Source organism: Mytilus galloprovincialis, chromosome 12 (assembly GCF_965363235.1).
Source record: "Mytilus galloprovincialis chromosome 12, xbMytGall1.hap1.1, whole genome shotgun sequence".
NCBI lineage: Eukaryota > Metazoa > Mollusca > Bivalvia > Mytilida > Mytilidae > Mytilus > Mytilus galloprovincialis.
This window is the reverse complement of record NC_134849.1, coordinates 45320024-45380971: the sequence shown is the minus strand read 5'-3', so window position 1 is coordinate 45380971 and position 60948 is coordinate 45320024. Positions and strand designations below refer to the sequence as shown.

The window sequence follows — 60948 nt, the reverse complement described above, 5'->3', positions numbered from 1 at the left end:
ATTTCGTTAGAAGTTTAACTTGTCCCTTTTATTAAAAGAATTTCAAATTTAAGAATTGTTCTTTGACAAATTTATTTATCCATTGAATTGTATTAAATTCTATCATATATAAGAACCTTAAATAGCTAACTATACAGTTTTTGTTTTACTCATTGTTGAGGGCTAATTTTCAATTGTCTCTATGGCAATCATACAACATCTCCTTATATAAGTTATATATATTTTTAGTATATTTCCTTACTTTCACAGTTTCTTCCAATGAAGTTACCAATACATTCACAGTATGCTTGTTTAGTTGTTGGATCAACTTTGCAGGTTCCATTTTTACAATTTATCAAACTGCATGCGTCATCTGAAAATATATAGACTAAATTTAAATTAAATTAAAAAATAGTTTTTTTCAACAGTAGTATCTATTTATATCATTTTAAATCTTTTTATGCAATTAAACATGAAAGATGTTTTTTTTAATTTAAATTCATAATCAAAGATAAACTAGAGGCTCTAAAGAGCCTGTGTCGCTCACCTTGGTCTATGTGAATATTAAACAAAGGAAGAAGATGGATTCATGACAAAATTGTGTTTTGGTGATCATTATGTGTTTGTACATCTTACTTTACTGAACATTCTTGCTGCTTACAATTATCTCTATCTATAATGAACTTGGCCCAGTAGTTTCAGTAAAAAATGTTTGTAAAAATTTACAAATTTTATGAAAATTGTTAAAAATTGACTATAAAGGACAATAACTCCTTAGGGGGTCAATTGACCATTTCAGTCATGTTGACTTATTTGTAAATCTTACTTTGCTGTACATTATTGCTGTTTAAAGTTTATCTCTATCTATAATAATATTCAAGATAATAACCCAAAACAGTAAAATTTCCTTAAAATTACCAATTTAGGGGCAGCAACCCAACAACGGGTTGTCCGATTCATCCGAAATTTTAGAGCAGATAGATTTTGACCTGATAAACAATTCAACCCAATGTCAGATTTGCTCTAAATGCTTTGGTTTTTGAGTTATAAGCCAAAAACTGCATTTTACCCCTATGTTTTATTTTTAGCTATGGCAGCCATCTTGGTTGGATGGCCAGGTCACCGGACACATTTTTTTATACTAGATACCCCAAAGATGATTGTGGCCAAGTTTGAATTAATTTGGCCCAGTAGTTTCAGAGGAGAAGATTTTTCTAAAAGATTACTAAGATTTACGAAAAATGGTTAAAAATTGACTATAAAGGGCAATAACTCCTAAAGGGGTCAACTGACCATTTCGGTCAAGTTCACTTATTTGTAAATCTTACTTTGCTGAACATTATTGCTGTTTACAGTTTATCTCTATCTATAATAATATTCAAGATAATAACCAAAAACAGTAAAATTTCCTTAAAATTACCAATTTAGGGGCAGCAACCCAACAACGGGTTGTCCGATTCATCTGAAAATTTGAGGGCAGATAGATTTTGACCTGATAAACAATTTTACCCATTGTCAGATTTGCTCTAAATGCTTTGGTTTTTGAGTTATAAGCCAAAAACTGCATTTTACCCCTATGTTCTATTTTTAGCCATGGCGGCCATCTTGGTTGGTTGGCCAGGTCACGCCACACATTTTTTAAACAAGTTACCCCTATGATGATTGTGGCCAAGTTTAGTTTAATTTGGCCCAGTAGTTTCAGAGAAGAAGATTTTTGTAAAAGATTACTAAGATTTACGAAAAAATGGTTAAAAATTGACTATAAAGGTCAATAACTCCTTCAGGGGTCAACTGACCATTTTAGTCATGTTGACTTATTTGTAAATCTTATTTTGCTGAACATTATTGCTGTTTACAGTTTATCTCTATCTATAATAATATTCAAGATAATAGCCAAAAACAGCAAAAATTCCCAAAAATTACCAGTTCAGGGGCAGCAACCCAATATCGGGTTGTCACATTCATTTGAAAATTTGAGGGCAGATAGATCTTGACCTGATAAACAATATTACCCCATGTCAGATTTGCTCTAAATGCTTTGGTTTTTGAGTTATAAGCCAAAAACTGCATTTTACCCCTATGTTCTATTTTTAGCCATGGCGGCCATCTTGATTGGTTGGCCGGGTCACGCCACACATTTTTTAAACTAGATACCCCAATGATGATTGTAACCAAGTTTGGTTTAATTTGGCTCAGTAGTTTCAGAGGAGAAGATTTTTGTAAAAGTTAACGACGACAGACGACGGACGACGACGGACGACAGACGACGGACGACGACGACGACGGACGACGGACGCCAAGTGATGGGAAAAGCTCACTTGGCCCTTCGGGCCAGGTGAGCTAAAAAGACTCATGCTACTAAAAAAAGATAATATGCAATTTAGTGAAATTCTATGATTGATTTGGCTCCAGCATTTAAATTCTACCTTTGCCAAATATAAGCATCATTGCTGATAAAACTCAACATTAAAGCCAAATTAAGATTTGAGTTTAATCAAAATATTTCGTTACAAGTTTGACTTGTCCCTTTTTTAAACGAATTTCAAATTTTAGAATTGTTCCATGTTCTTTGAAAAATTTATTGATCCATTGAATTGTTTTAAATTCTATCATATAAGAACCTTATAAAGCTAACCATACAGTTCCTGTTTTTTAACTCTGACTGGCTATACAGCCCACGCAGAGTAACATATGTACGTTCCCCTCATTTCAGATATTCTATTGTAAGAAACTGTTCTCTGATTGGTCAGAAGTTATATACTAAACACTTTTTGTTAGTTTTTATTTTCAACTGAACTTGAAATTTGATGGAGAGTTGTCTCATTGTCAATCATACCACATCTCCTTATTTTTATATTGTAATTTGTAGAATCATACTTACTTTGACACCGATCCCCTAAGAATCCTGGAGGACAGTCACAATATCCAGTCCTATTAGCTGTATAACATGTACCAGGACCACAATTTATAGCTCCACTTCTACATGCACTGACTAAATAAAAATTGAAATCATTATATACAGTCAATGATCCATTTTTGGGGAGTTAAAACTTTTTCAATTTTTAAATGGACCTCCTTGGCCAAGTGGTCTATTTCAAGTAGTCTTACTACTGTATAACGCTTGTAAAAACTGAGGTTTGGAATTTGTATTTGACATGTAGCAGGTACATTCAACTCAAATACAAAGACTTTAAATTTGGAATTTGAAGATTTTCCACCAGCCATATACATTTTAAAGGAGTTAGACCAATGACTGGTTAGCTAAAGAGTCAAAATATTGTATCTGAGTAGTTACATTGTGATATTTCTACCTATGAAATGTTACAACTTGCACTTTAAAATTCAACTCTGTACATAGGCCTAGTATAAAACAGGTTATCATGAAGTTAATTTTATATTTGTATCATTCCTCCAACATCCATACTTTCTAATCCTAGTACTTACATTCACATCGATCACCTGAGAATCCATCAGGACAGCTGCAATTGATATTTCCATCTGCCAGTAATGTACAACTACCACCATGGAAACACCTAGAAGCAGGGTTGTCACACGGAGAGACTGAAATAAGTAATAAATATCACTTTTAACTGAGCATTTCAGTGTAATGTTATATGGTATATTAAGGCTAGGGATGTAAATGAGAACTTGAATAAATTAATTCAGCTGTTAGCTTTCTCATATAAAATTGTTTTACATTTGTCATTTCAGGGCCTTATAAAGCTGACTATGCATAATGGGCTTTGTTCATTGTTGAAGGTCTTATGGTGACCTATATTTGTTAATTTCTGTGTTGTTTGTTCTCTTGTGAACAGTTGTCATATTGCAATCATATCATCACATCTTCTTTTTTTCATTAAATACTGTAAATTCAGAAATTATTGCGTGCATTTATTATTGCGAATTTGCCATTTTAAGCTTAAATCATGTAAATGTCCTTTAATTTTTACCATTTTGAGAAAAATCATATTTAATTCATATAAAATATTTCAAAATGAGGGTTTAAATTAATGTGTTTACAACTCTGTTGCATTTTTCGCAATAATAAAAACCTTGCATTAATTTCTGAACTTACAGTACTCAACTTTAGCTCAGTATAAACAAGTATCAAATATAAAAAATGTTACTTGACTTATTGATTCCCTGTCAGGAGATTCAGGACAATGTCCTTCTTTTTGCATCTAATCATTTTCTTGTGAATGCCCCTAATAGACTACATAGTAATCACTGCAAGATGAACGTTTGATAATAAAAAAAGAAAGATTTCATATATTTGTGCTTTATTGTGTAAAATCTTAGTTTAGTTAAGAACTCACTTTCACAAGACTTTCCACTAAATTGTCCATTACACATACACATAGCCTGTCCAGTTGTTCTGTTAAACTGACACTGTCCATTACCACTGCAATCTACACCTGAGCAAGGATCATCTAAAACATAAATAATTTTTAAAAGATCAAACTTAACTGGACAAGCTTGTAACCTCTTAACATCATTTACTGTGGATATATTATTATTGTTGTTCAGATACCAAATTTCATGGTTTTTCCAGGATACAGATGAACTATGAATTTAGGTGTTCAACGAATTAGACTATTTCAATTAGTTTGTATGCTGACTTTTGCAAAATCATGAAATCACATGTTCATGTCTTCATACTATATAGTGTCCTTATATTAGAGGGTCTCCATGGTACATTATATGTCTTCATGTTACATAGTGTCATTATGTTAGAGTGACTCGATGGTACATATCTTCATGGTAAATAGTGTCATTATGTTAGAATGACTCCATTGTACATCATGTCATCATGTAAAATAGTGTCATTATTTTAGAGTGTCTCCATGGTACATCATGTTGTCATGCAAAATAGTGTCCTTATTTTAAAGTGTCTCCATGGTACATCCTGTCTTCATGCTACATAGTGTCCCTATGTTAGAGTGTCTCCATGGTACATCATGTCTTCATGCTACAAAGTGTCCTTATGTTAGAGTGTCACCATGGTACATCATATCTTCATGCTATATAGTGTCCTTATGTTAGAGTGTCTCAATGGTACATCATGTTGTCATGCTATAGTGTCCTTATTGGAGAGTACGAAGACTAGGGTACATGTATTTTATTGTGATGTGTTATAGACATGTAAGTCTAGTACATAGACATGTAAGATATTTTTGATGTATGTTTTAAATTGGTACTAATAAAGCATATACTGTTTAATATTCTGTATTTTTTATGAAAGTTATTATGTAGGAAACAGTAACTGTGTGAAATAAATTGTATTATACTACGTAGTCTGGAACATATGATAATTGAAGCAAATAAGTTTTAATTAACATTTAATAAAGTAAAGTTAGAACATTTATAAGATTATGATTCTTGTAGAAATATTGAATTACTGCCATTTGCATATATTTGATAAACCAGTTGAAGTTCATGTTATAATTTACCAGTTCACAGTAATAATCCACTGAATAATCCAACTGTATGTCTTGTATTTTTGTGAAGATCCAATTGTAGCAACTGTAGTAGATCGTAGTAAATCGTAGTAAATTCCACACACCTGTGCTAGAATTTATGAATGAAATGTATTGACATGCGGAGTAGAACCCATGTGTCACTTGGGACGATTGTTCAATAAAAACACTATTTTTACGTGTTGGCAACTGTTTTCACATACTTCTTGTAATTCCTTTTAGTATTTGTAGTCAACATCTTCAATGTTTTGCAGATGTTAATGCTCACTATCCTTGCTATTTGTCATTTTGGTCCGCCGGTGACACACATAACTTTTCGCAATGTTGTTTATGTATTGTGACTTCCGGGGGCGCTGTATATATTGTTGTATTTTTAGTTACCATAGAGATTTGTTTAGTACCATGCAAACTTTGTTTCTTATATAAAGGTTACTAAAATTGTATATTGTGATTTTTGTAATTTATTTAAGAATTCAAAAATTTAGTTGGACGGCAAGCGTGCGATCCAACAATCCAACGATTTTCCATCTTTGCCAACAATACAACATTGGCGTAATTTCGACGCTAGTCGTCAGTTCTGCTCAAAATTTTGTTTATTACAGTTAGTATTTTATTTGCTGGTAAATTATTTTAGTCAAAATGGTTAATTTTTCTTAGAAACTTCATTTTTTTAAAAGGTTAAATTGTAAAGGAAAATAGTAAAGTTAGCGTTTTCAAAGTTTAAAAGGAATATTTCATTTTAGCAGACTCTTTAGAGCTTTATTTCTAGTTTATCTTTTAAAAGTTAGGATTATTGAAATTGTTCATTGAAGTTCATGTTTACTGTTAACGTTGTCTTTTTGTAATAAATAGGATTAAATAGGAAAACATTTGACAAGTAAGGGATAATTTCCTAAAGGTCTGGAAATTATAATAAACAATACAGTTTATGTATGGTATAAACTGTATTTCATTGTTAGTTATTCAGGAAAGGTTCTAAATATAACTACTAATAATAAACATTTTTTATGTAACTGGTGAGGTATCAGTTACAACTATATACAAAAATGTCAGAAAGAGGTATTCTGGTTAAATTCACTTGAAGTTAGGATTTTCTCTTAGGAAATTTATTTTCTTAGTAAGATAGCAGAACTCAGCCTTTTTATGTATTTTTCTGACACACCAACATAATATCTCTTGAGTGTAGAGATAAATTAATAAATATCTCTTGAGTGTAGAGATAAATAAGAAAATATCTCTTGAGTGTAGAGATAAATTACTACATGTATTATACTGAAAAGATTCTTGTCATATCTTGAATAAATAAAAACATATGATTCTTGAAATGAATAAAATATAGAAACTTATTTATGTGACTTTTAGCAAATGCCTATATTATACTGACCAGCTCATATCTTGTCATACTGACTTTGTAATTTACAAACTACTCATAAAATTTGAGTAAAAACTCTTGGGTTGAAGCATTTAAAGCCCCTGCCCGCTACATTATGTTAGAGTGTCTCCATGGTACAGCCTGTCTTCATGCTATATAGTGTCCTTATGTTAGAGTGTCTCCATGGTACAGCATGTCTTTATGTTACATAGTGTCCTTATGGTAGAGTGTCTCCATGGTACATCATGTCTTCATGCTACATAGTGTCCTTATGTTAGAGTGTCTCCATGGTACATCCTGTCTTCATGCTATATAGTGTTCTTATGTTAGAGTGTCTCCATGGTACAGCATGTCTTTATGTTACATAGTGTCCTTATGGTAGAGTGTCTCCATGGTACATCATGTCTTCATGCTAGATAGTGTCCTTATGTTAGAGTGTCTCCATGGTACAGCCTGTCTTCATGCTATATAGTGTCCTTCTGTTAGTGTCTCCATGGTACTTCAAGTCTTCATGCTACATAGTGTCCTTATGTTAGTGTCTCCATGGTACAGCATGTCACCATGCTAGATAGTGTCCTTTAGTTAGTGTCTTCAAACTATGTGTCGTCATGCTACATAGTGTCCTTATGATAGAGTGACTCCATGGTACATCATTTCTTCATGCTACATAGTGTCCTTATGTTAGAGTGTCTCCATGGTACACCATGTCTTCATGCTACATAGTCTCCTTATGTTAGAGTGACTCCATGGTACATTATGTCTTCATGCTACATAGTGTCCTTATGTTAGAGTGACTCCATAATACAGTATGTCTTCATGCTACATAGTGTCCTTAAGTTAGAGTGTCTCCATGGTACAGCATGTCATGATGCTAGATAATGTACTTTTGTTAGTGTATCAAAGAACTACATGTCTTCATGCTACATAGTGTCCTTATATTACACTGAGAGTGTCTCCATGGTGCATCATGTCTTCATGGTACATAGTGTCCTTATGTTAGAGTGTCTCCATGGTACATCATGTCTTCATGCTACATAGTGTCCTTATGCTAGAGTGTCTTCATGGTACATCATGTCTTAATACTACACAGTGTCCTCAAGTTAGAGTGTCTCCATGGTACAGTATGTCTTCATGCTACATAGTGTCCTTATGTTAGAGTGTCTCCATGGTACAGTATGTCTTCATGCTACATAGTGTCCTTATGTTAGAGTGTCTCCATGGTACATCATGTCTTAATGCTACATAGTGTCCTTATGTTAGAGTGTCTCCATGGTACATCATGTCTTCATGCTACATAGTGTCCTTATGCTAGAGTTTCTTCATGGTACATCCTGTCTTCATGCTACATAGTGTCCTTATGCTAGAGTTTCTTCATGGTACATCCTGTCTTCATGCTACATAGTGTCCTTATGCTAGAGTCTCCATGGTACAGCATGTCTTAATGCTACAGTGTCCTTATGTTATAGTGTCTCCATGGTACATCATGTCTTAATGCTACATAGGGTCCTCATGTTACAGTGTCTCCATGGAGAGTTGTCTCATTAGCACTCATACCACATCTCCTTATTTTATATTGTAATTTGTAGTATCATACTCACTTTGACATCTATCACCTAAGAATCCTGGAGGACAGTCACAATATCCAGTCCTATTAGCTGTATAACATGTACCAGGACCACAATTTATAGCTCCACTTCTACATGCACTGACTAAATAAAAAATGAAATTATTATTACAGAAAATGATCCATTTTTGGGGAGTTAAAACTTTTTCAGTTTTTAAAATGGCCTCCTTGGCCAAGTGGGCTATTTCAAGTAGTCTAACTACTGTATTATGCTTGCAAAAACTGAGGTTGTGAGTTTGTATCTGGCATGTGGCAGGTGCTATCAACTGAAATCCAAAGACTTTAAATTTGGAAAAGTTTTGTATCTGAGTAGTTATATTATGATATTTCTACCTATGCAATGTTACATCGTGCACTTTAAAATTCAACTCTGTACATAGACCTAGTATAAAACAGGATATTAGGTCAGGTTTTTTTAATTTGTTGGTTTACGGATTTTCCCCATGAAAAAGTCGGGTCGGTCGGTCAGGGAAAAAAAAAAAATTTTCAAGCCAGAAAAATATGCAAAATAAATATATATTTCACCTTTCTAATAATATGTTTCTTATGCTTTTTTGTCATCATTTCTTAAATTTTAGTTTGATGAAATATTATTGCTCAACTGTCATAAACATCGTATGAAATTGTCTAATCATTTCCTGTAAAAAAAGGGGAGGGGGGGGGGGGGGGGGTTGCACGGACAAAGACGAAATTAAATCGTCATTTCACAAACAAGAAAAACAGATTCGCGTAGCTCTTAATCAATTCCAGAAAACTTGGTGAATAATGATCTTCAAGCACGAAAACTGATAAAGTAAAAAATGTAAAAACGTTGTACGAAAATAAGTTTGAACACACGTGTCAAAAATGTAATAGACTCGTCCACTGGAAAAACGAGAATATTGGGTCAATCTGTTGTCATGAATTCTCGTTTTTTACCAATGAACGATATTTTTTTTTATCTATGAAACAAGAAAATTCCAAATGATTTGTTAATATTCAGTACTTTATTTGATGTTTTCCACCTGTCCACATTTGGACAAGTCTATTTCTATGAGATGATACATCTTACGGACTGATAAATAAGGGAAACAAACTTATTGTGTAATCGGTTTTAAACACAGGTTTCGTTCTGCAAAATTATTTGCGCAAACGACATTTCAAGGTCAGTTATAATTGATTTGTCTATTTTTAGAAATGTACACTGGAAGTTTTTTTTTCACAACAGAAAGTGTTATCAATTTTGTTAGTGTTTAATGCATTTCATTTCATGAAAAAGAATATTTTAATTATTTTTCAGGGATAATGCATTTGTTAGGGTCGGCGGCAATAATAAAGCACGAAAAGTCAATTTTATTTTTATTATGGAAATCAGCAAAATTGGGTCGGCAGATCTGTAAACCAACAAATTAAAAAATCCTGGCCTTATGAAGTTATTTTAATTTTGTATCATTCCTTTATCAAATCTGGAATAAGAAAATAATTTCAGACATAAGTTTTAGTTCTGAAACTAGATTTTTGATTGCACGGTAAATATATACAATTTGAAAGTTCAGGATGTTTCAATTTTTCATGCAAAACATAAAAAGATTTATATTTTTTATGCAAGACAGCACTATTATAAGAAATCATGAGTGGAAAGCTGCATCAATTGAAACCAATCGCATAAAACAATATCAGTTTTATAATTTCTAATCCTAGTACTTACATTCACACCAATCACCTGAGAATCCATAATTTCTGAAAATGAGTTCTTACGTTCACACTGATAACCTAACAATTTCTAATCTGAATCCTAGTTCTTATGTTCACACTGATCACCTGAGAATCCAAAATTTCTAATCCACACTGATCACCTAAAAATCAATAATTTCTAATCCTAGTTCTTACGGTCACACCGATCACCTGAGAATCCATAATTTCTAATCATAGTACTTACGTTCACACTGATCACCTGAGAATCAAAAATTTCTAATTCTAGTTCTTACATTCACGACGATCACCTGAGAATCCATCATTTCAAATCCCTGTATTTACATTCACGCCGATCACCTGAGAATCCATAATTTCTAATTCTAGTTCTTAAATTCACGCCGATCATCTGAGAATCCATAATTTCAAATCCTAGTTCTTACATTCACACCGATCACCTGAGATTTCATAATTTCTAATCTTAGTACTTACTTTCACACTGATCACCTGAGAAACCATTATTTCTAATTCTAGTTCTTACATTCACGACAATCACCTGAGAATCCATCACTTCAAATCCCTGTACTTACATTCACGCCGATCACCTGAGAATCCATCATTTCTAATTCTAGTTCTTACATTCACACGGATAACCTGAGAATCTATAATTTCTAATCCTAGTACTGACGTTCACACTGATCACCTGAGAATCTATATTTTCTAATCCTAGTACTTACGTTCACAACGATCACCTGAGAATCCATAATTTCTAATCCTAGTACTTACATTCACACAATCACCTGAGAATCTATAATTTCTAATCCTAGTACTTACATTCACACCGATCACCTGAGAATCCATCAGAACAGCTACATTTGATATTTCCATCTGCCAATAATGTACAACTACCACCGTGGAAACACCTAGAGGCAGGGTTGTCACAAGGAGAGACTAAAATCAGTAAAAATTTAGTAAGGGTGTCAGTAAATTGTTTATTATAATGATATTTGTAAATCAAAATAAATATATATATTTGTACAAAAAATATTAAGACTTACAAAATACACCTGACCAAATGGACCAATAAGTCACCTTTTACTTTCGATTCAATATAATTTTTTCAATATCACATGTAAATTGCCATTTTAAATTTAAGTATGAGAGAAAGATAATGAAGATTTAAGAATTAGAGTTTGTAAAAGTTCAAATATAACATTAAACTGCGCATTTCAATGTAATGTGATCTATACTTCTAGATTATCATTGGTTATCTCAACGAGATTGATTTTCTCGCTTGAGCCGGTATGGCGAAAGCGAGAAAAGCAATCGAGTTGAGATGACCAATGATAATCTGTTTATCACTATTTTACCTATGACGACATTGTCTATTTCATGTCAATTTCATTAGCAACGCCACGTGCCTCCTTGGTTTTAAAAAAATAATTTTCCATCTCACGCGATTGACATGATATGAAAATTTATCCAAAAAAAAGATCAAAGGAAAAATGCACAAAATAGGGATAATCGGGAGTATTGAATACCATAAGGATACTGGACTATTTAAGGATGTTTGCGTGTCATATTTTGGAATTTTTGTCAGATTTTAGGAATCCCCTGGTTTTATTCATTTGAATGCTGTAAAAAATTTTGCCCAAATTGACCCCCATTTTTCTTATTATAAATCTTTTACAGGTATAACTATAAGCAATCTGGAAAAGTCTAATAAAGTTTAGTTGTTAGATCTACTTTGCTGGTTCCATTATTACAATTTATCAAACCACATGGGACAGCTAAAAAATATATAGACTAAATTTAAATTAAATTTTTAAGAATAATAATATCTACGGTATCTTGATAATTTCAAACCTTTTTATGTAATTACATATGAAAGATGTTTTTTGAACGAATGCATGTCATTTATTAAACATTACAATAATGATCGAGAAAGACTCATGCTACTAAAAGAGATCATGCAATTGAGTGAAATTCTGTGACTTTGATATTTTTATTTTTTTTCAATAGCAATTGTTGTTTACAATTTTGTGCTTTGGTCCTTAATGAATACCAGAAATTGTCTCCATGACAATCATAACACACATATCCTTATATAATTATTTTTTAGTAGAATTCCTTACTTTCACAGTTTCTTCCAATGAAGTTACCAATACAATCACAGTATGCTTGTTTAGTTGTTGGATCAACTTTGCAGGTTCCATTATTACAATTTATCAAACTGCATGGGTCAACTGAAAAATTCATACAGACCTAACTGTTACTTCATCTAAATTTAAATTAAATTGCAGAACATTTTTTTTCAACAATAGTATCTATTTTGATCATTTTACAGCTGATTGCATTGATTGCATAGGTAAATTTAATATCTTTGGTTAGCTTTCTTGTTAGCTGAACTGTAAAGTCATTATTAGGTTAGGTAATCTACCCTCCTTTTAGAGTAGACTAGTCAGACAGACAAATCTATCATGTCTATCTGTCTGTAGTACTAGGCTACTTCGAAAGGAGGGTAGTATACCTGACCTAATAATGACTTCAGGGTTCAGCTAGCAAAAAGCAAGCTAACTAAAGATATCAACTTTTTCTACACATTCAATGCAATCGGCTGTAAGATATTTTTTGAACGAATGTCTTATTCAATGATTACTCTTCAAGACCCTCATGCTACTAAAAAAAGATCATGCAACTGAGTGAAATTCTGTGTATTTTGTAATAATTTTGAATGTCTGCATTATGACTGAAACTATCCTTCCTATGGGAAAAATGCTTCCCAATAAAATAGACGATTAAAATTACAAGCCAACAACTTCTACATTTCCAATACATTACTTAATATATACATTGAATCACAACATAAATCAATAATGTCTTGTCTTTTCTAATCACTATAGAAATCAATACATTAATGTTTCCTTGCACACATTTATTTAAAGTCCACTTAAAGATTTGGTAAACCAGTTTTATAAAAATGATAATCTAAAAGTTGCACTTCCATACATACATGAGCACTGCAATAGATAGTTTTCAAATTATGTAGTTTGAGTTTGAGTTAACTCCCTTGGCCAGTTTTGGAGATCTTAATTATATATACTGCAAATTCAGAAATTATTGCATGCATATATTATTGCGATTTTGTCGTTTTAGACTTAAATGCAATTTTATTTTTTACAATTTTGAGAAAAATTCTGTTTAGTGCATATAAAATATTTCAAAATGCAAGTTTACATTATTGCATTTATAACTCTCGCAATTTTCAGAATAATAAAAACCTTGCAATAATTTCTGAATTTACAGAATAAACATTGAATTGCAACATGCATTAATCAATTATGTCTTTTTTTTTCTAATCACTTTAGAAATCAATAGCTATTATAATGTTTCCTTGCCCACAGTCATTTAAAGTCCCCTTAAAGAATTGTTGAACCAGTTTTATAATAATGATGATCTAAAAGTTGCACTTCCATACATACATGAGCTACTGCAATAGATAGTTTTCAAATGATATAATTTGAGTTTGAATTAACTCCCTTGACCACGGATTTGGAGGTCATTATTATATATAACTAACCAAATTTATTTTAAACATGAGTTACACACAATTCTGACAAGATATCCTAACTAGGTTATAGAAATGAGAGCAGGCAGCTAGAAATAATAAATTGCTTCGCTGAGTACAGCTGGATACGACTGCAGAGGTTCAACCCTAAACAGTTGGGACAACAATGGTCACAATATTGGTGCTTGATACAGGTCTGAATTTGGATTGTAATCAAATATTTGACACATAATAGGTTTCGGACACAGAATAACTGTAGTCAAAGAACTTAGAATTGGTTATATGATTTGAATTTATATTTTTTGCTTTGTGCAATTCACTATGCTGTTGTGAATTAACCCCCCCCCCAAAAAAAAAGGCAAACCTCCCCTTTTTTGCTTTTGTGCAATACACTATACTGTTGTGAATTGACCTCTCCCCAAACCCACCCCTAAAGAAAATATTAATGTTTACCCCCTTTTTTGCTTTTAAGCAATACACTATGCTGTTGCCTATTAATCCCGCTTTCCTTTTTCAAGTCCAAAACCTGACATTTCTTTATACATAATTTACAAGTAGTGTAAGGGAGGTAAATCCAAACATACACAACATTGTATTTTAAATGTATATGAATTACCGTCCTTACAATGCTTTTAAATTGTCTTAATTGTCCATTAAATTTAACCAGAAAAAAACTAGTTTGTCCCCCTTTTTTGCCCCTAATTTCTAAATGGTTTGAGCATACATGAGCTACTGCAATAGATAGTTTTGAAATGATATAATTTGAGTTTGAATTAACTCCCTTGACCATAGATTTGGAGGTCATTATTATATATAACTAACCAAATTTATTTTAAACATGAGTTACACACAATTCTGACAAGATATCCTAACTAGGTTATAGAAATGAGAGCAGGCAGCTAGAAATAATAACGTGCTTTGCTGAGTACAGCTGGATACGACTGAAGAGGTTCAACCTTAAACAGTTGGGACAACAATGGTCACAATATTGGTGCTTGATACAGGTCTGAATTTGGATTGTAATCAAATATTTGACACATAATAGGTTTCGGACACAGAATAACTGTAGTCAAAGAACTTTGAATTGGTTATATGATTTGAATTTATATTTTTTGCTTTTGTGCAATTCACTATGCTGTTGTGAATTACCCCCCCCCCTCCAAAAAATAAAAAGAAGGCAAACCTCCCCTTTTTTGTTTTGTGCAATACACTATACTGTTGTGAATTGACCTCTCCCAAAACCCACCCCTAAAAAAAATATTTAATGTTTACCCCCTTTTTTGCTTTGAAGCAAAACTCTATGCTGTTGCCTATTGATTCCCCTTTTCTTTTTCAAGTCCAAAACCTGACATTTCTTTATACATAATTTACAAGTAGTGTAAGGGAGGTAAATCCAAACATACACAACATTGTATTTTAAATGTATATGAATTACCTCCCTTACAATGCTTTTAAATTGTCTTAATTGTCCATTAACCAGAAAAAAAACTAGTTTGTCCCCCTTTTTTGCCCCTAATTTCTAAATGGTTTGAGCCATAACCCCCCTCCCCCCCCAAAAAAAAAGTTGATCTCAACCATCCCTTTGTGGTATGGAAACTTATGGAATAATTTCAGAGAGATGCATACACTTAAACACAAGTTATTATCTGTAAACTACAAAAATGCTTTTTCCTAAACGGTTGGGACCATAACCCTCAAAATCAATCCCAAGCTTCCTTAAGTGGTATTGAACGTTCATGTTGAAAAATTATAGAGATCCATTCACTTAAACTAAAGTAATTGTCCGTACACTAAATGCGTCTTCGGAAGACGACACAGACGCAGACAACGACATGATAGCATTAAACAACGCAAAATATTTTTTGTGGTCGTATAAAAATTGTTCAGAAAATGGTTCTTAAGTCTAGCAATCAGTATAACAAGTTGAATTTGATTGACTTGTGAAGGTAAGTGGGCCCCAACATGGTGATATAAGGGAAGTAACTCTTGCTCAATTTGTGTCAATCTAAACCTATCTAAAAGCCAATAAATGTAGAAAACAAATTACCATTACAGCATCCACAAGAGACTTGTCCAGCATCTGTAACACTGCACACTTCACCTCCACAGTTATGACGTTGACATGGGGAAACTGAAAAATAAGTAGAAAGTTCACACTTGATTATGATGTTCATCTTCCCCTTTTCAGGAATGTGACTTACCAAATTAGACTTATTACCAAGGTTGTACTCAAATCAAATCAAATCAAATATATTTTATTGTCAATTAAAGAAGCCCATTACAGGCAGAATAATCACAAGTTAAATTTGGTACAAATGATTACAAAATGATTACAATTAATAATTACATCATGTTGTTGTACTAACATGTCAGTAACATGATGGGTGCCACATGTGAAGCAAGATCTTTTCACCCTTCTGGAGTACCTGAGACCACCCAGAGTTTTTAAGTGGGGTTTGTGTTGGTTAGACTTATGTTTTCTAAGTTGTGTTTGTGTACTATTGTTTGTCTATTGGTCTTTCTTTTTTTCTAAGCCATATGGCATTAATAGTCAGTTTATTTTTTATTTATAAGTTTGAATATCCCTCTGATATATCTTTCTCCTATCTCTTTCTTAACTGCTGAGTATTCTTACCATCACAATTTGTCCCTGTCCAGCCCCCTACACAAACACACTGTCCTACTTCATTGAGGTTACCTCCATTGGAACAGTATAATTTACAAACTTTTTCTGAAAAATATATTAAAATAAAAACAGTCACAGTGAAAGACTCAATAACCACATCTCCACAGCATCATATCTTAGTCATCATAATCATGATAATCATGACAAATATGTACAAAATTTGATTATTATGGACATATTGGACACATTTTCAATATTCATGATTTTAGGTTACTTAAATTTTGAACACTCCACGAAATAACTGTACTAAAATGTACATTTAGAAAATATTGTATGCATAATTCATTATTGCAATTTTGGAAGAATGGACTAAAAAAGCAATAATGAATGATATTGCTATTTCAGGAAAATCAACACACATGACATACAGATATACGTACATGTATAAGATATTCAAATGTGAGTTCTTTAATCATTAAAATGTGACCCAGTAGCATTTTTCAAAATAGTAAAACCTTGTAATAATTTCTAAATTTGTAGTAGTTTCAAAATTTACAGTAATCATGGCAAATGTGCCTTCCTAAGAAAATGAGTTAAGCCTGCTGTCCACAAATTAAATACTGTGAATTCAGAAACTAATGCGAGGTTTATATTATTGCGAAAAATGCGTCAGAGTTGTAAACGCAATAATTTAAACTCACATTTTGAAATGTTTTATATGAATTAAACAGTATTTTTCTCAAAATCGTAAAAATAAAAATCGCATTTAAGTCTAAAATGACAAAATCGCAATAATAAATGCGCACAATAATTTATGAATTTACAGTTAACAGAAATAATCTTACCTCCAACATTCAAAAAGGTCTGATTACTCCTCCCTTCTCCAACACTGTTGGATGCAGTACAAATATAAAATGTTTCATCTCCATGTTGAACATTTGCAATAACTAGAGATGGTGAATTTACAGTTCCACCGGAATATTTATCATTTTGCATATCAACATTTTGTTCCTGTCCATTTACAATTATTTTCCACTGAACACTGGTATGAGTTGGATTGGCAGTGACGGTACATGGTATAGTTGCCGAACTACCATAGTCTACGGAGTACTGATTAAGTGGAATTACAACTTCTGGAATACCTGAGAAAAAAAAATTAAAAAAATAAGATTAAAACTAAATAATTTGAGAAAATTCTTCAAGCTTTTTGTTTCACTGCTACAATTTTTTTGACAATTAACATGATTAACATCAAAAACACTTCATATGAACAGGAGATTTCTAATGTAAATTATTACTATTTAATTACAAACGAAAGTGAACCAACGCCTGGTGAGTCTGTAGTACGGTAGAGTCCATAAAGTGGATACCCGAGGGTATGCAGGGTCGTTATGATAAAAACATAAAATGTAGAGAGTCTTATAACAAAAACACTTTAGGGACTGCTGCAGAAAATTTATTGTTCGACATGTTTCGGTGCCTAGGGCACCGTCATCAGGATAAAAACAATACATAAAATCATGTTTAATAAAATTTAAACGTCACAATGTTACAATGGTAAGTAACGTTATTAATAGCAACGTACTGAAAGTGAAAGTGACAACAAAAACATTTTATTTTTAATTTCTTTTTTTAGTTTATTTACATACTTACAATGAACTTTCACTTTCAGTACGTTGCTATTAATAACTTTACTTACCATTGTAACATTGTGACGTTTAAATTTCAACAACCCGATTTTGTACTTCAACATGATTTTATGTATTGTTTTTATCCTGATGACGGTGCCCTAGACACTGAAACATGTCGATCAATAAATTTTCTGCAGCAGTCCCTAAAGTGTTGTTGTTCTAAGACTATCTACATTATTACTATTTGTACAAATAATTACAAATTCAAATCCAAATGTTGAGATAAATCTCTTACATTATTGTTTTGTAATATCTGTATATATGTACCATCAAGAAGAGTATTACAAATTAAGGTTATGTAATAAAGTCTAGAATTTCATTGACAACTTAGCTTGCAGCACCAAACTGCCTTAATTACTTATTTGGATTTGTACCAAAAGGTTCATGATGACCACTGAACTTTTTATCCAACTAATTTAATTTTTTAAAGTTTGGAATAAATAAGTCTAGAACTGCATTGATTTGTCAGAATTTTTCTTTGTGCTTTACTAATTGATCAGAAAGAATAAGTTAGTTCATGGGCACTGTTCTTAAGTTGCTTAAAATGAAAGCATTTTTTTTTCAGTTCAATAGACTCTCCAATCGTTTCATGCCATGTCCAGCTTAAACTTGCAACATTTCCAATAAGGCTCATTTTGAAACTATTATTTGACTGTATTGCTGTTACGTATATGTAATCCAAGCAATCACAATAAATTTATAATAAAAAACAAGAATGTGTCCATAGTACACGGATGCCCCCATCGCACTATCATTTTCTATGTTCAGTTGATTGTGAAAATGGGATTAAAACTCTAATTTGTCATAGAAATTAGAAAAATTATATCATAGGGAACATGTATACTAAGTTTCAAGTTGATTGGACTTCAACTGCAACAAAAACTATCTTGACCAAAAACTTTATCCTGAAGTGGGACAGACAGACATCCGGATGGACGAATAGACAGACAGACCAGAAAAAATAATGCCCATAAACGAGGCATAATAAAAAATACCATAAAATGTAGATCACATGAATATAATGCTTACTTCCTAAGACATTGAGACTGGTGGGTTGACTGGAACTAGTACCGACTGCATTTGTAGCGTAGCACCGGTAATTAGCTATATCATTAAAATCAGTATTCAGGATAATCAAAGATGGTGAACTGACTGTCTGGCCTAGATATTTGGCAGAATTGACCTTTGATATGGTTGTTTCACCAGCGTTGGGATATTGTCTGGTCCAAAAGACAGCAGTTTCTTTTGGTGTAGCGGAAACTGCACATCCCAAAGTGATCTGGTTACCAATGCTAATAGAATATGCAGGCTGTGGTATGGTTACCTTTGGGAGAGCTGAAATTGGAAAAAAATCATGTTATGAAACCTTATGGAATGTGCACAATTGAAAGAGTAATATTTAGAATGTATCCATAGTACACGGATACCCCACTCACTCAGTGGACTGTGAAATTGGGGTAAAAACTCTATAATGATTTTAGTCTTTTGACCTCTAAATATTGACAATATATAAATGCTGCCTCAGGTTCAAGTGCTAATATAAGATGGTCTCCAGGTAACCCAGCCTAATAAAAACCATGCATTAATTCCTAGAGTTAATTTCAGGGTATAGTATTATCAGGGTTTAACGTCACAAAGTGGTACCATCCGATTCCACTGAACGTAATCTTTGTATTACTTAAGACATGTTTAAGTTTTGAATATATCCTAACAAAAAATGCCTTGACCAAAAAATTTAAACCTGAAAAAACGAACAAATGAATGGAAATATGAACAGACAGAAAGCCAGACAGACGAAGGGAGGCACAGACCAGAAAACATAATGCACATAAATGTGGCATAAAAAAATCAAAGATTGGATTAGCAAAAAATTATATTGAATGTTTAAATCATTATAAAATCTGTGTCAACATTAAAACAGTCTTTTAACAGCTTTTTAATTTGTTTTACAAATTCTATAATGAATTAAAACAGAAAGCTCGCAGAATTGCATCTTTATTGACCTTGTTGATCTTCTGAACAATGATTGCCCATTTCCATATCACAAGAATTATCTTTCTAGTCTCATTACCATCACACCTCATACTGTACATATGTTTTTGGGGGGCCACAGTGGCCATGTAGTTACTACTGTAATCACTAGCCAGTCAAACTAAGGTTGTGAGTTCGAACACCGCTTGTGTGGGTACACTCGACTCCAATTTTAATTGACTAGAATTATCAGTTTTCGTATCAAAGGTCTGTGGTTTTCTCCAGGCACTCCGGTTTCCTCTACCATGTTTACCAATAAAAAAAAAGTGTAACTGTGAGCTACTGCTCACTGATGATACCCCCGCCGCAAGTGGATAATGTTAATAGTTTAAAAATATGTAAGTGTTCGGTAAACAGGAAGTTGCCGAGTGATGAATCTGAAAACGCATCACACAGTATAGCTGACTTATATAAACCCTGAAACCAAATTTCAGAAATCCTGGCATTGTAGTTCCTGAGAAAAATGCGACGAAAATTTTCAACTTGGCCATCATGTGTAAAATGATAGTAGTGTTCGGTAAACAGGAAGTTATCGAGTGATGAATCTGAAAACGCATCACACAGTATAGCTGACTTATATATATCCTGAAACCAAATTTCAGAAATCCTGGTAGTGCAGTTCCTGAGAAAAATGTGACGAAAAATTTTCAACTTGGCTATCAGGTGTAAAAATGTAAAATGGTAAGTGTTCGGTAAACAGGAAGTTGTCGAGTGATGAATCTGAAAACGCATCACACGGTATAGCTGACTTATATCAAGTCTGAAACAAATATCAGAAATCCTGTTAGTGCAGTTCCTGAGAAAAATGTGACGAAAAATTTTCAACTTGGCTATCAGGTGTAAAAATGTAAAATGGTAAGTGTTCGGTAAACAGGAAGTTGTCGAGTGATGAATCTGAAAACGCATCACAAGGTATAGCTGACTTATATCAAGTCTGAAACCAAATATCAGAAATCCTGGTAGTGCAGTTCCTGAGAAAAATGTGACGAACAATTATTTCAACTTGGCTATCAGGTGTAAAAATGATACAAGTGTTCGGTAAACAGGAAGTTGTTGTGTGATGAATCTGAAAACGCATCACACAGTATAGCTGACTTATATCAAGCCTGAAACCAAATTTCAGAAATCCTGATAGTGTAGTTCCTGAGAAAAATGTGACGAAAAATTTTCATGGGACGGACGGACTGACAGAAGGACAGACAGAGGTTAAACAGTATACCCCCTTTTTTTCAAAGCGGGGGTATAATAACCACCACAAAAAAGCCTAAATATGGTGCTTAAAAGTGGTGTTAAACATGTTAGAACACCAAAAATCAATCAAATCATATGTTTTTGGTTAACACATTGTGTTTTCAAGTACATGTCTTTTTTAACAGTTATTGAACTTATATGTTACAGTTTCTGCATTTTTCTTTGATGAATATATAAATATGTAAGGGTATAATTTCCTTCCTTGCTAAAACCAGTACTGCCTGTCTTTTTCATATTAATTCCTTCAGATTTTTAATCAATAATCAAACAGGTAAACCAGAAATAGTGTAAACCAAAATCATGCTAAGGATTTTCTATGCTAGGAATAGATAATTTTAGCTGCATTTGGCAAAACATTTCAGAACTTAATTCTTTCTATTTTGGCCTTTATTGTTTTGAGCATCACGGATGATAGTGGAGCGGCGAAAGTTAAAAAAGTCGCTTAGTTAACGAGTTTAAATTACCTAAATACCACATGGGATTTTAATGGCTTAAAATGTCTATCGATTATTCAACTTCTGAAAAATGTTTGTCGTCAAAATAAAATGTGGTACAAATGACGTTAAAAATAGCCTTAACTGACGTTACCCAACTTGCATCGTATACCCCACTGCTGATTCGGTACTCATATTTCATATCAAACACGTTCTAAAAAATAATTTGTGAACGAAATTGGTAAATATAGTTATTCTTGAACTTCATACAATTTAAGAGCATTTTTAAAAAGTCCTATATGGAGAGCACAATGCATCTGAAAATGGTTGAAAATAACAGTGAAAAATCATCGTTTTTCACCTAGCATTATTTGCACGTGCAGTATAGTTGTATTTTAAAGTCACAACAATAAAGCCGTCGTATAATACTTCAATCGACTCGATTTACTTTTTGTAGTAAATTCTTTATAAGATAAATATTTGACTAAATATCGGCTTTTTATTGAGATTTGAAGTCCGAATATTTGTCACAAATTTACCGACATTGTTGTGGTTTCTATTTATAGTCCAACATTCAGCAATTTTTCGAAGGTTGATTGTAGTCGTTTTCAAGCATATTTCTTGTTCATTTTGTAATTTCCGAAGCTTTGTGATTAATTTATATTGTTTGGTATTGTTGTGTATTAGATTTTGTTGATTTCAACGGGAAAAGTGAATATCATTGTAGGGTTTGTTTGGTTTTCAGGTGTGTTTGATTTGTTTCTTATTTCATCAAATGGACAATTTATCAGTCTCATTAAAACTAGTCCCTCCGAATGCTAAAAAAAGGAGAGTGGAAGTTGGTGTTGACAATTGCATTATCTGCAATTCTGTTGATGATGAAAATTTGATAACATCAACGGAATCTGGAAGAAAAAGCCTGATAAATGCTGCAGCAAAGAGACGTGATGATTTGTTCAGATTTTTTGATGAGTTCTGCAATGAAATATCTAGTAAATTACCCGTATTTAGGTACCATAGATCATGTTTTAAAAGCTACACAAGTAAACATAATTTAAAAGCAGTAGCATGTTCTTCAGCTGAAAAGGAAACACCAGATATAAATTACGATTTCTCTAATTCTTTGGTGCCTGGAAATTATGATCACCATCTCGATACATCAAAGTGTATTATTTGCCGCAAAATGTCACATAAAAGGGTGAAAACATTACATACCATTTCATCCGCTGAACGGTTAGCCAATCTTAAAGATGCTGCTATTAGAGCATGCGACGCTGAAATGATTGATCGAATAGAGAAAGAGAATTTTCTCATAAAGCAGTGTATCATGCAGCATGTCTGACTACATACTTGGCATATAGACCAAAATCAAATGATAAATCAGCGTATGATTTGGCATTTGAAAGAGTGGTTGAAATAATAGACAGAGACCTCATTTGTGACAAAAAGTCTCTTCTATTGTCATCACTCTTGACAATGTACCAGTCTTTTTTACCTGATAAATTAAGTAAGACCTACTGTAATTCCTCCAAGCTTAAGGCTAAACTTGAGAAGCACTACAAAGATGCAATTGTATTTTTTGCTCAACAAGGACAAGGTAAATCTAGTATTGTATTTGCTAGCGACATTTCCATTGGCGACGCTGTTAAGGCAGCTAATAGCATCAAAGCAGAATTAGAATTGCTTGAGATAAAAGCCGACTTGAGTACATGTAGCTCCACCAAAACCAATGAACAAACCGATATGCATGTACTCTATGCAGCCGCCTCAATATTAAGACAAAAAAAATGGAAAATGTATACATTTCTGGAGATTATTATCCTGCAAATGACGAAGCATCATTGGAAATGTCAGAAGCAATGTTGCCAACTAGAACATTTCTACCCAATGCTTAAAAATACAAAAGAATTATGGGTTCAAACTGGTTCAATAGGTAGCTTGAAGGATAATAGACGTTTTATACCAGTTCACGACATTGTTTCGTCTATTGACCCAGTTGTCACCGGTATTCTGCCGGTCGTTCATGCTCTGAGTGGGTGTGATTCCACTTCAAGTTTTTTTGGAATCGGTAAAAAGTCAGTATTCAACCTCCTGAGATCAAAACCAAGCCGTTTCAGTAATCTTGTAGCCTTAACACAAGATGATGTTGATAGTGCGGTAGTTGCTGCTAGGGAGTTTGTTGCTGCTTTATACGACTCAAAGTACAAATTTAAGAAATGTCACAACGATTTAAATTTGCTGAGACATCAGTTGGCTATCAATAAAGATAAAAGTCTTATAAAGCTTCCGCCATGTGAATCCGTATTTAAACAACACGTACTGCGTGCAATCTGGCAAAGCAAAGTTTTGGTGTCGGCAAATTTGGCCAACCCAAATAATGGCTCCCCATGTGCTTTTGGTTGGAAAACTGCACAAAATGACAAGTTAGAGCCAGTTTTCTTTGAAGGACATATGGCATCAGACTTTCTACAAGATCTTATTTGTTCGTGTAAGGGGAAAAAGCATGCCAGGAAGTATGTGTTTGCAAGGAGCAGGGTCTTCCCTGCACTGATTTATGTTTTTGCCAAAATGTAGGAAATTGTAATAATGTCCAGTCAGTATCCGCTGACATAGCTGATGACACAGATGAAATATCATGAAAATAGTTTTTGTTACAATATTTGATAGTTTTATTTTGGTTTATTATGGGTTTTTTGTCCCACGTTTCAATTTCATGAAATTAAACTCATCATAGATACTAGTACCAAAATTAACGTTCACGTCTTAATGTTTGAATAATTTCTACAAAATGCTTGCTCTCATTGTGTAGTTTACCACTCCAATATCTATATTATATCAAAAGGTATCTTGTATTGAGAAAGTTCACTTAAGGAAAACTCAGTGACATGTCTTATCCTTCAAAACTGAAAGGAAATTTAGCACGGCTGCACATTTTTATTGTTTTATTTATAAACTATGCATTTCGGATACTCTTTAAAACACTTTTTTCCTGAAGTATTTAAGAAATGCTATTTGTCGAGGTGAATATCAAGGTTATTTTGCTACTGGTTTTTATTAGGCTTTAAAATTTGTATACCACGGACTACCTTCAAAAAAGTTAAATATAACGTTCGTTTGACGTCAAGTCCAAATAAAAAAACAAAGTTGTATGAACTAACACATTGATACATAGTAATACTCATTTAATTTATTGAATAGGTTATTAATTTTGAAAAATATCAATGGTATTGTTTCTCGAGATGAAAATAGGATTTTTTAAGTGATGACCTTTGACCTTGATTTTCGGCATAATGGTACCAGCTTTCATATTGACGACACATATTTTCAAAAAGTACACGATTTCAGCTTTCCAACGAGCTATTAAAAGTCCATGAGGTATTTAGTTAATTTAAATTTCTGAAATTGTCTGCTCCGCCGCTCCACTATGAGTCTTTTTAGACAAAAAGGCCATCTGGAGTTCAAAATTTTAAGCAATACAGTCTAACCTGTGTAATCCAACACACTAGGGGACCAGAAAAAAATGTGGGATTAAACAAGGTGTCGGAAAACTCAAGTTTTTTTTCTGAAAGGATAGGAATATTTTGAGACCATTAAAATGTGTTGGTTAAAGCAGGATGTTGGAATAATCAGGTGAAAGATGTCTTTTTTAGTCTGAAGATCAACATTTTAAGCATGGTACAGTAAAACCTGTATAAACCAGCTGGCTACGGGACTATGAAAAAGGGCCGGTTTGGACAGTGAGCCGGTTTATTCAGGTTTCCGCTTTGACCGGAAGTTAATGACTTGTGACGTCCGACATTTTCATGTAAAAGTTCTCTCTGATTGTAAATTATATCTGATAAATTAAAACACTTTCACTTCGTTTTTCATTGTTTGCATTTGCATCATAATCATGATAATGCTCGCGTTGTTTGGATTGTAAGACGAGAGTTTCGATTTACTCCCATGATCAATAATTTAAAATGTTGGGATGGCAGATTAAAAAGCCAGAATATTATCAAACGTTTCATCACTTTCGAAACGTTGTCGTACAGTGCACAATATCCATTGAATGTTGTCAGCCGGGTGTTTTTCATTATCAAGGTCATTTGTTTAGGGGTTCATGACAGGGAACCCAGGATTTCGAAATCACGATGTGAATTTCTCACTCCGCGATTTAAATTTGTTTATCCAAGTTAAAACGTAAGTTCAATCCGAGATATATTCGGTGTGTCTTTTCGTTTAATTGACACGTTTATAACATGTATAATGTTTTAATAAATAAAACAGCTCACTACTGTACGATTGTAGGTTCACAGTTGGACACCTGACTAATTGATTATCACGAAAAGCCATATTGTATAAACAAATATGTTTTGATTGCATATCGATCATTAAAATTAATTAGACAAACCGGTTTTGACAGGTAATAATTAATGTAATTAGGAGTATTGGGACTTCATAATTAGACTGGAATTCGGAATACACAGGGTCCGGTTTACGAAGGGTATTTTAACAAAGACTTTGAATGGAAAAATATGGGACTGTCATTTTCGGTCGGAATGGACAGGAAACCGGTTTATTCAGGGTCCGGTTTAATCAGGTTTGACTGTATATATATATGAGGATTTTATTGATTACATAGTTAACTAACCTCCGGTGATCTTTAATGTTGTAGTGCCAGAACTACCAGTTCCTACAGCATTTTTAGCAGAGCATACATATCTTCCTGCGTCACCAGAAACCGTGTTCAATATGGTCAACGATGGTGTTTCTACAGTTGATCCTTGATATTTCAGGTTGTTATTGGCAGACATATCGATAGCCACTAACTGATTCTGACTATTGTATTTGGACCAGGAAACTGATGTTGCCCCAGGGCTAGCAAGTACCATACAGGAAAGTGTAGCAGTGGTTCCATAAGTAAACTGGTGTGTTGCTGGTGTAGACACTGCTGGGATCACTGTTAAATAGAATTAGACAACAATTAGAGGCTCCAAATGAGCTTGTATCGCTCACCGGATATTTTATTTATAATTGATGCATAAATAGATGCAACCTTCATATACTTTTGCTTTTGTTTCAGAGATGTTAATAAAGCCAATAACTACATTTTACCGATATGTTCTATTTTAAGCCATGTCTGCCATGTTGGTTGAAAGGCAGGGTCATTGTACACATTTTTAAAACTTAATACCCTTAGATGCTGATTGGGGATAAGTTTGGTTAAATTTGTCTTAGTTGTTTCAGAGTGTAAGACTTTTGTAAAAGATTAAAAAAAAATTCGAAAATTTGTTAAAAATTAATTATAAAGGACAATAACTCTTTAAGGAGTAAATTGACTATGTTGGTGATATTGATTTATTTGTAGATCTTACTTTGATGAAAATCATTGCTGTTTAAACTTTATCTCTATCTATAATAATATTCAAGATAACAACCAACTAGAGGCTCTTAAGAGCCTGTGTCGCTCACCTTGGTCTATGTGCATATTAAACAAAGGAATGACAAAATTGTGTTTTGGTGATGGTGATGTGTTCGTAGATCTTACTTTACTGAATATTCTTGCTACTAACAATTTTCTCTGTCTATGATAAACTTGGCCTTTTAGTTAATACAGAGGAGAATATTTTGTAAAAATTTTCAAAAATTTACCAAATTAATGTAAATTGTTAAAAATTGACTATAAAGGGCAATAACTCCGGATCCTTAAGGGGTCAACTGACCATTTTGGTCATGTTGACTTATTTGTAGATATTACTTTGCTGAACATTATTGCTGTTTACAGTTTATCTCTATCTATAATAGTATTCAAGATAGTAACCAAAAACTGCAAAAATTCTTTGAAAATTACCAATTGGGGGCAGCAACACAACAACCAGTTATCAAATTCATCTGAAAATTTAACAGCAGATAGATATTGACTTGATTAACACTTTAACCCCTTGACAGATTTGCTCTAAATGCTTTGGTTTCAGAGTTATAAGCCAAAATCTACATTTTCCCCCTATGTTCTATTTTAGCCATGGCGGCCATTTTGGTTGGTTGGCCAGGTCACCGGACACTAGTTTGCTGAGTCACAGCAGACATTTTTTTAAACTAGATGCCCAAATAATGATTGTGGCTAAGTTTGGTTAAATTTAGCCCAGTTGTTTCAGAGGATAAGATTTTTGTAAAAGATTTACGAAAAATTGGTAAAAAATGACTTTAAAGGGCAATAACTCCTTAAGGGGTCAACTAACCATTTTGGTCATGTTGACTTTTTTGTAGATCTACTTTGCTGAACATTATTGCTGTTTACAGTTTATCTCTATCTATAATAATATTCAACATAATAACCAAAAAAGGCAAAATTTCCTTAAAATTACCTATAGCTGTTCAGAGGCAGCAACCCAACAACCAGCTGTCTGATTCATCTGAAAATTTCAGGGCAGATAGCTCTTGACTTGCTTAACAATTTAACACACGTCAGATTAGCTCTAAATGCTTTGGTTACAGAGTTATAAGCCAAAATTTACATATTCCCCCTATGTTCTATTTTAGCCATGGCGGCCATTTTGGTTGGTTGGCCAGGTCACCGGACACTAGTTGGCTGAGTCACAGCAGACATTTTTTAAACTAGATGCCCAAATAATGATTGTGGCTAAGTTTGGTTAAATTTGGCCCAGTTGTTTCAGAGGATAAGATTTTTGTAAAAGATTTACGAAAACTTGGTAAAAAATTACTTTAAAGGGCAATAACTCCTTAAGGGGTCAACTAACCATTTTGGTCATGTTGACTTTTTTGTAGATCTACTTTGCTGAACATTATTGCTGTTTACAGTTTATCTCTATCTATAATTATATTCAACATAATAACCAAAAAAAGCAAAATGTCCTTTTAAATTACCTATAGCTGTTCAGGGGCAGCAATCCAACAACCAGTTGTCTGATTCATCTGAAAATTTCAGGGCAGATAGATTTTGACTTGCTTACCAATTTTACACACGTCAGATTTGCTCTAAATGCTTTGGTTTCAGAGTTATAAGCCAAAATCTACATATTCCCCTATGTTCTATTTTAGCCATGGCGGCCATCTTGGTTGGTTGGCCAGGTCACCGGACACATTTTTTTAACTAGATACCCAAATGATGATTGTGGCCAAGTTTGGTAAAATTTGGCCCAGTAGTTTCAGAGGAGAAGATTTTTGTAAAAGTTAACGACGACGACGGCCGTCCGTCGACGGACGCCAAGTGATGATAAAATCTGACTTGGCCCTTTGGGCCAGGTGAGCTAAAAACTGCAATTTTTCCCTAAAATTACCAATTCAGGATCAGTAACCTAACAACAGGCTGTCCAATTTGTATGAAAATTTCAGTGCATATAGATCTTGACCTGATAAACAATTTCACCTCCGTGTCAGATTTGCTCTAAATGCTTTCACTAAGTTTCAGAGATATAAGCCAAAATCAGCATTTACCCCTATGTTCTATTTTTAGCCATGTTTGCCATCTTGGTTGGTGGGCAGGGTCATCAGACACAATTTTTGAACTAGATTGCTTAGTGATGATTTTGGCAAAGTTTGATTAAATTTTGCCCAGTAATTTCGGAGAAGATTTTTGTAAAAGTTAACGACGACAGACAACGACAGACAACAATGGACAATGACAACAGACGACGGAGGGCGACAGACATCGCAGGACAGATGCCAAGTGATGAGATGTATTCTTACTTTTGTTTTGCAGTATCTATCCCCTTGTATTTTTGAATGTATTTTGTAGGGGTATAACCAATTAATTTCTTTTAAATAAAAACAGCATTATTTCCCACAAACTAATGTCATGAATGTTATGGTTTGTGGTATATTGGAGTGCAATTTAGGTCATTGTAAAATAAGCAATCAAAAAATAGAGCAGTTGGGAAATTTTCCAGGCTAACAGTAAGACATTATTAATTAATGTTACCTCCACTATTGCTAACCGCACTAGACTGCAGGATATTTTCAGACTTCACATAACTTCCAGAATTTACATAACTTCCAGAATTTACATAATTTCCAGATTTCACATAATTTCCAAATTTCCTATAGGTCCCATATTTTCTATAATTCCTAGATTTCCTATAGTTCCTAGATCCGCCATAGTTCCTAGATTTCCTATAATTCCTAGATTTCCTATAAGTCCTAGATTTCCTATAATTCCTAGATTTCCTATAAGTCCTAGATTTCCTATAATTCCTAGATTTCCTATAAGTCCTAAATTTCCTATAAGTCCTAGATTTAACATACGTTCCAGAACCACTGTTGCTTCTATAACCATTGCCGTATCTGCTAGGACCTTCACAATATTAAGTATATGTATATTAAGTAAATGTATTGAGCATACTTGGTCATTTATGTAAAAATGGTAATGATCGATACAATAACCGTATAGGGGGTTATTTTCACATTTGTAAAATGTTTTGGATTTTCATTGAATAAGGTATACGAAATATTTTGGTAGTTATTTTTTTTTTTTAACTATTGATTTTTTTTATTTCCAACAATTACAACATATACATGACATACATACAATATAATACATATAAGATAAATACAATGTCATTTTTATAAATAAATCTTAATTGGAAATATTTTACATTTTCTATTGAAAAAATAAAGAAATAAAAATTATAAATAAAAAATAAATAAAGAAGGTAATCTGGTAATTATTTATGATTTTGGAGGATTCAAAACTTTTTTCAATACCTTTGCATGTGCCGTTTTAATTGGTGATTTTATTCTATTTGCAAATATAAGTGAAAATTTACACCCTGCGAAATGTTATAAAACGCTAAACCATGTATACTGTTACTGTTTGGGTACATCAAACTCAATGCTATAATTTGGTCTGAAAAGATGTATTACACTACAGCAAAATGTATAAACGTTACATGATCTAATATTATTATTTACTTGAAAACAGTTTTAATTTTGATTTTGAATTAAGACATTGAAATTGGCCAATTCTTATAATGGGGGGGGGGGGGGGGGGGGGGGTAGGCGGGGTCCTGATCCCGAAATCCCCAGGTCCCGAATTTAAATAAGGTTAAATCCCGAAATTCGAAAAAAGAATTCCCAGATCCCGAAAGGGTCAATCTCGAAATCCCGAGCTTAAAAACACCTGATCCCGAAGTCCCGATAAAGGTCCTATCCCCCTCTTATAGTTTTCTCAATTGACAATGATTGAATTGTTTCATATTTTTCATGTAAGTGCCTTTCATTTAAGATGCTATAGGGTATGAGTTTACAGTGGTAGATCTAGAAATGTTCATTAGTGGGGACCCACTTACTGCCTTAGACCACTCAAGTCATGCTTCAGTGATTCCCTACAAAGGCAACCACATTTTTCCACAAAAAGGGGGGCCCCTAAATCTGCCTCTGGGTTTGCTCAATGCTGAAGGCCATACGGTTGCCCGTAATTGCTTACATCAACTTCATTTGAACTTTAGTTGATAGTTGTCTCATTGACAATCACACCATACATATCTCCGTATTTTTATATTGACTTTATTTTCATTTCATTTCTGTATAAATAATATTAACTGTCATGACCATGATGACCATGTATTGTGTATCTTAATGTAAAAAAAAATAGGGAATGTGACCATGGGACACAGATGATGTCCCTGCTTGCATATCATATTAAGTTATAAAGGGACATAACTGAAGAACAGTAAAAGTGATGCAACCAATTTTTTTACTTGAGTTTTAATAAGTCTTGTGTATAAGTTTCATAGCATTTGGTTGAGGCAAAGTTAAGTTAAGAGAATGGAAATTAAAATCTGCAATTTTTCCATATATATGTAAACCTAGCATAACCAATACCTATGATGAAGGCCGTATAGTTATTAATTACTGTGTCATTTTGGTCTCTTGTGGAGAGTTTTCTCATTGCCGCTAAATAATAAATCAGACCAGGCAATCATACCACATCTTCTTTTTTTCATATAACTCTGAAACAGCTTATAAAGTGACACCACCAAAATTCAAATTTGATCTGTATTTTGTGGTAATATTAAAGCATTGTGTTTAGTATCAAAACATTTGGTTGAGGCAAACTAAAGTAAGAAAATGGAAACCAACTTTAGGATGTACACGGACAGACTTTCAAGGTTAAAACTTAATGTTCCCTCCGCTATTGCATTGTATGGTGGGGGCATAATAAAAATATATGATATTAATTGTTTAATAAGAATTTGTCTCTTAATGTTTTTGTATGCAAAATCTTTATTCATGGAGGAAATAAAGATTCATTCATTCATTCAATATTTTTCATAGTTCAAAGAACATGGAACCAAAAATGTTTTCAATGTTTTATTATAGGTCAAATACATATGAGATTGTTTTGGGCAATTGCAGCTCAGAAAAGTTAGCTAAATTGTGTAAACCAATATCTATAACATTTCACTTTTCACTTTTAATTTTTCATACACTTAACCGTTAATCATGTTAGTGTAAAAGAATTACATACCTGTTGTAGTCTTGGATTTTTCTGCAATTTAAAATAAACAGAATTTAACCAATGCATTTTTTGGTAGACTTAATTGAAGAACCATTGGTGGGCTGTGGCTGTTTTCTGCTATTTGGTCGGGTAATTGTCTCTTTGACACATTCACCATTTCCATTCTCAGGTTTATTAATTAAATAATGATCATTTACTTTTATAAATTGTGACTTTGATGGAGAGTTGTCTCATTGGCACTCATACCACATCTTCCTATATCAATGATTAACATGATAAATAATCATGATTAACATGATTAATATCTACAATCTGAATAACAGAACATTCTGTGTGCTTAGTAGAGAAACGAACATACTAATAATTGTAAAGACTCTTTGGTATGACCCAGCCATGGTTCCAACCCATGACCTCAAAAATTCATAGTGAACAAGCTACCACCAGACCACAGAGGCAGCAAGTAGTCCTCGAAGTTAATAAGGGGTGTAAAGGTTTCTGCACGGAAGAACGCGAAATAAAATTGCCATTTCAGGATGAACAAACAATCAAAAATTTCTTGCACATTGTTTTTTTTACCAATTTCACGAAACACGGCAAATAACAAACCTTTTCATGGCTGCATGTGAAATAAAAATGGCAAAACATGTTGCACAAAAATAACCCTTTACCACTTTCATTAATATACAGTAATCATACATGTACACCAATAGGTAAATTGATTTAAATTGATGGTTATGATGTACAAATTTATTCAATTATTTAAATTTTTAACATAATCAAGTTGACCCTTTGCAGACAAAACACTCTATAAATGTGCCCTTTATCTTAAAACTGATCACCTTTGTCCATGAGGGGCCTCAGTGGCTGATTGGTTTAAGTAGTCCAAATACTGTATCGGTAATCCAGTCAACACTAAGGTGACAAGTACAAACCTCACACATATATGGCAGGTGTGTTAAGACTCCAATTTTAATTGAGTAGGATTGTCAGTTTTTCTAATGAAGGTGGGTGGTTCTTACTAGACCCTCAAGTTTCCTCTACCAATAAAAACTGACCTGCACCACAAAACAGCCCAATAACCATGAAAGTGGCATTAAACACCAATCATAAATAGCCCAATAATCCTGAAAGTGGCATTAAACACCTAACAATCAATCTATGTCCTTACTCCTAGCTAGAACACTTAGAATAGATGGAATATATATGACATATATATACTTTATTTCATATTACCTGGAGAGAAATATCTTGGAATTTGTCTATTATACCCTTTATTTGCTTGATAGGCAGGATAATAGGTTTTATGTCTATTTTGTCTACGGCTGCTACGATAGCCTGATTGTACAGCGGGATATACACCTAAAATAGAAAGAAAGAAAATTATCAAAACAACCAAGTGAGAACAAATTATAACTTTAAAATTCATATACTATTATAAATCACTGTCACAACTGTGCAATCTGTGATCACATATTGTAAATTTAGAAATTATTGTGTGCATTTATAATGCAAAAGGAAAAAACTTGAAAATCAAGTCTAAAAATCCTTATTAAAGGGCAATAACTCAGTCTCTTATAAGGAGTCATTCATTGGTCATATACACAGTAACACTAAAACTAAAAGCAAATGGCGTAGCTTGCATGTATGCTCAGATGCTCAGGCATCCACATACCATTTTGATAAATACAAATAATAAAAAATAAATAAAAATATAATTGCATGTACACATAGAGGTATCCGAATGTAACAAAATGAGAATATGAGAATATCGTCCAATCATTTCAGAAGCAGTATGTGTGGTCTTTCCCTTATGATCATTTAGTTCATTTATAAGTTAACAAAATGCATGGATAAATCGCAAAAAAAGTGCTCTGGACTTTTTCTCAAAAGTCTGCGTCGTAAAACGTCGTTGGCTACCGCAAGTGCATCTTGATGAAGATACGCAGACCTGTGGAAATGTTTGGTCTAAAATTGAGCCAAGCGGACTTAACAACGTAACTAGTTCACAACTATAAGACCATCATATGCTAATATCGTTTCCTGTGACATGAAAGACGACGTAATAAAAACTCCACTTTATTTATAATGAAGTGTGATAACTCCTGGCCTTATAAATACCCTTTTCCATCTAGGTACAAATATCAATTTTATTTTCAAAAAAAAAGAACAGAGTTCTAATGTCCCCGCATTGCCCTTTTTTATTTATCCAGTTACAAGGGCAATAATTATAAAAAGCACTTTTTTTTTTCTTTTTTTTTTTTAATATCTCAAGAGAAATAAAAGCTTCAGAGCAAATAAAATGTGATTTCTATTATCATGATTATAATTTATATTTCCAATGGCCATAATTGGTTAAAAACATTTGATCAGGAATTATTTTCACAAGTGTTAAAGACATTGCTGATGATACAAGTTTCACAAAAATCTGGCAAGAACTGTACACATGACAGCGCTAACAAGACAGGACGGACGGGCACCCAGTATGTCCATGTCCCCTGCGTTAAGACAAGTAATCAAAAACCTCATGGGGAGGTTAATATTTTGGGAAAGGGGGGTCATTTCAGTTCCTATATTTCGAAGTTCCATATAGTTCATATAATTTATAAGTGCCGCTGTAATTGGTCCGTTTTTGAGATGTCAAATATAAGATAGCTAGGGTGTGATACTTTTACATCAAATATTTCTGAATTGAATGATCATGATGATGGTAATTTCTTTTAGAATTATTTATTTGGTGGGTATTATGAAATAAAACAAAATCTAGACCAGTGTCAGATTCTAGGGGAGTACACATGCATACAGGGAAAATGTCAGAAAAAAAATCAGTTTCTGCATAAAATGGTCCCAAAATTTTTTGGCCTCGATCTGCTCGCCTACAGATCAGCATCCACTTCATTACATCCCTGGCTATGCAACTGAAAGCAGTCTAAAATAATTATAATTATTTAACATGCTTGAGGGGCATAACTAGATGACTAGTATCAACACTTATAATTTTGCTCTTGTATAGTTTACATGCAGTCAGGGGTACTTATTACTTGTACAAGTTATTTCTAATTACTTGGAGAAGTAATATTAATATACTTATATAAGTAAATTTGTAGGATACTTATACAAGTGAATTTTATTTACTTGTATAGGTAAAAAAAATATTGGCTGAGTTATGTCCCTTAGACATTCAGATTTTTTTACTTGTGGAAGTAAAAAAATCATTCCATCTTTTTTTATTGAATTCTTATGATTTCTTTGCTCTAATAGAATTTCAAATTATCTGCCCTTTGCATATGTCTTGACTGATCATTTAAGTGTAATTTCATGGACAATGAAAATCCCATTTGTCTGTTATCTTCAGAACACTTCTCATTTACAAGCCCCCAAGGAGCAATTTTTGAAGGCCTTGCGCAAATACTTAAAGATCTTTGTGCAATCAGTTTCTTTGTTGAATTAATGAAATGAAACATTGAACTCTAATAAAAAAATTGAGCAAACCTGGGAAAAATCATTAAAGGCATGATTTTACATCTCAAAACTTGAGGACTTTTGTGGGATTGTAAGATAAAATTTACTTATACAAGATTTACTTATACAAGTAAATTTTTAAGAAAATTAAGGGGAGATTATTCAATCATTATTTATTTACTTATATGTGTATATTTTTTTTTACTTCTTCAAGTAAATAAAAATAACTTGTATAAATAGTACCACTGACTGACATGTTTACAATTTCAACCTACATGTATGTAATGAATTATAAGTTTCAAAATCAGATAAATGCCAAAAACTGAAAAAATAGTCAAAAACCAACAATTAAGTGCAATAACTCATATAAGAAGTAGATCTGCACATTTTTGCAGGTCTTAAATTGCAAATTAATTTGGCTGTTTAGTTTCAACATATTTTATTGTTCAAAAAGGACAAATGGATTAGACACAAGTTTTTTAACTAATACTTGTATATACATGTATATATATATATATATACACGTAGTAATAACAAAAGTATTTTGCATACTCACCACTAGTCCACATAATTATGATGTCTTGAAATGCTATTCTATTTTTTTCTGTGACGCCTTTCAGTCCTTCTAAGATGTAGAAAGGTGTCACAGAAATAAATTAAATAGCTTTCTAAGACGTCATAACTTTGTAGACTATATAAACTCACATTGATCATTGTTGATACTAAGACATTGCAACTGACATTACAATATTAATTTCCTGTAAAATTACTTTAAAACAGCACAATGTCAGTATACATTTTAATTTCTTATATTATTCACTTTCTCTTCAAATTAGCAGAGACATATAATTACAAGAGAGCTTAAATTAGTCTTAAAGTTGCCACTTTTTTAATGAAAATATATACTTTTATTATTACACCTGTAACAGGAGATAATGCATTTCATTACACAATTGCTCGTCTCCATCAGTACCTCTGTGTTACAAGGGAGCGTGTTGAGCGATGGAGCTAAAGAAGTACTTCCTTAGCTCAACCGCTTACGGCTGACGTATCTACAACATTTTCTAAGGGAAGCAATCCTGTCACACACTAATGACGACCTGGCTGGGGAATTGGGTAGGCAAATGCTCACATTAGTCTGTACCGATACACGCTTCAAATGTTCTCCTTTAAACTCATGGTGGTGCTCCTAGTTAAAGGAGGCTCATTCGGAGACGAGAAGAAGACTAACACCAGAGACATATGATATAATACATTACATATGTCTCTGCTAACACCAAGTATGTCAAAAGCACGCATGGCCCATAAGGCCAGGTGATCTAAAAAGTCAGAGTCACAATCATGTATTACAAAATATCAAGGATAATTAAGTTGATAGCAGTGAACTAATATTCATCGAACATAGAGATTCTTGGTTCCGTGTTAGGAATGGGGATAGCAACGTGTATATAGACAATAGACCACCTACATTGATTGTTGGTTGCTTTACGCCGCATTAGCACAAAAAGGCTATATCGCGGCGATAGACCACCTACAACATTTTAAAAACACATAAATTTACATTGTTTAATTTATATAATTACATTAGATGTATATTTCATTATAATACTTTATTCTGATTGGCTAACTGCACATCACGTGTTATTCCGTAAGCAATTGCATTGCTCAACAAAACTTCTCATTCATGATAACACGTGGTCCCACAATAAAGTGCACAGGCGAATTAAATAAAACAATAATAAAATTCGTGTTTGCATGATCATGATTGCTAAAAAAAAAATGTAATTATAAGTATTGAATGCTTCTTTTTGTAACTTCATAGGGTTGTAAAAGCGTTGAGTCGACCGTGCGCACATTTTTAGTATGAAACGCTTCCGCGCTTCATACAAAATGTACTTCGGCCAACGCTTTTACACCCCAATGAAGTTACAAAAAGAAGCATTCAATTCTTAAAATACAACCAGAGACATATAAAACTGCCATCAACTTAAAATTATTAAACAATAAATAAAAATTTGTTTCAATGAAGATTTAATTTTTTTATACACAAAAAGTTTGCTACATTCTGATTCGTCATTTTTTTCTATTGAACTGTTATACTGGGATATTAGTATGAAACATCATAGCCCAAGTTTTATATAAATCTGTTGTATTATAGGTATTTACTGGGACTATTATAATATAATAGTACCAGTTTTAATTATTTCATTTTTTATTTCTGATTTTAAATGGCTTGAAGTCTTAGTTACATCTGTAATATTCTTACAATTGGCCCACTTTGTCTTAAGTTTATTGTCTGGTAAGATGTTTTTGGCATGTAAACCAAAATAATTAATATTCACATTGTAAATCAAGAATTTTTGAAAGTTTTAAGACCTCTTTCAATGATGGGTTTGAATTTTCAATATTTGGTCTAGCAAGATATAATACCCCCCCCCCCCCCTCCCCTAAAATAGATCGGGTTGTATCCGAGATATATGATACATGTTTACTTTTATCATACGTATGGTCAAGTAATTGTATATTTAAACACACAATTGCTTGGTATTGTACATGTATATATTTTAACTGTTAAACGTTTATTTAACAGTTAGTAGTAAAACTAATATAGGATGTTATGATTGCCATATTAAGACAAATTTGAAAACAATTGATTTATGTCAAGACAATAAACGAAAAACAAACATGACAGACACCAACTAAAGACAACCACAGAATTTCAAGCTGAAATAGCATATTATTGAGGGTAGTCAGGCGTCAAACGGTCATTTTCGGCTACCATTAGCGTCAAATTGGTTAAAATTTTACCGTGATTCGTCAAAATATCCTTATCGTGATTTTGGAAAAAAAATAACGTGATCAGTCGATTTCTTTGTCTAGAAGAAAGTGTACATTTTATCGTCATGCACGAACAATTACCGTTTACGTCATTTGGCAAGAATTTTTACTGTTATTCGTCATGAAGATACCCCCATTACTACCCTCATTATTGGTATAAGGATATGTATGTGGTATGAGAGGAGGAATTCAGTTTTAATATCTCGTTGTATTAAATATTAGGTGAAGTTTACTGTGGCTTTGCAGGTCATATCAACAAAAACGTAAGACATGAAAGATTACCTAAAATTCAATCTTTTTGGCATGGTGATATTTAGTACCAATATATAATACAACTAGGTTCCTAGAAATGGACTTGGGGCGGATTCAACCATTTTTAAAATGGAATTTCAACCGAGGAGAAATGCTACAGGAGTTCCAAATATATGTACCTATTCAAATGCATTGATCGTCCAAAAGGGCGGTTCCAACCCCCGAACCCTCTGGACTCGCCACTGTAAGTACCAATACATCAAGAATGTGCCAAAGTCAGATATGTCTATTCGCATTTTTAACTGTCGTCTGATCATATAAATTATAGTGTTCTGCTAATACAGATAGCATACTTATTGTTATTGTACAAGTATAAATCAAAGAAAGCCAGACAGAAAAGATGGGAAACAGCATATCTACAAAACAATTTGATTAACAGATAAACATATTTCTCATATACCTTTAAGAAAATACCCACTGAACACGTTTTATGTCATGGTATGTGAACCATTCACCTTGTTAGCTTATACTTATTCGGAAAGTACATTTTTGGCATTTCATTTGTCGTAATGGGGGATTAGAAATTTGTGTACATTGATGACGTCGGTCATTTTGGTATTTTTGTTGATGTCGTATTGCTTAACATTGTTAAACTTTATAGTTTGTGCATTAACTTCTGAAAATGTTGTATACTTATTATTTCAATTGTTGAATAATGGAGACACCAACGATATTAATTACTCGCATTACGAATTCAGTTTCATGCAGCATACACATGATGCTTTCAAAATTGAATATGCGAATTTTGCTTAAACAAACATGAAGTAGAACATGTTTTTGAAGAAAGTTGCCTTTCCTTGTCGAAGATGAATCATCAAAACTAAAGAGTGACGTACTAATATCTATAATATAAATTCAGACATAGTCCTAGCCAATGCAATGACACAACAGGGAAACATTTATAAGAGATGAGAGGGACTACTTCATGTGATATTGTCACCAGTCCTTACAACCCCAACAAGGCCTGCCATCGCCTGGAATAATTCACCTCCACAACAGACAGAGGCAAGCGCAGTAGGATCGACTTCGATGAAGGGTTTGACATCAACGACCCAGACCTACTGCACACACCACCACACACATCGCCCGTCACATTGAATCAAAAGAGGCGATTCAAAAAGCCATGCTAACAGAACGACCTGATACTCCGTACCAGCCACAACAACGCAGTCGGAGTAAAATGAAGGCCAAACGACAAACAGACACAGGTCTGTAAATAAGTTTTTTCAGTCCGTAATATCCAGACAGGATAGCCGGACGTAAAACATCCACATATCATCATCAACGTCTGGTGATGGCAGTATAACTCCCCTCCCTCACCTCCTCACCCACAGAGACATTAGTGCACCAATTTCTTGGAATCTGAGATGACAATCGGGAAGATGAACAAGAATTGCATGTGGTGTTTCACTACACTGCTGCTTAATCAAAGTTCCTTTTCCATTAGTAATGTAATTTTGAAATATTAGTAATGTAGCTGAAAAGTACTACGTACATGTACTTTTTCAGTACACTAATTTTCTATGACTACATTTTTACTCGAACTATTGAGCTAAAAATGTATCTGAATAATTAACAAACAAGTACTACAAAATCATGTACTTTTCCAGTACTAAATATTAATGGTTATTGTATATTATTACTTTGAATGTACAATAGCTTTTTGGTACTTATTCTGTACTGATATTGTATAGTTTACTTTTGCAATTCCTTAACCTTATCGTATAATTTATGTACTGTAACAATCAAGTTTTTAATTTTAAATGTGGATCATGTTACATTTGTTATTCTCGTGGTGTTTTGTCTGATGATTGGTCTGTTTCTGTGTGTGTTGCGTTTCGATGTTGTGTCGTTGTTCTCCTCTTATATTTAATGCGTTTCGCTCGGTTTTGGTTTGTTACCCCGATTTTGTTTTTTGTCCATGGATTTATGAGTTTTGAACAGCGGTATACTACTGTTGCCTTTATTTGTACTGCTTCAAAAATCATTTCATTTACATCTTACTGTATACTTTCTTTTTAGCAAAATATACGAAATAAGAAGACAAAGTCAGAAAAAGTTCCCAAAAATACTGAGTATGACTTGCTCTATTCATAGCATAGCTATCTTTAAAATGATTTTTCCAACACATGTGTTTTTGAGACTCTATCCACTCTGAATATTTCAATTTTGCAATATTCTACTTTAGCGTATAGAGTACGTACAAAGTCAAGTGTGCATGTGCCGCTTCCCCAAATAGGAGTTATACCATCTTTGTATTTCCATATTATAAATTGTTAAATGGGCATTTTTCAAAAAGATTGTGCAGAAATTCTCTTTTTTCATATTAAGTAGTAAAATATTATCCGGTCAAGTACTGAAGTCAAAATTACACATAAAATTTCTGTTCATAGTATACGATAATAGCTATCCCTAGGAGTTAACCAATCAAATTGTCAACCCTTTTCCCTGTTTACAAGCTTTAGTAATCATATCACCTCAACTTTCAAAAATATTTTATAGAAACACCAAATAAAAAAAGGATAATTATTCAAAGTACCTATATACCGGTATGGATGTTTATGACTCAGATTTTTTTTCTCCAACGTAAATTAATGTTGGGCTTATTTCCCACAACTTTCAAATCAGGAAACATATTTGTTGTTCGACCCTTTTTGTTTGAAACCGATGTCGATGTATACCATGTGGTGGTATTACATATATACCATGTATACTATGCAGTGCTTTTGGTTTGGGTTTAAACTGTGGTTTCACAGTTTGTACAGTTTTCCTCATCGGTAACGAAAGACGGTCGATGACACTGTCACAGCTTATTGTTAATTTTATACATCAAAACTATACGTTAACATGATTGAAGTCATTTAGTTAAAAAAAAAAAACGATCATGTAGTGCAATATGCTTAATTTTCATAGAATTTGTTTTTAATAAATTGTAATACAGAAGTTATTTTGATTTTTTTTTATATTACAAGATGTTGTATATTGAAAAAGTATTTTACTTGATGAAACATATGAAGAAAAAAAAAAGCAAGAGATGTAATAAAAAAATCATACCAGGAAGTAATGAAAGGGTAATCATTTATAGAACAAACGTTTGATTGTGGTTTGTGAAGTTGAAAAAAGTAAAATAACAAAAATACCGAACTCCGACGAAAATTCAAAACGGAAAGTCCCTTATCAAATGGCAAAATCAAAAGCTCAAACACATTAAACGAATGGATAACAACTGTCATACTTACAGGCATTTTCTTATTTATTTTCTTTTTTTTTTAAAGCAAAAGAGAATCATTTGACCATACAGTTATGCTGTTTGTTTCATTATAAAAAAATTTCGGAAATGTTACCAATATTACATTCGGTTTCGATTCTAAACGATGAGTTAAAACTCTTGAAATATCAACGATATAGAGCCTCCAAAACAAGCGTATGGACACTGTAAACTGCTTTTGATCGTCTTGAACGATTTTTCGCATTTGATTCTGGATTAAATTGATGAGCTGATTTTTTTAACATATTCAGATGAGAGACAAACATTAGAACAAGTGTTAGATTTTTATGTTGAAAATCTCTTCCGATACTAAAAGACAGTATTTTCAGTGAATCTGTTCAGTTTCAGTAATTGGACCGACCATTTTTAATGTTAATTTATCTTTGCTTATTTATTAAGATTTATAAATTGTGTATCAAAATCGAAATTAACTTAATACATTCAACATAAATAGCCTATACATAATACTGTAGTTGGACGAATATTGAAAACACAATGTCAGTATAATTTATGACGGAAATCAATAATTTTCTTTTTATCCTTCAATGTAATAAATATATAATTTATTGTTTTATTGCTTTAAATTTTCTATTACTTGATCTTCTCCTAAGATTAAATTAAGTCAAAACAGAAGCTACAGTCTTCTTTCCTCTTTAGGTTTATGCTTTTACTTTTTCGAAAACAATTTTTCTTTCAAAACTCATTTTTGTCCGCAAAACATTTTTCAGCTAAAACCTCTTTCAAAACAGTTTTGGAAAGAATTGAAATATTCGAGAAAAAATTTATCGAATATACCAGGCTAATGATTTGATGTGCCCGATGTTTGTTTCCCTTCCCTCGGGGACGCTTGAATGAAAACATTTAGAAGGCCAGTTTATACTACAAAGTAGAAAATTATTGGAACTACTAAATTGCCAGAAAGTTGCAACAAATACGACTAACACCATCTATGTCTGGGGTATAAAAAGCTTTGTGGTTGAAATGATTAAAAATGTTTTATCAGGAGAAAATTGATTACAAGTGATCTTATCATTGATATTGCATGTCAAATAAAATCAATTATTACTGCAAAAAGAATAAGATTTGAAGGAGATTCGACGAATCTGACATTCGTGATATTATTTTAATCACTACGTTACAGTACGAAAATAGGGAACCATAACTTTGTTGCAATGAGCCACATGTTTTTGGTTGCCAAATTTGTACTCGATGTTCCTGTTCATCACAAAGTTCCGATAACATTATTGAATGCAAGTTGTATTAAAATCAAAATTTCAGGATGCAAACATATTACCAAATTGTCAACATTATTAATTAAATAAGTACATATATTTTCCGTTGTTTGAAAAGTGAGCGATAGAAAGTAGCCAGGAGTTTGTTCATGAAAATGAACAGTAAACCAATAAATTCGAACAGCAATTTGAAATTACAGAAATTATACATAGGACTTCCGTTTGAACTGGATTCAGATAGATTTATGGGATCTCTTAACACTTGATGAACAATCGGAATCAACTGAATAATTGTTGAACATTTTGATTTATTGGTAACAAAAGGGAAAATATAAATTTAAAAACACAAAATAAGTGGAGCATAATATTTATTTTAAACCGAATGATGTTCCTAAACGCTAAAGCCGTACATGTTACAAACGGGTAATTTATAGACAAAACTATTGAGTATAAAATGCTTGAAAGAGAAAATTTTTGTCCCTATTGTGAAAATGAGAAACTTCTCATTACAAGCCTAAAAGACATGGTCACAAATCAAAACGAAATGAAACGTTAAACAGTAAGACTAAATATCAAAATTAATAGGTTCGTTCGTGCTTTCAGACATTGAAACACCAAAACAGAATATTTTGAATGTACATAATCCTAAACTGACAAAAACTAACATAATCGTTCGCTGAAATTGTTTCTAATTTTGAATACAGATTTTCTAATCGATACTAAAATATACTTTCTTTTAACACATGTTACTTTATGTGTACATTCTAACGTTATCGTTGTTTTAAAAGCAGTACATGCAGGATACATCAACTTTCGATAGATAGTAGATGGTCTTAAATTGAGTGCTTCATTGTTTTAATTCGATAACGCACCAATATATGAAAATGTACTCGCAGACGGCGCATGGCAGATTTTAAATGTATGATTTGAGGTTGTTTTCTGTCAGTTTCATTAGAATGGAGATAACTGTATTGTATTTTTAGCTCCGACGGCATCAATTGGTGATCTGAAGATCGCAAATACCCGTCGCGAGTAAACTTAATTTGCGACCATCAAATCAGCAGTTGATGCCTTCGGAGTTCAAAATCCAATATAGTTGTCTCCTAATTAGAGTGGCAGCTGCGTTGAATAAATAAGCTTGTTAAGGATAAATTACCTCTATGTCTACGCTGCCATGTTTTTGATCTTCTTCTATACCTTGAATTCACAGTATGTATGTTCAGGAATATTAAAGTCAGAAATATGCATAGAATAATCTCCTTTTGCATGGTGCTTCTTGGCTATTGTGTTCACATATAAAGAATGACGACCAATTACACTGTAACAGCTTATGTTTTATATACCTTTAAATTTGTTCAATACATGTATATTAACATAATTAAAGGTTATGTAGTAAAGGAATTACAACATGCGTAACGCAAACAGCAAAATTTCACTTTGTTAGAAAAATCATTATATAATTAAAGTTATATAAATGCACTTTTACGAGCGTTACGCAAGTTGAAAAAGTATTTTGCATTGCGTCATAACAAATCTTACAATAATATTCTCAAATAATCATAGAAGGAAGTTCTGAGTGATATATATTTTAGACCGTAATTTGGTAATCATGGCTCATTAAGTAGAAAAGTTCTCTGAGTATCACTAACAAAGTTGAATAACAAAAAATACCAAACTCCAAGGAAAATTCCAAACTTCGAGGAAAATTCCAAATGGAATGTCCCTTAGCAAATAAAAGAGGGATGAAAGATACCAAAGGGACAGTCAAACTCATAAATCTAAAACAAACTGACAACGCCATGGCTAAAAATGAAAAATACAAACAAACAACAGCACACATGACACAACATAGAAAACTAAAGAATAAACAACACGAACCCCACCAAAAAACTAGGGGTGATCTCAGGTGCTCCGGAAGGGTAAGCAGATCCTGCTCCACATGTGGCACCAGTCGTGTTGCTTATGTGATAAAAAAAATCCGGTAAGTAGTCTAATTCGGTAGGTCAAATAAGCGTTACCTTACAAAAATCAAATGATACATATCAAGATGCATAAATTTTGTGGAATTTGTTTATGATGACATTGACCATTGTATATTTATTATAAAAATGTATCTCGTTGATAGAGTTCGTAACGAACAGTAGGGTTAGTTCGAACATGGGTGAACCTTTTGATTAATTCGATATATATTGAAATATAAGCTGTCGTAGGTATTTTGCAAAACAAAACGAAAAAATTAAAATAAACAAAAGTAAACAAACCAAGACAAATTTAAACCATCTTGATCATCCAGTCATGCTTTTTGGGGTTTCTTTTTAAAGGCATATTCTGCAAAAATGTTACACAGAATGCATACGATTGTGAAACAGTGTGTCGAATCTCAATTTAAGATTAAGACAAATATGTGAAACTTCTACCGTTTATAACGTTAAAATATAATAAATAGCGCTCAACAAGCGTATGCATGTGTATTTTGAACGTTCCTACTCGTTCAGAAAAAAAATCATCGCACTTTATTTTATATAAAATGGATGGTCGATTATCATCAAACCAGGTCATATTTACAATCCATGTTAAGGAGTTAGTTGAACATGCATATGAAATATGTAAGTATGAAAAAGAAGATGTGGTATGATTGCCAATGATACAACTTTCCAAAAGTGAACAAAATACACAGAAATTAACAACCACAGGTCACTGCACGGCAATCGAGAAATCTAACGGCCTTATTTATGTTAAAAAATAAATAAACGAGAAACAAATATGTAACACATCAACAAACGACAAACACTGAAATACATGCTCCTGACTTGGGACAGGCACATACAGAATTTGGTGGGGTTAAACATGTTAGTGCCTATTCCAAGTCAATAGCCTGTTATTCACTGGTTGTCGTTGGTTGTTGTGTTTCATTTTATTTGTCGTTTATTATTTTGTTAATAATCAGGCCATTCTTCCGTTTGAACATGTTGCATTATTTTAGATTTTGTCTAGTCGAAGCCCTTTTTTTAGCTGATTATACGGAATTAGTCTTGCTACTTGTTGAAGGCCATACGATGAGATGCAGTTGCTAAGACCTACGTTATTGGGCGCTGATTGAAAGTTGAATTTTCGGCAATAATATCATATTTTATTTTGTATATATATTTCAAAATTTACCATAGTGACCCCCATGATAGATGACTGCTGCTCATGACGAAACAATTAAACCTTAGTCGCCTTATAGTAAAGTAAAATTTTCTAAAATTTTTCACTAGTAAACATTTTTGAAGAATTGAATGCTTCTTTTTGTAACTTCATTGGGGTGTAAAAGAGTTGACCGAAGTACATTTTGTATGAAGCGTGGAAGCGCTTCATTCTGAAAATGTGCGCACTGTCAACGCTTTTACAACCCTATGAAGTTACAAAAAGAAGCATTCAATACTTATAATTACATTTTTCAGCTATGATCATGAAAACACGTATTTAATAATTTTTTTTATATTTAATTCACCTGTGCACTTTATTGTGGGACCACGTGTTATCATGAATGAAAATTTTTATTGAGCAATGCAATTGCTTAAGGAATAACATGTGATGTGCAGTTAGTCAATCAGAATAAAGTATTATAATGAAACATGCATCTAATGTAATTATTCAAAATTTTAAAAAATGCCAATAAATAAACTATGAAGTTTTATGAATAAACTCATCATATATATTTCATGATTAAAAAGTGTGCACGCCAAACGCAATTTTGTCTACAGGCGAGTCAGCAGTGACGCTTGAAAAGTCAAAAAGGTAAAATGAAGTACGAGGTTGAACATGTTGAAGAGCAATGAGGACCCAATATTTGAAAAGTGTGAGAAAACATAGCTCATCGTTCAATTTCGCTGACAATGTGTACACATCTTATGTATTAGTCATGTGACTTTCTCTTGACATCGCATGCACTTTTTACTTTTTTTACCTTGTGATTTAATAACAATTTTCACTTTACTTCTTAAAGTCCTCCTTTTTTACATGGCCTCTTAAAACTCACGCTTTTTCGATTATTAAAAAAAATGGAATAACCCGATCAAATCATAAGCACTTTAAAAATGCTACAGATTTAAAAAAGTAAAGCAAACAGAGCATAGTATTAGTATTGAGTCGGTAAAGCTAATATTCTTTCTGTATGTAGGCCTTCCGAATAAGATCATAATGAAACATTTTGTCGTACGAAACATTCTACAAACATATACGAAATAAAATAGAGAATGGAATGGGGAAAATGTCACTTAGACAACAACCCCACCAAAGAGCAGGTCAACAAGCGAAGGCCACAAATGGAGCTTTAACGTATTAATAACTGGGAAATTTAAAGTAAAAGTAAATTATAATTACAACATTCATCTCCATTTAGAACCAACAGAAAAAAAACAAAATATTTACAAATCAGAAATATATTCAGCAAATCAAATCCCCGTACCCGACAAAAGATAGAGTGACAATTACTTAAAGTAGAGATGAAGGATATCAAAAGGACATTCAAACTAACAAACCGAAGAAAAGAGTGATATCAGGGTCTCTGGAAGGGTAACATGATAGAAAACTTTGAAAGAAAACCAAACATTTTCCTATTATTTTGTAAAACTTGTTAATGCACTCACTGAACGAAGCAGCTGTAATTACATGTACCTAACTAAGTGATTACATATGCATACCTTTGAAAAGACACGCACCTTCAAGGTAATCCTTGATCATCGATTAAGTTATTTTCTATTAAAAGGGGGACGAAAGATACAAGAGGAACAGTCAAACTCATAAATAAAAAAAATAAACTGACAACGCCATGACTAAAATTGAAAAGGACAAACAGACAAACAATAGTACATATGACACAACATAGAAAACTAAAGAATTAACAACACGAACCGCACCAAACACAAGGGGAGATCTCAGCTGCTCTAGAAAGGTAAGCAGATCCTGCTCCACATATGGCACCCATCGTGTTGCTTATTAATGTTTTATTCCAAAAAAAATATGGAGATGTGGAATGATTGCCAATACGACAACTATTCACATTAGACTTAAATGACATAGAAATTTACAACTATATGTCACCGTACGGCCTTCAACAATTAGAAAAACCCATACAGCATAACAAGCTTAATATTCTTCTTTTATATTATTCATTACCAATGTCAGTTCAACCAAAAGTTCAATTACCTATCCTGTTTTTCGTGCTTTAATTTCGAATTAAGAATATGACTACATACAAATCTACAATAAATGTCAATCAAAAGTGAAAACAAGTGTTGTACAAAAATCAATTATTTTATGAATAAACTCATTAAAGATTCGAGGATTGAAATTATGTACGCAAACCTGCGTTTTCTCTTCAAGCGACTCAACAATGGAGCTCTAAAAGTTGAAAAGGCCAAATAAAGTACAATTTCGAAGAGCAATGCAGACCTAAAACTTTGAAAGACAAAGTTCATCTTTCAATTTCGTTGTAAATGTGTAAGCATCTCATGTATTACTCAGATGACTTTTAACATATTTCTGACATTCAATTTGTTTTTTGCATATTTTACTTTGTGAATTGATATCACTTTTGAAAACATCTACAATTTTCAACTTTCCCTAAAAAAAAATACGCTCCTTTTGATACGCTTGATAGATTAAAAATGACAAACGATAAGATTACAGATACTTTGCGCGTCTGGCGTATATACTTAATTTAGTCCTGATATCTATGATGAGTTTAATTTATTTACTATTACTGATTTAAAAATGTCAAGCAATCAGGTCACGGTTTACATTGTGTTGCTAATGCTAATATTCTTCATTCTGTGTTAATGATAAAAAAATTAAAAGATTCATCTTTCGTCAACAAAGTTTTAAAATGTTGTTTCATAATTTAAAGAAAATACATTTAGAAAAAGACCACAATAATAATACAATATTTTCTATGATATTTTGTTGTACGCATGTTCTATAAACATGTATGTTATAATAATACATGTAATGGCAACATATATAAAAGGTTAACAACCTCTAAAATATATGTAAAACATAATTCAGAACGAATAGAGAGAACGCAGATGATTAAAAATCAAATTTCAAACACAAATTCAACAATTTATATCCCATTTATCCACCAAAAGTAGAAAAGAAAAAAAAGAGAGTTGATGTACACCATAGGGACATTCCAACTCACACGTCGAGAAAAAAACTTACAATGCCATAGCTTTAAAGAAAAAGAAACACAAACACCAGTACACCAGTACACAAGATAAAAAGCTTAAAGCTTAAAACTGAGCAACTGGCACCCCACCACAAAGTGATAGCAGGTGGTCCAAAATGGTAAAATGATATCCAACTTTGATAGAAAACCAAATATTTTCCTCATTTTGTTAAACACGTGAATGTACTTAATGAACTAAACAGCTGCCATAACATGTACAATACTTAATAATTACCATATTCATAATTATGAACAGGCATGCACTTGCACGGTAATCATTTGTTCAACGCCTCCAATTTTATTTTAGACACTTTTATATCGTAGCATTTAACGCATACTTTATGTTTCTTTGTAACATTATGACGTGGCTCTGTACTTATTCTTCCCGTCATTGTGTTATCGTACTATGGTAAATTTGTGTATTCTTGTCTTTAATTTTAGCTAATATGTTTGGTCTATATGCCATATTGTGCTTCTTTATTACTTTTTGTATTATGTTTACAAGTGATTAGGATTATAACACAATGTTGACTGTTGTATTTTTGACATATTTACTTATAATGTCTGTTGTAATATTGTTTTGTTCACGAATAATTGTCAATACAATTTAATTTGATGCGAGTGTCATATCAGTGAGAGGTTTAGCTAGATATAAATAACCAATTTTCTAAATAAGAAAAGGCATGTAACAAGTCAGGAATATGACAGTTGTTGTTTATTCGTTTGATGTATTTGAGCTTTTGATTTTGCCATTTGATTAGGAACTTCCCGTTTTGAATTTTCTTCGGCTTTCAGTAGTTGTGTGATTTTACTAATTAATAATTATCAACTGAAATCGATTAGGTTGTTCTTAACTGACATTTAATTCATAAAAATAAAGAGAAGTGGAAAGATTGCCAATATTACATCACAGCTCCTTGTTCTAACAGGGATGATCTGATCCGGATCACCCCCACACCAGATCACCCCAGTTTGAATTTCTTTGTTAAACATGCTTTCCTTTGTTCTATAACATTTTGGCGGGAATAAGCGATATAATGTGGGCCGATTGGCCAGTGGGGCGAGTTGACATTATTTGATATCTACTCATCCTGTTCGGAGGTCATAATGGATTTACATCATATAGTAATATATAAAGTATATTATAATGGCTGTGTGGTGTTCTAAACTACATTTTTTGAATTGTAAATAGTTTTTCGTCTAATCTAAAACAGCTGGGATGTAAAATAGTTATCCCATTCGGACTTGGTGCGTCAGTGTTAGATCACCCTCTGACACACCGCGTCCTCATGGGATAACTATTACAGACAATTATTTACAAGAGACCAAAATGACATAAGCATTTTACCACTATATAACTACGGCCTTCAACAATTATTTAAACCCATACTGCATAGTCAGCTTAGTTCTTTTCTTTAATATTATTCATTACAAATGTCATTTCAACCTATCCTGCTTTTGTGTTTTTAATATCAAATTTAGAATATGACAACTTACACATGTATAATAAATGTCAATCAAAAGTGAAAACAAACGTTGAACGAAAATCAATCAGAAATTATTAACATTTATTTAACAGCTGTAAGAAAAAGACATTTTTTTTTTTAAATTTGAAATAAAAAATTAACATGTTCAATGACGAAAACATATTTTGTTAGGTGCATAAATGATTTTACGAAAGAATGTATCAAATATTTCCTCTCTAACATAAAACATTATCAATATAAAACACAATCGCTTGCTCATATAAATATATTTTGTAATATATATTGTATTAAACAACACAGGTTGTTGTACTGCTATACGCTTTAAGTTTGTGAACAGCGATATTCAAGAAAAATACTTAAAACAATAATGATAAAAAAAAGAATAAAACAGTAACGATTGTATCCTTGACAGTGAACAATGCAGTGGTAGCAGAAAACAGGAATTATAGTAATAAATGAAAAAGAATTTCGTTGCTTTCTTTTAATAATATAGACCCCCAAGGGTGACTGGGGAATAGAAATATGGTCACTTGGTCTTCTCCCGACCGGCAGAAAAACGCTTGCTGAAGTGGGGCGTCTGTTTGGCTGTGCGGGATGTATCAAGTTCTCAGTGACGTCCGGTCAGACCGGGGATTTTAAATCCGATGTCTCGTGTAGAGAGAGTGCCACGCTTTTTGCACGTTAAGAACCCTTGTAACAACTCTTTGAGGGTCTGTAGGTGGTCTGTTGCAAGGCAAAATTTCTGTCCCTATCCAATAAACCCTCATTTTCCAGTGGCAGTCCAAATTTTCCCGACCATCATCCCAGATGGCCTCTATTGTGACAAGACCTACCTATTGTATTTATTGTGAACTTGTTCTCGTCTGAATATGCAAGAGATATTTGCCACTGGACGTTAAGCAACCAACAATCAATCAATTTAATAATATAGCACCATTTAACATCATGCTATGAGAACTTACAAGAAAGACCAGCTGTACAGAATATCAGATGTCGCTCAAGCACATTTTCAAAATGGAATGGTCATTATAATGGTGATAAAAAAAATGTTGAAATGTTCTAAATATAAAGAATACTGTACCCAGGAATTGATGAACTTAGCTGTATTTGGCAAAACAAGTCAGAAATGTGGGTCCTCAAAGCTCTAGAACTAAACATTAAATAGTTAGTATACCTTTCCATTTTATAACATAAAATAGTTAGTATAACGTTAATAAACAAAACTACTGAAATTCTAGGAAAATAAAAACGGAAACTTCCTTATGCGTACGGAATGTTAGGATAGTAATATATAGATTGTATGGATTAATTCATGTGTGCATTTCATTGATTCTATGACGCGAATTGACTTGTCAAATGGCTGCAATGAAACATGACGGCAACTATATTCTATTTTTGAGTATCAAGTCTTGTTCATGATTTTAAAATTAGTAAGCAGTAAGATCAAAGTTAAAATGTACAAATTGCCGATAAAGAGGACATACAATACTTTGACCGTCCTTTCAATGGTTATGCTCAAGGACAGAGGGACGAATTTGTTAATTACCGGAAACTAGTCCTTCAAAATGCATGTTTTGTTATAACTCAATGGATAGTTTTCATTATCAAACTTATGTACAGTCATATACTTTTTTCCTGAAGAAATACCTGAGATCACCCTTAGTTTTTTGGTGGGGTTCGTGTTGTTTATTTTTTAGTTTTCTATGTTGTGTCGTGTGTGTTGTTGTTTGTTTGTCTTTTTCATTTTTAGCCATGGCGTTGTCAGTTTGTTTTAGATTTATGAGTTTGACTGTCCCTTTGGTATCTTTCGTCCCTCTTTCATGAATGATGTATGGGTGAGTGGGATTCCAAGCTCGGATGTTATTATAGCAAAGTATTGTACTATGACATTTTTTCTTTTAAAATGTCCGTTATTGATACATTGAAGTTGTATTGATATAATTTGTTAAAAAAAAGACACAGATGTTTTAAAACATTACTTCTACAAACATATGTCTAAATAATGAATGAATGTAATAATTCGTATTGTTAACAAAAGGTGTATGTCCTTCAACGGCCTTCTCTTTGAATGGGTACCTGTCCAGAAGGAATGTAAAAGGCAAAACAATGATCTTTAATGTAGACCCCATAATTAATAAAACCACCTTAAAGTCATAAGAAACCTCAAATCAAAAAAAAAAAAAAAAAAATAAGGCATAAATTATGTTTTTTTATAACTCAATGGATAGTTTACATTATAAAACTTATGTACATATACTTTTTTCTGAAGAAAATTCATTAATTTATTCATATTTAGAAGAAGTTTACTTTATTTTAATTGTTTCCTTCCAGGAAGCAATTTCCCCGACATATTTTCCGTGTGCAAAGTGACCTCAGTGTGACCCATCTCGTAAAAATCCGGTGATGACAATACGTATGGATGTCCTTAAAATAAACTATTATCTGAATTTACATGTTAAACACGTGCTCAATTTCCATGCTTTTTTGTTGATTTTTTGTCGTTTGTTGACAAACATGTGACGATCGTGAAACTTCGGCTTCAAAACACGAACTTTAATTACCTGCCATATTTTCACAACACTGACCGATTGAAAAAAAAATTGACGATTATACGAAATTTACACGAAAAAAATGATAAATTCGTGCACAGAAGACTAAGTTAATGATGCTTGTATGCATTGGTTCAAAAATTGGAAGAACATTATTTTTCACCGGTCACTCGTTTCTTATGACTTTAAAATCCTATTAGATTAAATTTTCTAAAAAAAAAAAAAATTAAAAATACCACAAGTATTGTATTATTTTCATGCTTTTAATTTAGATAAATATATAGTATTGCTATTTATATTGACTGGCCAGTGACCTTTAATTTCGCAATTTCGTCAATGTCATCATGTAGAATCTTTTCTTTTTGTATTTTATGAAATCAATTATTGTAAGTTAAGTCTTATTTTATTATCATTATCGATCATACAAACGTTTTTCAAGCGTCATTCATAAAAAATTAAGAAAATAAAGGGGCAGACGAAAATGGTGCACAAATTCATTTTAATTTTTTAATCTTGTTTGACACAAAAAATCAATTGTTCAATAAACAAAAAACGTTGTGTCTTATACGTATTTGACAGAACGTTTTGGAATTTTTGGTTCTCAATGCGATTCAACTTTGTACTTATTTGGCTTTATAACTATATTTATCTGAGCGAAACTGATGAGTCTAATGTAAACGAAACGCGCGTCTGGCCTATTAAATTATAATCCTGGTACCTTTGATAACTATTCAAAGATATTTTAAAAATAAAGAAAACATATGATTATCTACTTGCTAGAATAACTATCATATTATTTTACTGACTCGAATATATTAGATTTTTACTACAAACGTACTTCTAAACAGCGGAAACTATGTTAAAAAAAAGGAGTTTGTGGTATACAGATGTATCTTGTATGCTTTAAGCCTGTCTAGGAATTATCATGGATAGGGATTAACAATAATACGAGTACACACTGTTATCTTTTCTATCGAACTATTTGTTATTAAATCATTCTTTATGTTGTAAGAGGGCGTAGATAGTAAATTACAAAAATAATTCACTCCGAGGAAAAAATCAAAACGGAAAGTCCACAATCAAATGGCAAAATTAAAAACTCTGACACATCAAACAAATGGACAACAACTGTTATATTCCTGACTTGATACAATCATTTTTTTTTATGTTAAAATGATGAAATAAACCTCTCACTTGTATGACAGTCGCACAAAATTCCATCATATTGACATTATTTTTATTTATTTTAATTGTAAGCAACACTAATGGCATAACAATGTTTTCTTTGTTGAGTAAAACTGTTATTACTTAAGATTTCAATGTCTGAGATGATTTTTATTCAACAACATGCTTGTCTATACTTAATCAAGAAATAATTATTTGTTCAGTCTGATTAGATTATATAATTCATTTGGCAAATGGTACATAAATTTGGTATCTGTCGTCGAGTAAGATCAAAATCATGTTCCTGACAGCTAATGTTTGCTACTTAAAGCTTTATTGCAGGACATGTTTCATTGATAGATTTAAACACCAAGTGTGGTGTCATTTTGAAATCATCTCAGATAATCTTTTTTGTTTGTTTATATACATGTTCCTCAATCTTAAGTTGTCTCTGTGATTTTGTCGTCAATGTTCGTCATTTTTCATTTTGCTGGTGGCCATGGTTTTGTCTGCAATCTTTCGACCTCTATGGATTTGATTGATTCTTTTGTATCTTAGTATACGATATCGGATATTTACATCATTGCATTTACATAAATGGCTCGTTTGCAATCTTATAAAATTTTCCCACTTTTGTTTTGAAGATATATGTTACCTATGTTCTCAACAATTTCTTTACTTTACAGCTTATTATCACAGTTTCAGAAGCTGATCAGTACTAAACACTAGTTTATATTTATATAAATTATCCACCTAACGTTGCCTATTCCTAATGTCTGGAACGGAGGGTCTTCATTCTATTTTCTTTTATTACTTATATCATGCTATTTTTATTTCTTGTTATTTTTGGCTCATTTTTCTTTAGTTTTATATCGGAGCACATTTTCCCCCGTGTTTTCGTTATTCTATATTTTAAGGTTCGATATTTGTTGTTATGTGAACTCAAGTGCAGACTGTTACTCAATTACAGAGAATTTCAGGAGGTTGATTGACTTGTTGCTTTTGTTTTTGTTTGTTATTCAGACACGGTCATTTTTGATGAAGGTTTGATAATTTTAAAGAAAAAAAATCTTGTAATCGTTATACCTTTCGTAAACTTATTTCAAACATGATGTCTTGCCTTTTAAAAATTAAACACAAAATTGTTAATGTGTCAAGAGACAAATGTGCAACCGTGTTTTAAAATGATCGCTTCAGCTATTCTCATATATTATGTCAATGTACAAGAGGAATTTGATAATTTCAAGCTATTTTGCTACATAAAAGTTATAATGCAATCGTTATATATTGAATTATGAAAGCAGAAGTAGTTTTATAAGCATAATAATGCTTTTAAGTAATTTTTCTTTAATAAAAAATATTACATCGGTTGCTTTGAATTATAGTAATTTGCTAGTAAAATTACAAAGTTCACTCACACAACGTGTTGTCAAGAAATTGTAATAAAACAAAATGTTAATAACAATAATGGTATCTTTATTGTATTCGTTATTTCTATTAAAAAACCATTATCGATATCATACGTAAACAACTATTCGCTGAATTCAAATATCGAAATAAATGTATTCAACTCGTGACTGAACAACGCTCATAATCAACGTATGTGCTACGCGCATTTATGAAAAAAATCTTTTGTTTGGTAACTCGTTGAAAATGAGCCTATATTTGATCCTTCGACTATTAGATTACTTATTTTTATTCTTGTTTGTACACATTATTCCAATATTTTTAAAACTCTACATGTACACATTCTGAATGTCAATTGTAATGGATATATCACAAAAATAACTTAAAGTACTTTAAAAAAAAAAGTCAAAACAACACGCATTTGACTGCTGTCTTTTTATCTCTTACAACTCATTATCATACTAAGTGGTGTACTTATCCATTATATACCTATATGAATTTATTTTATTTCACACCGATAGGGAATATGTTTGGAGAAAAAAGTCTGGACGATACCAAGTTTCATCGAATTGTTTTAAGGCATTGCATAATAACAATGACTTGTGTAAGGTTATTTTTTACTACGATTAAGATGCAAATTCCTAAAACATTTCTAACTCCATTGTTAGATATAGTGATTTGTTGTCGATTGAAGATTTATGTACAATTTTACATACAAGCTATTGCCTTTTCTTCTTTAAAGACCCATACCATGAGATAATATAAAACGTTTACATTATTATATTCCGATTCTCATTTTTTTTTAAAGATATCTTGCCAGATAAACAAAGACAACAATTATTCATACGTTCCCTTTAAAATTATGAAAAAAACCCACTTTCCTGCGGTAAAAATGTCACGAAAACAAAGAAAACACATAGAAGCCCTATTTCATAACCTTATACGATAAGTTATAAACAAATGACTTGTATTTTTTATATACCGAATAATGGCAACAGTAGTATACCGATGTTCAAACGATCGTTTTGTTTTGTGAAAACGATTGTTTTGTTTCCTGTCGTGCAAATACAATACAATTTTGATCATATTGATACTGAAGTATGACTAATCCTGTGGTTTATTTCAAAATGTTTGTGTTTTATCTCTCTTTATAAATGACATGCTTGGCGTTTTATACCTCATTGCATAAGAACATACCCTTTATTATTATGATTGGAAGAATTGGATACATTTTTTTTAAATCTTTGCAGTTAAAAAATGACTTATAAAAGTCAGATAATGCATCGTGGAAGGTTTTCTTATCTTTGAGTGTCATTATTTTGAAATGGAAGACCTCCATACACCGGTCGGTCAGTCTTTCATTTGACCAATCTTGATATCCCTTGTGTGTTACAAGACCAAAAAAAGTGAATTTTGTGAAAGGAAATAGTAATAGTATAACTAATATTTATTACGGGCCATTCATTCAATTAGACATAAAATAGAATGTTATTAAAAACGCGATTATTACCCGTATGAATACTGTCAATCTGCTGTTTTACCGAAACGTATTAAAATGTCGTCGAGAGAAAATTTATCGCTTACAAATTTCCCATCACTAGTAAGTATAATCGGCGTGTACATCTTTCATTAGAGAGGAATTTTTATTATGTGTTACAGCAAATCAATTCCAATACTTTTAGGTATATTTTCGTCATATAGCTCTTCAGCTATTTTGGATTTTGTACATATTTGACTAACGCACCTTAAGGAAATACAAATTCCTTTGGCCTTTACATTAGATCAAGGCCTAGATTAGCCTCGTTATTATTTGTTTGAAATATTTGAAGTTTCAAAACCAATTTAGCAAAATGTCTTTGTGATAGAAAGTGTTTAAAAAAGAGGAACGAAAGATACCAGAGGGACAGTCAAACTCATAAATCGAAAATAAACTGACAACGACATGGCTAAAACTGAAAAAGACAAACAGACAAACAATAGTACAGTTGACACAACATCGAAAACTGAAGAATAAGCAACACGAATCCCACCAAAAATTAGGGGTGATCTCAAGTGCTCCGGAAGGGTAAGCAGATCCTGCTTCACATTTGGCACTCGTCGTGTTTGAAAATATTCTCTTTATTTTTATTTCTTTTTTAGATTTCACAGTTATAGTATGCAACATTCTGTGCTAGAAAGTCAATGACTTCAACCTATAATTGTGTATTGCTCATTTATCTGATAAAAATGCTAAATGGCCAAATGTTGCCTCTCATTCAAGGCTAATTTGCAAAATAAAATTTTTGTGCAAAAAGGTGTTCACTAAATATCTGTCAAACCTGTAAATATAAAGTGACACCGCAAGATATTGGTTACACTTATCGTAACACGCTTACATCGTGTTTTTTTATAAGGAAATTAAAAACAAATTTGCTGCAAATCATTCCCCCCCCACCCCAATAAAGTAATTGTATGATATTTAAAATGTGATGTGCTATAAATTTACAGAATTTGGTTATGATCGTCATGTTAATATTGAGGCTCTTTCAAATGTATAACTTTCATTGATGATTCTACCTAAAAAATATCCTTGTAGACATCAATTTTGGAACAGATAAAAATACCCAATGCTGCACCTATAATGGCTGTTTCACAAGGCAGAAACGTCAGTATACACGACAACTAAATAACCGAGGTACAACATGAGCTTCTAATTGTTCATCTATCATATACGCTTAATTGTCTACAGTCTTTTACAGGTTGCGATTCTGTAAGTGTAGACAACTCCTTTTACAGCTTTAACTGTACCACTTTTACCATGAAGTTCAGTGAACAATTATATACTAGCAATATGCCCAAAATTGTAAGAGCTTAAAATAGGGGCGAAAGATACAAGAGGGACTGTCATACTCATAGATCGAAAATAAACTGACAACGCCATGGCTAAAAAATAAAAAGACAAACAGATAAATAATAGTACACAAGACACAGCATATAAAACTAAAGACTTAGCAACACGAACCCCACCAAAAACTGGTGCTCCGGAAGGGTAAGCACATCCTGTTCCACATGTGGCTCCGGTAGAGTTATTACAAATCCAGAAAATAGTCTAATTCGGTAGGTCACATTTGTGGTCAAAAGGGAAGTTGATTGTCATTAAGACATACGTAATATATCCGATATCATCTATGAAACAGTAATTCCAAAACGGTCAACCAACTCGTGATGGCGTCAGTAAAATTTACGAAGGAATGACTTCAACCATTTTGAACTCTTGGGTTAATGGCTTCCTTGTGAGCAGCAATCCTTTATTAAGGAAATATATCATAAAATTCTATACTACCCCTCCCTGCATTGTGACTCTTCCACAGATTTCAATTTGACTGCTTCTCAAACATAATTTTACTAATAATATTCCAAAGATATGTCTCTACGAGATGTATCAAAGATATTATATCTGGAAACCAGTAAGAAAAAACAAATTATCTATGAATATTTTATATCACCTCAAAAGAGTAGTGGCTGTATTTACAAAGTGCAACGGACAGGGTGTCATTTTGAACTATGCCAATTTTTAATTGATTTAAGCATACATTGCGGCTGTAAATCATAAAAATGATTTTCCATGTGACGCCATGGTTTTAATTTTTCTGGTCTTGCGGGAGTTTTGTGTACGTCATTTGTTTTTGTAGTAACACCAGACAGAGTGCATTATATATATAAAGTGGCATTCAAGTGTCTCAACGTTGAAAACGAAAAAAATATCTCGGGGGACATGTACATTGGCTCGGTCAAAATTTGTTAGTGATATCATTTGCAGTATGTAACGCACTATCAACATTCATATAATATGACTTGCTTGAGTATTTTACTCTGCAAGTTTTGTGTAAATTTGAATCCTAAACCTTCTTAAATGTGAAATTTCTAGCACTGAGAATACATATGTAACGCATCAACGTACATTTTATGTTAAGGGGACATTACGTCTGACTTTTATATACATTTCATACATGTATCGTAAAACGAGTTTCGTTTGAATTCGAAGTGAGAAAAAGTGCAGTAAAAATATTTTTTTGGGGGTATCAAAACATTATACACGCAACAACTAACGGATACGGGACACATTTCATTCGTCATCTGATTCCCATATGCTTCGAATCCGATCGCATTTAAAGAAATAAGGAGCTCTGCGTTGTCAAGGTGTACATGGAGTTACGACGTTCATGAACGAGGAAGCTAAATTGAGCAATGTCGAGGAAAACAAAGAATCTAAACCAACTCATATATATATATATATATATATATATATATATATATATATACAACTCGTCTAAACATCAACCCAACAATGTTAGATCTGTAAATTTGCTTTCGCTAATTTTTGGTTCTTCCCTCGCCGGGATTTGAACCCATGCTACTGTGATATCGTGACACCAAATCGCCTGCACTGCAGCCGTCCCGCTAGACCACACGACCACCTGGGCTCTCATTAAAGAGCTTTTGCTGGCCGTGTGTTACCTTTCCACGTCAGTTTTAATCTAGCGGCGTACTGCAGTACATGATATATAAGACATGAAGATGTTATTGTTACAGATCAGCTAAATTATCTATAGTAAAGGATCCTACAAATGAATGTAAGATACAGTTTATATATATATATACCAGGATTAAATTTTGTATTTACGCCAGATGCGTGTTTCGTCTACAAAAGACTCATCAATGAGGCTTGAATCCAAAAAAGATAAAAACTCAAAATAAAGTATGAAGTTGAAGAGCATTGAAGACCAAAATTCAGAAATGTTTTGCCAAATACAGTTAAGGTAATCTATTCCTGAGATAGAAAAACCCTTACTACTTGA

General features: G+C 32.6%; 1 protein-coding gene across 1 annotated transcript; it reads right to left on the bottom strand.

Annotated features, from left to right (window-relative positions):
* Positions 1 to 224: 224 nt before the first annotated feature.
* On the bottom strand, positions 225 to 29856 carry LOC143053681 (uncharacterized). Its single transcript, XM_076226469.1, has 13 exons — positions 29646 to 29856; positions 26358 to 26666; positions 19038 to 19343; positions 17163 to 17459; positions 16327 to 16422; positions 15739 to 15822; positions 12259 to 12369; positions 10958 to 11074; positions 8427 to 8537; positions 4296 to 4409; positions 3424 to 3540; positions 2861 to 2971; positions 225 to 352 (listed from the first exon to the last, which is right to left on the bottom strand). Exons 2-13 carry the CDS (start codon positions 26596 to 26598, stop codon positions 225 to 227), a joined length of 1833 nt encoding a protein of 610 aa, XP_076082584.1. The 5' UTR covers positions 26599 to 26666; positions 29646 to 29856.
* Positions 29857 to 60948: the final 31092 nt, after the last annotated feature.

Coding starts and splice junctions, on each gene's coding strand:
- LOC143053681 (XM_076226469.1), bottom strand. CDS start 26,598: ATGGTACTTGCTAGCCCTGGGGCAACATCAGTTTCCTGGTCCAAATAC. Junction 15,823..16,326: donor GACAGGGACAAATTGTGATG/GTAAGAATACTC, acceptor CTTATTTTTCAG/TTTCCCCATGTCAACGTCAT. Junction 11,075..12,258: donor CATTGGAAGAAACTGTGAAA/GTAAGGAATTCT, acceptor TACTGATTTTAG/TCTCTCCTTGTGACAACCCT.